Source organism: Eriocheir sinensis, unplaced genomic scaffold, assembly GCF_024679095.1.
Source record: "Eriocheir sinensis breed Jianghai 21 unplaced genomic scaffold, ASM2467909v1 Scaffold12, whole genome shotgun sequence".
NCBI lineage: Eukaryota > Metazoa > Arthropoda > Malacostraca > Decapoda > Varunidae > Eriocheir > Eriocheir sinensis.
In genome coordinates, this window is record NW_026110518.1 from 136,640 (window position 1) to 208,728 (window position 72,089).

Consider the following 72,089-nt stretch of genomic DNA (forward strand, 5'->3'; position numbering starts at 1 on the left):
ATTTTATGTGTATTTTGTATACATTTTCTTATACGTATTTACTTCATTTTATGTGTATTTTGTATATATATTTTTATACAAATCTACGTTATTTTATGTGTATTCGTATATATATTTTGAAACAAATTTACATTGTTTTATATGTATTTTGCATATCTATTTCAATACAGATTTACCTTATTGTATGTGTATTTTGTATATTTATATTAAAACAAATTAATTTTTTCATGTGTATTTTGGTAACTATATTTTTTTAAAAAATGCGTTATTTAATGGGTATTTTGCATCTTTATTTTCATACAAATTTACATTGTTTTATTAATATTCTGTGTATTTATTTTGATACGATTTTATATTATTCTATTTGTGTTTTGTATATATTTTTTTATACATATTTACATTATTTAATGTGTATTTTGTATATTTTAAAACAAATTTACGTTATTTTATGCGCATCTGTTAAAATATTTTGATACAAATTAACATTATTTTATGTATTTTGTATATATATTTCAATACAAATTTAGTTTATTTTATGAATATTTTGTATATCTATTTTCATTTGTATCAAAATAAATAAACAAAATAGCAATAAAATAATGTAAATTTGTATGAGAAAACATATACAAATGCACATAAAATAAAGTAAATTTGCAAATTTGTATTGAAATAGATATGCAAAATACATATAAAGCAATGTAAATTTGTTTCAAAATATATATACGAATACACATAAAATAACGTAGATTTCTATAAAAATATGTACAAAATACACATAAAATGAAGTAAATACGTATAAAAAAATGAATACAAAAAATACATAAAAATCGTATCAAAATAAATAAACAAAATACCAGTAAAAGAATGTGTATTTGTAAAAATATAAATATACAAAATACACATAAAATATCGTAGATTTGTATAAAACTATACAAAAATATACAGAAGTAATAAAATTTGTATGAAAATATATATACAAAATACAGCTAAATTAAGCTAAATTTGAATTGAAATGTACATACAAAATACAAAAAATAATTTAAATCTGTATCAAAATATTTATACAAATACATATAATAACGTAGATTTGTTTAAAAATATATAAACAAAATACACATTAAGTAATGTAAATACGTATAAAAAATATGTACAAAATACACATATAATCATGTAATTCGTATCAAAATAAATAAACAAAATAGCAATAAAATAATGTAAATTTGTATGAGAAAACATATACAAATAACGCAAATTTCTATAAAAATATATGTGCAAAAATGCACATAAAATAAAGTAAATTTGCAAAAAATATATATACAAAACACACACTAAATAAAGTAAATGCGTACATAAAATAACCTAAATTTGTATAAAACAATATACAAAAATACACAAAAATAAATTAAATTTGTTTGAAAAGAAATATACAAAATACACATAAAATTAGGTAAATTTGTATTGAAATACATACACAAAATACACATCAAATAATGTAAATTTGAATGAAAATATTAAAACAAATACACTTAAAATAACGTAAATTTGTATAAAATATATAAGCAAGATACACATTAAATAATCTAAATGTGTATAAAAAAATATATACAAAAAACAAATAGAATAATGTCAAATCGTATCAAAATAAATACACAGAATATCAATAAAATAATGTAAATTTGTGTGAAAATAAAGATACAAAATTCCCTAAAATTATCGCAGTTTTTATAAAAATATATTTACCAAAATACACATAAAATATTTAAATTTGTATTGAAAAAAATATACAAAATGCATATACAGTAAGGTAAATTTGTATTGAAAGAGATATTCAAAAATACATATAAAACAATGTAAATTTGTTTCAAAATATATATACGAATACACATAAAATAAATTAGATTTCTATAGAAATATATATACAAAATACATATGAAATTATGTAAATACGTATAAAAATATATATACAAAATTCATATCAAATAATGTAAATTCGTGTCAAAATAAATAAACAAAATATCATGAAAAGAATGTGTATTTGTATGAAAATAGATAATAGATAATAAATCTGTATAAAATATATATGCAAGATACACATTAAATAATGTAAATATGTATAAAAAAGTATATATAAAAAACAAATAGAATAATGTAACATCGTATCAAAATAAATACACCGAATATTAATAAAATAATGTAAATTTGTATGAAAATAAAGATGCAAAATTCCCATAAAATAGCGCATTTCTTATAAAAATATATATACCAAAATACACATAAAATATTTAAATTTGCATTGAAATAAATATACAAAATGCACATACAATAAGGTAAATTTGTATTGAAAGAGATATGCAAAAATACATATAAAACAATGTAAATTTGTTTCAAAATATATATACGAATACAAATAAAAAAACGTAGATTTCTATAAAAATATATATACAAAATACACATAAAATTAAGTAAATACGTATAAAAAAATGTATACAAAATACTCATAAAATAATGTATTTTCGAATCAAAATAAATGAAAATTTGAATGAAAATATTAAAACAAATACACTTAAAATAACGTAAATTTGTATAAAATATATAAGCAAGATACACATTAAATAATCTAAATGTGTATAAAAAAATATATACAAAAAACAAATAGAATAATGTAAAATCGTATCAAAATAAATACCCAGAATATCAATATAATAATGTTAATTTGTATGAAAATAAAGATGCAAAATTCCCAAAAAATATCGCATTTTTTATAAAAATATATATACCAAAATACACATAAAATATTTAAATTTGTATTGAAATAAATATACAAAATGCATATACAGCAAGGTAAATTTGTATTAAAAGAGATATTCAAAAATAAATATAAAACAATGTAAATATGTTTCAAAATATATATACGAATACACATAAAATAAAGTAGATTTCTATAGAAATATATATACAAAATTCATATGAAATTATGTAAATACGTATAAAAATATATATACAAAATACATATCAAATAATGTAAATTCGTGTCAAAATAAATAAACAAAATATCATGAAAAGAATGTGTATTTGAATAAAAATAGATAATAGATAATAAATTTGTATAAAATATATATGCAAGATACTCATTAAATAATGTAAATATGTATAAAAAAGTATATACAAAAAACAAATAGAATAATGTAAATTCGTATCAAAATAAATACACCGAATATTAATAAAATAATGTAAATTTGTATGAAAATAAAGATGCAAAATTCCCATAAAATAGCGCATTTCTTATAAAAATATATATACCAAAATACACATAAAATATTTAAATTTGTATTTAAATAAATATACAAAATGCACATACAATAAGGTAAATTTGTATTGAAAGAGATATGCAAAAATACATATAAAACAATGTAAATTTGTTTCAAAATATATATACGAATACAAATAAAAAAACGTAGATTTCTATATAAATATATATACAAAATACACATAAAATTAAGTAAATACGTATAAAAAAATGTGTATTTGTAAAAATATAAATATACAAAATACACATAAAATATCGTAAATTTGTATAAAACTGTATACAAAAATACACAGAAGTAATTAAATTTGTATGAAAATGTACATACAAAATACATAAAATAATGTAAATCTGTATCAAAATATTTATACAAATACATATAATAACGTAGATTTGTTTAAAAATATATAAACAAAATACACATTAAGTAATGTAAATACGTATAAAAAATATGTACAAAATACACATATAATCATGTAATTCGTATCAAAATAAATAAACAAAATAGCAATAAAATAATGTAAATTTGTATGAGAAAACATATACAAATAACGCAAATTTCTATGAAAATATATATACAAAAATGCACATAAAATAAAGTAAATTTGCAAAAAAATATATATACAAAACACACACTAAATAATGTTAATGCGTACATAAAATAACCTAAATTTGTATAAAACTATATACAAAAATACACTTAAATAATTTAAATTTGTTTGAAAAGAAATATACAAAATACACATAAAATTAGGTAAATTTGTATTGAAATAAATATACAAAATACACATCAAATAATGTAAATTTGAATGAAAATATATAAACAAATACACTTAAAATAACGTAAATCTGTATAAAATTTATATGCAAGAAAGAAATTAAATAATGTAAATGTGAATGAAAAATATATATACAAAAAACAAATAGAATAATGTAAAATCGTATCAAAATAAATAAACAGAATATCAAAAAAATAATGTAAATTTGTATGAAAATATAGATACAAAATTCCCCAAAATTATCGCATTTTTTATAAAAAATATATTTACCAAAATACACATAAAATATTTAAATTTGTATTGAAATAAATATACAAAATGCATATACAGTAAGGTAATTTTGTATTGAAAGAGATATTCAAAAATACATATAAAACAATGTAAATTTGTTTCAAAATATATATACGAATACACATAAAATAAAGTAGATTTCTGTTGAAATATATATATATATATATATATATATATATATATATATATATATATATATATATATATATATATATATATATATATATATATATATATATATATATATATATATATATATATATATATATATATATATATATATATATATATATATACAAAATACATATGAAATTATGTAAATACGTATAAAAATATATATACAAAATACATATCAAATAATGTAAATTTTTGTATATGTATTTTTATAAAAATGTGCTTTATTTTATGGGTATTTTGCATCTTTATTTTCAAACAAATTTACGTTATTTTATTGATATTCTGCTCATTCATTTTGATACGATTTGACATTATTCTATGTGTATTTTGTAGATTTTTTTCATACAAATTTACGTTATTTTATGTGTATTTATTTATATATTTTGATACAAATTTACAATATTTTATGGGTATTTTCTATATATATTTCAAAAGAAATTTACCTAGTTTTATGTGTATTTTGAATATCTATTTTCATACAAACTCAAATTATTTATACGTATTTTTGTATATATTTCAATACAAATTTTAGTTATGTTATGTTTATTTTGTAAATCTGTTTTCATTCAAATATATATTATTTTATTGGTATTTTGTTGATTTATATTGATACGAATTTACATTATTTTATATGTACTTTTTATATATATTTTTATACGCATTTACATTATTTAATATTTATTTTGAATGTATAATTTTATACAAATTCATGGTATTTTATGTGTATTTGAATATATATTTTCATATAAATTTACATTATTTTATGTGTATTATTACATATATTTCATTACAAATTTACCTTATTTTATGTTTATTTTGTATGTGTATTTTGTACATTTAAATTTGTTTGAAAATAGATATGCAAAATACACATAAAGTTAGGCAAATTTGTATTGAAATACATATACAAAACTCACATAAAATAATATAAATTTTTATTAAAATATATAAACAAATACATATAAAATAACGTAAATTTGGATAAAATATATATACAAAATATACATTAAATATTTTAAATATGTATAAAAATATATTATATTATATATATTTTTATTGATATTTGCGTTATTTATGTGTATTTTGTATATGTTTTCTCATAGAAATTTACATTATTTTATTGGTATTTTGTCTATTTATTTTGATACGAATTACATGATTATTTGTGTATTTTGTACATTTTTTTATACGTATTTACATTATTTAATGTGTATTTTGTTTATATATTTTTATACAAATTTACGTTATTATATGTGTATTTGTATAAGTATTTTGATACAAATTTACATTATTTTATGTATTTTGTATATATATTTCAATTCAAATTTAGCTTATTTTGTGTATTTTGTATATCTATTTATTTTAATACAAAATCAAATATTTTATGTTTTTTCGTATATATATTTTTATAAAAAATGCGTTATTTTATGGGTATTTTGCATCTTAATTTTCATACAAATTTACATTATTTTATTAATATTTTCTGTATTTATTTTGATACGATTTTACATTATTTTATTTGTGTTTTGTATATATATTTTTTATACATATTTACATTATTTAATGTTTTTTTTGTATATATATTTGATACAAATTTACGTTATTTTAAGTCTATTTGTTTACATATTTTCATTCAAATTTACATTATTTTATGTGTATTTTGTATATGTATTTCAATACGAATTTACCTAAGTTTATATGTTTTTTGTATATTTATTTTCATACAAGTTTAAATTTTTTTGTGTATTTTTGTTTATAGTTTTATACAAATTTAGGTTATTTTATGTGTATTTTGTATATCTATTTTCATACAAATACACATTCTTTTCATGATATTTTGTTTATTTATTTTGACACGAATTAACATTATTTAATGTGTATTTTGTATATATATTTTTATACGTATTTACATTATTTCAAGTGTATTTTGTATATATATTTCTATAGAAATCTGCGTTATTTTATGTGTATTCGTATATATATTTTGAAACAAATTTACATTGTTTTATGTGTATTTTGCATATTTTTTCAATACAAATTTACCTTATTGTATGTGCATTTTGTATATTAATTTTAATACAAATTTGATTAATCTATGTGTATTTTTGTATATGTATTTTTATAAAAATATGCTTTATTTTATGGGTATTTTGCATCTTTATTTTCATACAAATTTACATTATTTTATTGATATTCTGTGTATTTATTTTAATATGATTTTACATTATTCTATGTGTATTTTGTATAAATATTTTATATAAAATGTATTTGTTTTCATTTCATAAAAATCTACATTATTTTACGTATTTTTTGTACATGTATACACATAAAATATTTAAATTTGTATCGAAATAAATATACAAAATGCACATACAATAAGGTAAACTTCTATTGAAAGAGATATGCAAAAATACATATAAAACAATGTAAATTTGTTTCAAAATATATATACGAATACACATAAAATAACGTAGATTTCTATAAAAATATATATACAAAATACACATAAAATTAAGTAAATACGTATAAAAAAATGTAAACAAAATACACATAAAACAATGTAAACTCGAAACAAAATAAATAAACAAAATACCAATAAAAGAATGTGTATTTGTATAAATATAAATGTACAAAATACACATACAAAATAAACATAAAATAAGGTAAATCTGTAATGAAATATATGTACAAAATACACATAAAATAATGTAAATTTATATGAAAATATATATACAAATACACATAAAATACCATGAATTTGTATAAAATTATATATTCAAAATAAATATTAAATAATGTAAATGCGTATAAAAATATATATACAAAGTACATATAAAATAATGTAAATTCGTATCAATATAAATCAACAAAATACTAATAAAATAATATATACTTGAATGAAAATAGATTTACAAAATACACATAACCTAACTAAAATTTGTATTGAAGTATATACAAAAATACATAAAAATATTTTGAGATTGTATGAAAATAGATATTCAAAATACATATAAAACTAGGTAGATTTCCTTTGAAATATATATACAAAATACCCATATAATATTGTTAAATTTGTGTCAAAATATATAAACAAATATACATAAAATAACTTAAAATAACGTAAATATGTATCAAAAATATATACAAAAAACACGTTAAATAATGTAAATATGTATAAAAAAAATATATATACAAAACATAAATAAAATAATGTAAAATCGTTTCAAAATAAATACAGAAAATATTAATAAAATAATGTAAATTTGTATGAAAATAAAGATGCAAAATACCCATAAAATAACACATTTTTTATAAAAATATATATTCGAAAAAACACAAAATATTAGATTTTGTATTAAAATAAATAGATATACATTCTTTTATTGGTATTTTGTTTATTTATTTTGTTTCGAATTTACATTATTTTATGTGTATTTTGTTTACATTTTTTTATACGTATTTACTTAATTTTGTGTGTATTTTGTATATATATTTTCATAGAAATCTATGATATTTTATGTGTATTCGTATATATATTTTGAAACAAATTTACATTGTTTTATATGTATTTTTGCATATCTCTTTCAATAGAAGTTTACCTTATTGTATGTGCATTTTGTATATTTATTTCAATACAAATTTAAATATTTTATTTGTATTTTGGTATATATATTTTTATAAGAAATGCGCCATTTGATGGGAATTTTGCATCTTTATTTTCATACAAATTTACATTATTTTATTAATATTCGGTGTATTTATTTTGATACGATTTTACATTATTCTATTTGTTTTTTGTATATATTTTTTTTAAACATATTTACATTATTTAAATGTATCTTGCATATATATTACATACAAATTTATTATCTATTATTTATTTTCATACAAATACACATTCTTTTCATGATATTTTGTTTATTTATTTTGTCACGAATTTACATTACTTAATATGTATTTTATATATATATTTTTATACGTATTTACATAATTTCATGTGTATTTTGTATATATATTTCTATAGAAATCTACGTTATTTTATGTGTATTCGTGTATATATTTTGAAACAAATTTACAATGTTTTATTTGTATTTTGCGTTTTTTTTTCAATACAAATTTACCTTATTGTATGTGTGCATTTTGTATATTAATTTTAATACAAATTTAATTATTCTATGTGTATTTTGTATATGTATTTAAAAAATATGCTTTATCTTATGGGTATTTTGCATCTTTATTTTCATACAAATTTAAATTATTTTATTGATATTCTGTGTACTTATTTTGATACGATTTTACATTATTCTATGTATAACAAAAATATATACAGAATACACAAAAATAGATATGCAAAATACATATAAACAATGTAAATTTGTTTCAAAATATATATACGAATACACATGAAATAAGGTAGATTTCTATAAAAATATATATACAAAATACACATAAAATTAAGTAAATACGTATAAAAATGTATACAAAATACACATAAAATAATGTAAATTAGTATCAAAATAAATAAACAAAATACTAATAAAAGAATGTATATATGTATAAATATATATATACAAAATACACATTAAATAATATAAATTTGTTTAAAGCTATACAAAATACACATGAAATGATGTAAATACGTATAAAAATATATATACAAAATACACATTAAATAATGTAAATTCGCGTCAAAATAAATAAACAAAATATCAGTAAAAGAATATGTATTTGTATGAAAATAGATATACAAAATACACATAAAATAACCTAAATTTGTATCAAACTATATACAAAAAAACACAAAAATAATTTTAATTTTATGAAAATAAATATACAAAATACACATAAAATTAGGTAAATTTGTATTGAAATACATTTACAAAATACACATAAAATAATGTAAATTTGAATGAAAATATATAAACAAATACACTTAAAATAACGTAAATTTGTATAAAATATATATAAAAAATACACATTAAATAATGTAAATATGTATAAAAGAATATATACAAAACACAAATAGAATAATATAAAATCGTATCAAAATAAATACACAGAATATTAATAAAATAATGTAAATTTGTATGAAAATTAAGATGCAAAATACTCATAAAATAACGCATTTTTTCTAAAAATATTAATACCAAGACACACATAAAATATTTGAATTTGTATTAAAATAAATATACAAAATGCACATACAATAAGGTAAATTTGTATTGAAATAGATATGCAAAATACATATAAAACCATGTAAATTTTTTAAAAATATATATACGAATACACATAAAATAACGTAGATTTCTATGAAAATAAATATACAAAATACACATGAAGAGGTATACAAAATACACATAAAATAATGTAAACTTGTATCAAAATAAATAAACAAAATACAAATAAAAGAAAGTGTATTGTTTTACACAAATAAAATAACGTAAATTTATATAAAACTATATGCATAAATACACAAAAGTAATTAAATTTGTGTGAAAATAGATATACAAAATACATGCGTATTTTATATATTTATTTTCATACAAATTGAAATTATTTTTATTTAATTTTTTATATATTTTCATACAAATTTTCGTTATTTAATGTGTATTTTGTATATTTATTTTTTCTACAAATATACGTTCTTATATCTGAATTTTGTTTATTGAATTTGTAACGAATTTACCTTATTTTGTATATCTATTTTCATACAAATTAAAATACTTTTGTGTATTTTTGTATATAGTTTTTTTATAAAATTACGTTATTTTATGTGTATTTTGTATATTTATATTTATTTAGATACACATTCTTTTATTGGTATTTTGTATATTTATTTTGATACGAATTTACATTATTTTACGTGTATTTTGTTTACATTTTTTTATACGTATTTACTTCATTTTATGTGTATTTTGTATATATATTTTTATAGAAATCTACGTTATTTTATGTGTATTCGTATATATATTTTGAAAAAAATTTACATTGTTTTATATGTATTTTGCATATCTATTTCAATACAAATATACCTTATTGAATGTGTTTTTTGTATATTTATTTTAATACAAATTTAATTTTTTGATGTGTATTTTGGTATATATATTTTTATAAATAAAAAAAAATGCGTTATTTTATGGGTATTTTTATAAATATTTTGATACAAATCTACATTATTTTATGTATTTTGTATATACATTTCAATTCAAATTTAGCTTATTTTATCTGTATTTTGTATATCTATTTTCATACGAATTTAATTACTTCTGTGTATTTTTGTATATAGTTTTATACAAATTTACGCTATTTTATGTGTATTTTGTATATTTATATTTATACAAATACACATTCTTTTATTGAAATTTTGTTTATTTATTTTGATACGAATTTACATTATTTTATGTGTATTTTGTATACATTTTCTTATACGTATTTACTTCATTTTATGTGTATTTTGTATATATATTTTTATACAAATCTACGTTATTTTATGTGTATTCGTATATATTTTGAAACAAATTTACATTGTTTTATATGTATTTTGCATATCTATTTCAATACAGATTTACCTTATTGTATGTGTATTTTGTATATTTATTTTAATACAAATTAATTTTTTCATGTGTATTTTGGTATATATATTCTTATAAAAAATGCGTTATTTAATGGGTATTTTGCATCTTTATTTTCATACAAATTTACATTGTTTTATTAATATTCTGTGTATTTATTTTGATACGATTTTATATTATTCTATTTGTGTTTTGTATATATTTTTTTATACATATTTACATTATTTAATGTGTATTTTGTATATTTTAAAACAAATTTACGTTATTTTATGCGCATCTGTTAAAATATTTTGATACAAATTAACATTATTTTATGTATTTTGTATATATATTTCAATACAAATTTAGTTTATTTTATGAATATTTTGTATATCTATTTTCATTTGTATCAAAATAAATAAACAAAATAGCAATAAAATAATGTAAATTTGTATGAGAAAACATATACAAATGCACATAAAATAAAGTAAATTTGCAAATTTGTATTGAAATAGATATGCAAAATACATATAAAGCAATGTAAATTTGTTTCAAAATATATACGAATACACATAAAATAACGTAGATTTCTATAAAAATATGTACAAAATACACATAAAATGAAGTAAATACGTATAAAAAAATGAATACAAAAAATACATAAAAATCGTATCAAAATAAATAAACAAAATACCAGTAAAAGAATGTGTATTTGTAAAAATATAAATATACAAAATACACATAAAATATCGTAGATTTGTATAAAACTATACAAAAATATACAGAAGTAATAAAATTTGTATGAAAATATATATACAAAATACAGCTAAATTAAGCTAAATTTGAATTGAAATGTACATACAAAATACATAAAATAATTTAAATCTGTATCAAAATATTTATACAAATACATATAATAACGTAGATTTGTTTAAAAATATATAAACAAAATACACATTAAGTAATGTAAATACGTATAAAAAATATGTACAAAATACACATATAATCATGTAATTCGTATCAAAATAAATAAACAAAATAGCAATAAAATAATGTAAATTTGTATGAGAAAACATATACAAATAACGCAAATTTCTATAAAAATATATGTGCAAAAATGCACATAAAATAAAGTAAATTTGCAAAAAATATATATACAAAACACACACTAAATAAAGTAAATGCGTACATAAAATAACCTAAATTTGTATAAAACAATATACAAAAATACACAAAAATAAATTAAATTTGTTTGAAAAGAAATATACAAAATACACATAAAATTAGGTAAATTTGTATTGAAATACATACACAAAATACACATCAAATAATGTAAATTTGAATGAAAATATTAAAACAAATACACTTAAAATAACGTAAATTTGTATAAAATATATAAGCAAGATACACATTAAATAATCTAAATGTGTATAAAAAAATATATACAAAAAACAAATAGAATAATGTCAAATCGTATCAAAATAAATACACAGAATATCAATAAAATAATGTAAATTTGTGTGAAAATAAAGATACAAAATTCCCTAAAATTATCGCAGTTTTTATAAAAATATATTTACCAAAATACACATAAAATATTTAAATTTGTATTGAAAAAAATATACAAAATGCATATACAGCAAGGTAAATTTGTATTGAAAGAGATATTCAAAAATACATATAAAACAATGTAAATTTGTTTCAAAATATATATACGAATACACATAAAATAAATTAGATTTCTATAGAAATATATATACAAAATACATATGAAATTATGTAAATACGTATAAAAATATATATACAAAATTCATATCAAATAATGTAAATTCGTGTCAAAATAAATAAACAAAATATCATGAAAAGAATGTGTATTTGTATGAAAATAGATAATAGATAATAAATCTGTATAAAATATATATGCAAGATACACATTAAATAATGTAAATATGTATAAAAAAGTATATATAAAAAACAAATAGAATAATGTAACATCGTATCAAAATAAATACACTGAATATTAATAAAATAATGTAAATTTGTATGAAAATAAAGATGCAAAATTCCCATAAAATAGCGCATTTCTTATAAAAATATATATACCAAAATACACATAAAATATTTAAATTTGCATTGAAATAAATATACAAAATGCACATACAATAAGGTAAATTTGTATTGAAAGAGATATGCAAAAATACATATAAAACAATGTAAATTTGTTTCAAAATATATACACGAATACAAATAAAAAACTTAGATTTCTATAAAAATATATATACAAAATACATATAAAATTAAGTAAATACGTATAAAAAAATGTATACAAATATCATAAAATAATGTATTTTCGAATCAAAATAAATGAAAATTTGAATGAAAATATATATACAAATACACTTAAAATAACGTAAATTTCTATAAAATATATAATCAAAATATCCATTAAATAATGTAAATATGTATAAAAAAAATATATACAAAACACAAATAGAATAATGTAAAATCGTATCAAAATAAATACACAGAATATTAATAAAATAATGTAAGTTTGTATGAAAATAAAGATGCAAAATACCCAAAAATATCGCATTTTTATAAAATATATATACCAAAATACACATAAAATATTTAAATTTGTATTGAAATAAATCTACAAAATGCAGATACAGCAAGGTAAATTTGTATTAAAAGAGATAGTCCAAAAGAAATATACAACAATGTAAATTTGGTTCAAAATATAGAGACGAATACACATAAAATATAGTAAATTTCTATAGAAATATATATACAAAATACATTTGAAATTATGTAAATACGTATAAAATATATATACAAAATACATATCAAATAATGTAAATTCGTGACAAAATAAATAAACAAAATATCATGAAAATAATGTCTATTTGAATAAAAATAGATAATAGATAAAAAAATTGTATAAAATATATATGAAAGATACTCACTAAATAATGTAAATATGTATAAAAAGTATATACAAAAACAAATAGAAGAATGTAAAATCGTATCAAAATAAATACACAGAATATCAATAAAATAATGTAAATTTGTATGAAAATAAAGATGCAAATTTCCCATAAAATATCGCATTTTTATATAAATATATATACCAAAATACACATAAAATATTTAAATTTTTATTGAAATAAATATACAAAATGCATATACAATAAGGTAAATTTGTATTGAAAGAGATATTTAAAAAATACATATAAAATAATTTAAATTTGTTTCAAAATATATATACGAATACACATAAAATAACGTAGATTTCTATAGAAATATATATACAAAATACATATGAAATTATGTAAATACGTATAAAAATATATAAAATATAAATATACAAAATACACATAAAATATCGTAAATTTGTATAAAACTGTATACAAAATAAAAATACAAAATATCATAAAATAATGTTAATTTGTATCAAAATATTTAACCAAATACACATAAAATAACGTAAATATGTATAAAAATATATAAACAAAATACACATTAATTAATGTAAATACGTATAAAAAATATATACAAAATACAAATATAATAATTTAAATTCGTGTCTAAATAAATAAGCAAAATACCAATAAAATAATGTAAATTTGTATGAAACATATACAAATAACGCAAATTTCTATGAAAATATATATACAAAATGCACATAAAATAAAGTAAATTTGCAAAAAATATATATACAAAACACACACTAAATAATGTAAATGCAAAATACATAAAATAATGTAAATTTGTATAAAAATATATAAAATACACAAAAATAATTTAAATTTGTTTGAAAATATATATACAAAATACACATAAAATTATGTAAATTTTTATTGAAATAAATATACAAAATACACATCAAATAATTTAAATTTGAATGAAAATATATAAACAAATACACTTAAAATAACGTAAATTTGTATAAAATATATATGCAAGATGCACGTTAAATAATGTAAATGTGTATAAAAAAATATATACAAAAAACAAATAGAATAATGTAAAATCGTATCAAAATAAATACACAGAATATCAATAAAATAATGTAAATTTGTATGAAAATAAAGATGCAAAATTCCCAAAAATTTTCGCATTTTTTATAAAAATATATATACCAAAATACACATAAAATATTTAAATTTGTATTGAAATAAATATACAAAATGCATATACAGTAAGGTAAATTTGTATTTAAAGAGATATTCAAAAATACATATAAAACAATGTAAATATGTTTCAAAATACATATACGAATACACATAAAATAAAGTAGATTTCTGTTGAAATATATATATATATATATATATATATATATATATATATATATATATATATATATATATATATATTTTTATATATATATATATATATATATATATATATATATATATGAATATGAAATTATGTAAATACGTATAAAAATATATATACAAAATACATATCAAATAATGTAAATTTTTGTATATGTATTTTTATAAAAATATGCTTTATTTTATGGGTATTTTGCATCTTTATTTTCAAACAAATTTACGTTATTTTATTGATATTCTGCTCATTCATTTTGATACGATTTGACATTATTCTATGTGTATTTTGTATATATTTTTCATACAAATTTACGTTATTTTATGTGTATTTATTTATATATTTTGATACAAATTTACAATATTTTATGGGTATTTTGTATATATATTTCAAAAGAAATTTACCTAGTTTTATGTGTATTTTGAATATCTATTTTCATACAAACTCAAATTATTTATACGTATTTTTGTATATATTTCAATACAAATTTTAGTTATGTTATGTTTATTTTGTAAATCTGTTTTCATTCAAATATATATTATTTTATTGGTATTTTGTTGATTTATATTGATACGAATTTACATTATTTTATATGTACTTTTTATATATATTTTTATACGCATTTACATTATTTAATATTTATTTTGAATGTATAATTTTATACAAATTCATGGTATTTTATGTGTATTTGAATATATATTTTCATATAAATTTACATTATTTTATGTGTATTTTGTACATATATTTCATTACAAATTTACCTTATTTTATGTTTATTTTGTATGTGTATTTTGTACATTTAAATTTGTTTGAAAATAGATATGCAAAATACACATAAAGTTAGGCAAATTTGTATTGAAATACATATACAAAACTCACATAAAATAATATAAATTTTTATTAAAATATATAAACAAATACATATAAAATAACGTAAATTTGGATAAATATATATACAAAATATACATTAAATATTTTAAATATGTATAAAATATATTATATTATATATATTTTATTGATATTTGCGTTATTTATGTGTATTTTGTATATGTTTTCTCATAGAAATTTACATTATTTTATTGGTATTTTGTCTATTTATTTTGATACGAATTACATGATTATTTGTGTATTTTGTACATTTTTTTATACGTATTTACATTATTTAATGTGTATTTTGTTTATATATTTTTATACAAATTTACGTTATTATATGTGTATTTGTATAAGTATTTTGATACAAATTTACATTATTTTATGTATTTTGTATATATATTTCAATTCAAATTTAGCTTATTTTGTGTATTTTGTATATCTATTTATTTTAATACAAAATCAAATATTTTATGTTTTTTCGTATATATATTTTTATAAAAAATTCGTTATTTTATGGGTATTTTGCATCTTAATTTTCATACAAATTTACATTATTTTATTAATATTTTCTGTATTTATTTTGATACGATTTTACATTATTTTATTTGTGTTTTGTATATATTTTTTTATACATATTTACATTATTTAATGTTTTTTTTGTATATATATTTGATACAAATTTACGTTATTTTAAGTCTATTTGTTTATATATTTTCATTCAAATTTACATTATTTTATGTGTATTTTGTATATGTATTTCAATACAAATTTACCTAATTTTATATGTTTTTTGTATATTTATTTTCATACAAGTTTAAATTTTTTTGTGTATTTTTGTTTATAGTTTTATACAAATTTAGGTTATTTTATGTGTATTTTGTATATCTATTTTCATACAAATACACATTCTTTTCATGATATTTTGTTTATTTATTTTGACACGAATTAACATTATTTAATGTGTATTTTGTATATATATTTTTATACGTATTTACATTATTTCAAGTGTATTTTGTATATATTTCTATAGAAATCTGCGTTATTTTATGTGTATTCGTATATATATTTTGAAACAAATTTACATTGTTTTATGTGTATTTTGCATATTTTTTCAATACAAATTTACCTTATTGTATGTGCATTTTGTATATTAATTTTAATACAAATTTGATTAATCTATGTGTATTTTTGTATATGTATTTTTATAAAAATATGCTTTATTTTATGGGTATTTTGCATCTTTATTTTCATACAAATTTACATTATTTTATTGATATTCTGTGTATTTATTTTAATATGATTTTACATTATTCTATGTGTATTTTGTATAAATATTTTATATAAAATGTATTTGTTTTCATTTCATACAAATCTACATTATTTTACGTATTTTTTGTACATGTATACACATAAAATATTTAAATTTGTATTGAAATAAATATACAAAATGCACATACAATAAGGTAAACTTCTATTGAAAGAGATATGCAAAAATACATATAAAACAATGTAAATTTGTTTCAAAATATATATACGAATACACATAAAATAACGTAGATTTCTATAAAAATATATATACAAAATACACATAAAATTAAGTAAATACGTATAAAAAAATGTAAACAAAATACACATAAAACAATGTAAACTCGAAACAAAATAAATAAACAAAATACCAATAAAAGAATGTGTATTTGTATAAATATAAATGTACAAAATACACATACAAAATAAACATAAAATAAGGTAAATCTGTAATGAAATATATGTACAAAATACACATAAAATAATGTAAATTTATATGAAAATATATATACAAATACACATAAAATACCATGAATTTGTATAAAATTATATATTCAAAATAAATATTAAATAATGTAAATGCGTATAAAAATATATATACAAAGTACATATAAAATAATGTAAATTCGTATCAATATAAATCAACAAAATACCAATAAAATAATATATATTTGAATGAAAATAGATTTACAAAATACACATAACCTAACTAAAATTTGTATTGAAATATATACAAAAATACATAAAAATAATTTGAGTTTGTATGAAAATAGATATTCAAAATACATATAAAACTAGGTAAATTTCTTTTGAAATATATATACAAAATACCCATATAATATTGTTAAATTTGTGTCAAAATATATAAACAAATACACATAAAATAACTTAAAATAACGTAAATATGTATCAAATATATATACAAAAAACACGTTAAATAATGTAAATATGTATAAAAAAAATATATACAAAACATAAATAAAATAATGTAAAATCGTATCAAAATAAATACAGAAAATATTAATAAAATAATGTAAATTTGTATGAAAATTAAGATGCAAAATACCCATAAAATAACACATTTTTTATAAAAATATATATACGAAAAAACACAAAATATTAGATTTTGTATTAAAATAAATAGATATACATTCTTTTATTGGTATTTTGTTTATTTATTTTGTTTCGAATTTACATTATTTTATGTGTATTTTGTTTACATTTTTTTATACGTATTTACTTAATTTTGTGTGTATTTTGTATATATATTTTCATAGAAATCTACGTTATTTTATGTGTATTCGTATATATATTTTGAAACAAATTTACATTGTTTTATATGTATTTTTGCATATCTCTTTCAATAGAAGTTTACCTTATTGTATGTGCATTTTGTATATTTATTTCAATACAAATTTAAATATTTTATGTGTATTTTGGTATATATATTTTTATAAGAAATGCGCTATTTGATGGGAATTTTGCATCTTTATTTTCATACAAATTTACATTATTTTATTAATATTCGGTGTATTTATTTTGATACGATTTTACATTATTCTATTTGTTTTTTGTATATATTTTTTTTTAAACATATTTACATTATTTAAATGTATCTTGCATATATATTACATACAAATTTATTATCTATTATTTATTTTCATACAAATACACATTCTTTTCATGATATTTTGTTTATTTATTTTGTCACGAATTTACATTACTTAATATGTATTTTATATATATATTTTTATACGTATTTACATAATTTCATGTGTATTTTGTATATATATTTCTATAGAAATCTACGTTATTTTATGTGTATTCGTGTATATATTTTGAAACAAATTTACAATGTTTTATTTGTATTTTGCGTTTTTTTTTCAATACAAATTTACCTTATTGTATGTGTGCATTTTGTATATTAATTTTAATACAAATTTAATTATTCTATGTGTATTTTTGTATATGTATTTAAAAAAAATATGCTTTATCTTATGGGTATTTTGCATCTTTATTTTCATACAAATTTAAATTATTTTATTGATATTCTGTGTACTTATTTTGATACGATTTTACATTATTCTATGTATAACAAAAATATATACAGAATACACAAAAATAGATATGCAAAATACATATAAACAATGTAAATTTGTTTCAAAATATATATACGAATACACATGAAATAAGGTAGATTTCTATAAAAATATATATACAAAATACACATAAAATTAAGTAAATACGTATAAAAAATGTATACAAAATACACATAAAATAATGTAAATTAGTATCAAAATAAATAAACAAAATACCAATAAAAGAATGTATATATGTATAAATATATATATACAAAATACACATTAAATAATATAAATTTGTTTAAAGCTATACAAAATACACATGAAATGATGTAAATACGTATAAAAATATATATACAAAATACACATTAAATAATGTAAATTCGCGTCAAAATAAATAAACAAAATATCAGTAAAAGAATATGTATTTGTATGAAAATAGATATACAAAATACACATAAAATAACCTAAATTTGTATCAAACTATATACAAAAAAACACAAAAATATTTTAAATTATTATGAAAATAAATATACAAAATACACATAAAATTAGGTAAATTTGGATTGAAATACATACACAAAATGCACATAAAATAATGTAAATTTGAATGAAAATACATAAACAAATACACTTAAAATAACGTAAATTTGTATAAAAAAATATGAACAAAACACAAATAGAATAAAGTAAAATCGTATCAAAATAAATACACAGAATATTAATAAAATAATGTAAATTTGTATGAAAATAAAGAAGCAAAATACCCATAAAATAACGCATTTTTTTATTTATAAAAATATATATACCAAAATACACATAAAAAAATTAAATTTGTATTAAAATAAATATACAAAAAACACATACAATAAGGTAAATTTGTATTGAAATAGATATGCAAAATACATATAAAACAATGTAAATTTGTTTCAAAATATATATACGAATACACATAAAATAACGTAGATTTCTATAAAAATATATATACAAAATACACATAAAATGAAGTAAATACGTATAAAAAAATGTATACAAAATAAACATAAAATAATGTAAATTCGTATCAAAATAAATAAACAAAATACCAATAAGAGAATGTGTATTTGTATGAATATAAATATACAAAATACACATAAAATAACGTAAATTTATATAAAACTATATACAAAAATACACAGAAGTAATTAAATTTGTATGAAAATATATACAAAATACACACGAAATAAGCTAAATTTGAATTGAAATATATATACAAAATACATGAAATAAAGTAAATTTGTATCAAAATATTTATACAAATACACATATAATAACGTAAATTTGTATGAAAATATATAAACAAAATACACATTAAATAATGTAAATACGTATAAAAAAATATGTACAAAATACACATATAATCATGTAATTCGTATCAAAATAAATAAACAAAATACCAATAAAATAATATAAATTTGTATGAGTAAACGTGTATGTTGCATATTTTTTCAATACAAATTTCCCTTATTATATACGCATTTTGTATATTAATTTTAATACAAATTTAATTATTCGATGTGTATTTTTGTATCTGTATTTTTATAAATATATGCTTTATTTTTTGGGTATTTTGCATCTTTATTTTCATACAAATTTACATTATTTTATTGATATTCTGCTCATTCATTTTGATACGAATTGACATTATTCTATGTGTATTTTGTATATATTTTTCATACAAATTTAATTTGTTTTATGTTTAAAAATATGTACAAAATACACATATAATCATGTAATTCGTATCAAAATAAATAAACAAAATACCAATAAAATAATATAAATTTGTATGAGTAAACGTGTATATTGCATATTTTTTCAATACAAATTTACCTTATTATATACGCATTTTGTATATAAATTTTAATACAAATTTAATTATGCGATGTGTATTTTTGTATCTGTATTTTTATAAACATATGCTTTATTTTTGGGGTATTTTGCATCTTTATTTTCATACAAATTTACATTATTTTATTGATATTCTGCTCATTCATTTTGATACGAATTGACATTATTCTATGTGTATTTTGTATATATTTTTCATACAAATTTACGTTATTTTATGTGTATTTGTTTATATATTTTGACACAAATTTAAAATATTTTATGGGTATTTTGTATATACATTTCAAAAGAAATTTACCTAGTTTTATGTGTATTTTGTATATCTATTTTCATACTAACTCAAATTATTTCTATGTATTTTTGTATATATTTTAATACAAATTTTAGTTATGTTATGTGTATTTTGTAAATTTATTTTCATTCAAATATATTATTTTATTGGTGTTTTGTTGATTTATATTGATACGAATTTACATTATTTTATATGTACTTTGTATATATATTTTTATACGCTTTTACATTATTTAATATTTATTTTGAATATATATTTTTATACAAATTCATGGTATTTTATGTGTATTTGTATATATATTTTTATATAAATTTACATTATTTTATGTGTATTTTGTACATATATTTTTTTACAAATCTACCTTATTTTATGTTTATTTTGTATGTGTATTTTGTATATTTATATTTATCCAAATACACATTCTTTTATTGGTATTTTGTTTATTTATTTTAATTCGAATTTACATTATTTTATGTGTATTTTGTATACATTTTTTTATACGTATTTACTTAATTTTAAGTGTATTTTGTATATATATTTTTATAGAAATCTACGTTTTTTTATTTGTATTCGTATATATATTTTGAAACAAATTTACATTGTTTTATATGTATTTTTGCATATCTCTTTCAATACAAATTTACCTTATTGTATGTGCATTTTGTATATTTATTTCAATGCAAATTTAAATATTTTATGTGTATTTTGGTATATATATTTTTATAAGATTACGAAAATTTGAATAAAAATATATACAAAAAAAACAAAAACAAAAATTTCAATTTTGTGTGAAAATAGATATACAAAATACACATATAATTAGTTAAATTTGTATTTAAATACATGCACAAAATACACATAAAATAATGTAAATTTGTATGAAATGAAAAATTCACATAAAATTCGCGTCAAAATAAATAAACAAAATATCAATAAAAGAATGTGTATTTGTATGAAAATAGATATACAAAATACACATAAAATAACCTAAATTTGTATCAAACTATATACAAAAATACACAAAAATATTTTAAACTTGTATGAAAATAAATATACAAAATACACATAAAATTAGGTAAATTTGTATTGAAATACATACACAAAATACACATAAAATAATGTAAATTTGAATGAAAATACATAAACAAATACACTTAAAATAACGTAAATTTGTATAAAAAAAAATATGTATAAATCACAAATAGAATAATGTAAAATCGTATCAAAATAAATACACAGAATATTAATAAAATAATGTAAATTTGTATGAAAATAAAGAAGCAAAATACCCATAAAATAACGCATTTTTTTTATTTATAAAAATATATTTACCAAAATACACATAAAAAAATTAAATTTGTATTAAAATAAATATACAAAAAACACATACAATAAGGTAAATTTGTATTGAAATAGATATGCAAAATACATATAAAACAATGTAAATTTGTTTCAAAATATATATACGAATACACATAAAATAACGTAGATTTCTATAAAAATATATATACAAAATACACATAAAATGAAGTAAATACGTATAAAAAAATGTATACGAAAAACACATAAAATAATGTAAATTCGTATCAAAATAAATAAACAAAATACCAATAAAAGAATGTGTATTTGTATAAATATAAATATACAAAATACACATAAAATAACGTAAATTTATATAAAACTATATACAAAAATACAGAAGTAATTAAATTTGTATGAAAATATATACAAAATACACACAAAATAAGCTAAATTTGAATTGAAATATATATACAAAATACATGAAATAAAGTAAATTTGTATCAAAATATTTATACAAATACACATATAATAACGTAAATTTGTATGAAAATATATAAACAAAATACACATTAAATAATGTAAATACGTATAAAAATATGTACAAAATACACATATAATCATGTAATTCGTATCAAAATAAATAAACAAAATACCAATAAAATAATATAAATTTGTATGAGTAAACGTGTATGTTGCATATTTTTTCAATACAAATTTACCTTATATACGCATTTTGTATATTAATTTTAATATATGTGTATTTGAATATATATTTTGATACAAATTTACATTATTTTATGTATTTTCTATATTTATTTCAATTCAAATTTAGCTTATTTTATGTGTCTTTTGTATATCTATTTTCATACAAATTTGATTATTTTTGTTTATTTTTGTATATAGTTTTATACAATTTTACGTTATTTTATATGTATTTTGTATATTTATATTTATACAAGTAAACATTCTTTTATTGGCATTTAGTTTATTTATTTTGATACGAATTTACATTATTTTATGTGTATTTTGTATACATTTTCTTATACGTATTTACTTCATTTTATGTGTATTTTGTATATATATTTTTATAGAAATCTACGTTATTTTATGTGTATTCGTATATATATTTTGAAACAAATTTACATTGTTTTATGTGTATTTTGCATATCTATTTCAATACAAATTTACCTTATTGTATGTGCATTTTGTATATTTATTGTAATACAAATTTAAATATTTTATGTGTATTTTGGTATATATATTTTCATGAAAAATGCGTTGTTTTATGGGTATTTTGCATCTTTATTTTCATACAAATTTACATTATTTTATTAATATTCTGTGTATTTATTTTGATACTATTTTACATTATTCTATTTGTGTTTTGTATATATTTTTTTATACATATTTACATTATTTAATGTGTATTTTCTATATATATTTCATACAAATTTACGTTATTTTAAGTGTATTTGTTTATATATTTTCATTCAAATTTACATTATTTTATGTGTATTTTGTATATGTATTTCAATAGAAATTTAATTAGTTTTATGTGTATTTTGTATATATATTTTTAAACAAATTTAAATTATTTTTGTGTATTTTTTTAATAGAGTTTTATACAAATTTACAATATTTTATGTGTATTTTGTATATCTATTTTCATACAAATACACATTCTTTTATTGATATTTTGTTTATTTATTTTGATGCGAATTTACATTATTTAATGTGTATTGTGTTTATATATTTTTATACGTATTTACGTCATTTCATGTGTATTTTGTATATATATTTCTATAGAAATATACGTTATTTTATGTGTATTCGTATATATATTTTGAAACAAATATACATTGTTGTATGTGCATTTTGTATATTTTTTCTATACAAATTTCCCTTATTGTACGTGCATTTTGTATATTAATTTTAATACAAATTTAATTATTCTATGTGTATTCTTGTATATGTATTTTAAAAAAAATAGGCTTTATTTTATGGGTATTTTGCATCTTTATTTTCATACAAAATTACATTATTTTTTTGATATTCTGTGTATTTATTTTGATACGATTTTACATTATTCTATGTATATTTTGTATATCTATTTTATACAAATGTACGTTATTTTATGTGAATTTGTTTTCATTTCATACAAATTTACATTATTTTATGTGTATTTTGTACATGTATTTAAATACAAATTTAACTAATTATATGTGTATTTTGTATATCTATTTTCATACAAATTGAAATTTATTTTTTTGTTTTTTTGTATATATTTTTATTCAAATTTTCGTAATTTTATGTGTATTTTGTATATTTATTTTCCTACAAATATACGCTCTTTTATCGGAATTTTGTTTATTTATTTTGATACGAATTTTCATTTTTTTAGGTGTATTTGATATATATATTTTTATACTTATTTACATAATTTTATATGTATTTTGAATATATATTTTCATAGAAATTTACTCTATATGTATATACAAAAAAACACAAAAATAATTTAAATTTGTATGAAAATAAATATACAAAATACACATAAAATTAGGTAAATTTGTATTGAAATACATATACAAAATACACTTAAAATAATGTAAATTTGAATGAAATTATATAAACAAATACACTTAAAATGACGTTAATTTGTATAAAATATATATAAAAAATACACATTAAATAATGAAAATATGTATAAAAAAATATATACAAAACACAAATAGTATAATATAAAATCGTATCAAAATATATACACAGAATATTATTAAAATAATGTACATTTGTATGAAAACTAAGATGCAAAATACCTATAAAATAACGCATTTTTTATAAAATTATATATACCAAAATACACAAAATATTTGAATTTGTATTAAAATATATACAAAATGCACATACAATAAGGTAAATTTGTATTGAAATAGATATGCAAAAAACATATAAAACAATGTAAATTTGTTTCAAAATATATATACGAATACACATAAAATAACGTAGATTTCTATAAATATATATATACAAAATACAAATAAAATTAAGTAAATACGAATCAAAAATGTATACAAAATACACATAAAATAATGTAAATTCGTATAAATATAAATAAACAAAATACCAATAAGAGAATGTGTATTTGTATAAATATAAATATAGAAAATGCACATAAAATAACGTAAATTTGTATAAAACTATATACAAAAATACACAGAAGTAATTAAATTTGCATGAAAATAGATATACAAAATACACACAAAATAAGCTAAATTTGAATTGAAATATATATACAAAATACATAAAATAAAGTAAATTCGTTTCAAAATATTTTTAACAAATACACATATAATAACGTAAATTTCTAGAAAAAATTTTATAAACAAAATACACATTAAGTAATGTAAATACGTATAAAAAAAATATTTACAAAATACACCAATAATCAAGTCATTCGTATCAAAATAAATAAACAAAAAACTAATTAAATAATGTAAATTTGTATGAGAAAACATATACAAAATACACATAAAATAACGTTTTAAGTTTCTATAAAAATATATGTACAAAAATTCACATAAAATTAGTTTGCATAAAAAAATATATACAAAACACACATTAGATAATGTAAATGAGTATAAAAATATGTATACAAAATACCTATGAAATAATCTAAATTCGTATCGAGTTCAATTAAGAAAATAACAATAAAATAATGTAATTTTGGATGAAAATATATATAGAAAACACATATAAAATAACCTAAATACAAATACAAATATACACATTAAATAATTTAAAATTGAATGAAATAAATATACAAAATAAACATAAAATAAGGTAAATTTGTAATAAAATATATGTAAGAATACACATACAATAATATAAATTTGTATGAAAATATATATACAAATACACATAAAATAACATGAATTTGTATAAAATGTTTCAAAATATATACGAATACACACAATAAAATAACGTAAATTTTTATGAAAATGTATATATAAAATACACATAAAATAGTTTAAATACGTAGAAAAATATATATACAAAATACATATAAAATAATGTAAATTCGTAAAAAATTAAATACACAAAATTCCAATAAAAGAATGTATATTTGTAGGAAAATATATATACAAAAAACAAATAAAATAACTAAAATTTGTAAAAAAATATATACAAAAATACACAAAAATAATTTAAATTTGTTTGAAAATAGATATGCAAAATACACATAAAGTTAGGCAAATTTGTATTGAAATACATATACAAAACTCACATAAAATAATGTAAATTTGTATGAAAATATATAAACAAATACATATAAAATCACGTAAATTTGGATAAAATATATATATACAAAATATACATTAAATATTTTAAATATGTATAAAAATATATTATATTATATATATTTTTATTGATATTTGCGTTATTTATGTGTATTTTGTATATGTTTTCTCATAGAAATTTACATTATTTTATTGGTATTTTGTCTATTTATTTTGATACGTATTACATGATTATTTGTGTATTTTTTACATTTTTTATACGTATTTACATTATTTAATGTGTATTTTGTTTATATATTTTTATACGTTATTATATGTGTATTTGTATAGGTATTTTGATACAAATTTACATTATTTTATGTATTTTGTATATATATTTCAATTCAAATTTAGCTTATTTTATGTGTATTTTGTATATCTATTTATTTTAATACAAAATCAAATATTTTATGTTTTTTCGTATATATATTTTTATAAATAATGCGTTATTTTATGGGTATTTTGCATCTTAATTTTCATACAAATTTACATTATTTTATTAATATTTTCTGTATTTATTTTGATACGATTTTACATTATTTTATTTGTGTTTTGTATATATTTTTTTATACATATTTACATTATTTAATGTTTTTTTGTATATATATTTGATACAAATTTACGTTATTTTAAGTCTATATGTTTATATATTTTCATTCAAATTTACATTATTTGATGTGTATTTTGTATATGTATTTCAATACAAATCTACCTATTTTTATGTTTTTTGTATATTTATTTTCATACAAGTTTAAATTATTTTTGTGTATTTTTGTATATAGTTTTATACAAATTTAGGTTATTTTATGTGTATTTTGTATATCTATTTTCATACAAATACACATTCTTTTCATGATATTTTGTTTATTTACTTTGACACGAATTAACATTATTTAATGTGTATTTTGTATATATATTTTTATACGTATTTACATTATTTCAAGTGAATTTTGTATATATATTTCTATAGAAATCTGCGTTATTTTATGTGTATTCGTATTCATATTTTGAAACAAATTTACATTGTTTTATGTGTATTTTGTATATTTTTTCAATACAAATTTACCTTATTGTATGTGCATTTTTTTTATTAATTTTAATACAAATTTGATTAATCTATGTGTATTTTTGTATATGTATTTTTATAAAAATATGCTTTATTTTATGGGTATTTTGCATCTTTATTTTCATGCAAATTTACATTATTTTATTGATATTCTGTGTATTTATTTTGATATGTTTTGACATTATTCTATGTGTATTTTGTATATATATTTTATATAAAATGTATTTGTTTTCATTTCATACAAATCTACATTATTTTATGTGTTTTTTGTACATGTATTTAAATACAAATTTAACTAGTTATATGTGTATTTTGTATATCTATTTTGTATGTATATTTTCATAGAAATTTACTCTATTTTATGAGTATTCGTATATATATTTTGATACAAATTTACATTATTAATGTGTATTTTGCATATCTATTTCAATACAAATTTACTTTATTGTACGTGCATTTTGTATATTTATTTTAATACAAATTTAATTATTTTATATGTATTTTTGTATATTTATTTTTATGCAAATATGCGTTATTATATGGATATTTTGCATCTTTATTTTCATACAAATTTACATTATTTTATTGATATTCTCTTTATTTTTTTTGATACGATTTAACATTATTCTATGTGTTTTTTGTATATATATTTTTTATACATATTTACATTATTTAATGTTCATTTTGTATATATATTTTATCCAAATTTACATTATTTTATGTGTATTTGTTTATATATTTTCATACATATTTACATTATTGTATGTGTTTTTTGTATATATATTTTTCTACGTATTTAAATTATTTTATGTGTATTTTGTATATACATTTTCATAAAAAAATTACGTTATTTTATTGTGTGTATAAGTATATATTTTGATACAAATTTTATACAAATTCATGTTATTTAATGTGTATTTGTATATATATTTTCATACAAATTTATATTATTTTATGTGAATTTTTTCATATATTTCATTACAAATTTACCTTATTTTATGTTTATTTTGTATATTTATTTCATTCAATTTTAAATTATTTTATGTGTATATTTGTATTTGTATTTAGGTTATTTTATGTGTATTTTGTATATATATTTTCATCCAAAATTACATTATTATATTGGTATTATCTTAATTTAATTCGATACGAATTTAGATTATTTCATAGGTATTTTGTATACATTTTTTTATACTCATTTACATTATCTAATGTGTGTTTTGTATATATATTTTTATGCAAATTTATTTTATGTTCATTTTTGTACATATATTTTTATAGAAATTAGCGTTATTTCATGTATATAGTTTTATATAAATTTACGTTATTTTATGTGCATTTTGTATATTTATATTTATACAAATACACATTCTTTTATTGCTATATTGTTTATTTATATTTATACGAATTTACATTATTTTATGTGTATTTTGTATACATTTTTTTATACGTATTTACTTAATTTTATGTGTATTTTGTATATGTATTTTTATAGAAATCTACGTTATTTTATGTGTATTCGCATATATATTTTGAAACAAATTTACATTATTTTATATGTATTTTGCATATCTATTTCAATACAAATTTACCTTATTGTATGTGCATTTTGAATATTTATTTTGATACAAATTCAAATATTTTATGTGTATTTTGGTATCAATAATTTTATAAAAAATGCGTTATTTTATAGGTATTTTGCATCTTAATTTTCATACAAATTTACATTATTTTATTAATATTCTGTGTATATATTTTGATACGATTTTACATTATTCTATTTGTGTTTTGTATATATTTTTTATACATATTTACATTATTTAATGTGTATTTTGTATATATATTTCATACAAATTTACGTTATTATATGTGTATTTGTTTATATATTTTCTTTCAAATTTACATTATTTTATGTGTATTTTGTATATGTATTTCAATAGAAATTAACCTAATTTTATGTGTATTTTGTATATTTCTTTTCATACAAATTTAAAAAATTTTTGTGTATTTTTGTATATAGTTTTATACAAATTTAGGTTATTTTATGTACGCATTTACATTATTTAATGTGTGTTTTGTATATATATTTTTATCCAAAGTTAATTTATTTTACTTTCATTTTTGGACATATATTTTTATAGAAATTAGCGTTATTTTATATGTATTTGTATATGTTTACTCATACAAATTTACATTATTATATTGCTATTTTGTTTATTTAGTTTGATACGAATTACATGATTATATGTGTATTTTGTACATATTTTTTATACGTATTTACATTACTTAATGTGTATTTTGTTTATATATTTTTAAACAAATTTACGTTATTATATGTATTTTTATAAATATTTTGATACAAATTTACATTATTTTATGTATTTTGTATATACATTTCAATTCAAATTTAGCTTATTTTATCTGTATTTTGTATATCTATTTTCATACGAATTTAATTACTTCTGTGTATTTTTGTATATAGTTTTATACAAATTTACGTTATTTTATGTGTATTTTGTGTATTTATATTTATACAAATACACATTCTTTTATTGGTATTTTGTTTATTTATTTTGATACGAATTTACATTATTTTATGTGTATTTTGTATACATTTTTTTATACGTATTTACTTCATTTTACGTGTATTTTGTATATATATTTTTATACAAATCTACGTTATTTTATGTGTATTCGTATATATTTATTTTGAAACAAATTTACATATATTATATATACAAAATTATATATATTTTGCATATCTATTTCAATACAGATTTACCTTATTGTATGTGTATTTCGTATATTTATTTTAATACAAATAAATTTTTTTGTGTATTTTTGTATATATATTTAAAAAAAAATGCGTTATTTTATGGGTATTTTGCTTCTTTATTTTCATACAAATTTACATTATTTTATTAATATTCTGTGTATTTATTTTGATACGATTTTACATTATTCTATTTGTGTTTTGTATATATTTTTTTATACAAATTTACGTTATTTTAAGTGTATTTGTTTATGTATTTTCATTCAAATTTACATTATTTTATTTTTATTTTGTGTATGTATTTCAATACAAATTTACCTATTTTTATATGCTTTTTGTATATTTATTTTCATACATGTTTAAATTATTTTTGTGTATTTTTGTATATAGTTTTATACAAATTTAGGTTATTTTATGTGTATTTTGTATATCTATTTTCATACAAATACACATTCTTTTCATGATATTTTGTTTATTTACTTTGACACGAATTAACATTATTTAATGTGTATTTTGTATATATATTTTTATACGTATTTACATTATTTCAAGTGTATTTTGTATATATATTTCTATAGAAATCTGCGTTATTTTATGTGTATTCGTATATATTTTTTGAAACAAATTTACATTGTTTTATGTGTATTTTGCATATTTTTTCAATACAAATTTACCTTATTGTATGTGCATTTTGTATATTAATTTTAATACAAATTTGATTAATCTATGTGTATTTTTGTATATCTATTTTTATAAAAATATGCTTTATTTTATGGGTATTTTGCATCTTTATTTTCATAGAAATTTACATTATTTTACTGATATTCTGTGTATTTATTTTGATATGTTTTTACATTATTCTATGTGTATTTTGTATATATATTTTATATAAAATGTATTTGTTTTCATTTTATACAAATCTACATTATTTTATGTGTTTTTTGTACATGTATTTAAATACAAGTTTAACTAGTTATATGTGTATTTTGTATATCTATTTTGTATGTATATTTTCATAAAAATTTACTCTATTTTATGAGTATTCGTATATATATTTTGATACAAATTTACATTATTAATGAGTATTTTGCATATCTATTTCAATACAAATTTACTTTATTATACGTGCATTTTGTATATTTATTTTAATACAAATTTAATTATTTTATATGTATTTTTGTATATATATTTTTATGCAAATATGCGTTATTATATGGATATTTTGCAGCTTTATTTTCATACAAATTTACATTATTTTATTGATATTCTCTTTATTTATTTTGATACGATTTTACGTTATTCTGTGTATTTTGTATATATATTTTTAGACATATTTACATTATTTAATGTATATTTTGTACATATATTTTATGGAAATTTACGTTATCTTATGTGTATTTGTTTATATATTTTCATACATATTTACACTATATTATGTGTTTTTTGTATATATATTTTTCTACGTATTTAAATTATTTGATGTGTATTTTGTATATACATTTTCATAAAAAAATTACGTTATTTTATTGTGTGTATAAGTATATATTTTGATACAAATTTTATACAAATTCATGTTATTTAATGTGTATTTGTTTATATATTTTCATACAAATTTATATTATTTTATGTGTATTTTTTCATATATTTCATTACAAATTTACCTTATTTTATGTTTATTTTGTATATTTATTTCATTCAATTTTAAATTATTTTATGTGTATATTTGTATTTGTATTTAGGTTATTTTATGTGCATTTTGTATATATATTTTCATCCAAAATTACATTATTTTATTGGTATTTCTTAATTTAATTCGATACGAATTTAGATTATTTCATAGGTATTTTGTATACATATTTTTATACTCATTTACATTATCTAATGTGTGTTTTGTATATATATTTTTATGCAAATTTATCTAATGTTCATTTTTGTACATATATTTTTATAGAAATTTGCGTTATTTTATGTATATATTTTATATAAATTTACGTTATTTTATGTGCATTTTGTATGTTTATATTTATACAAATACACATTCTTTTATTGGTATATTGTTTATTTACATTTATACGAATTTACATTATTTTATGTGTATTTTGTATACATTTTTTTATACGTATTTACTTAAATTTATGTGTATTTTGTATATTTATTTTTATAGAAATCTACGTTATTTTATGTGTATTCGTATATATATTTTGAAACAAATTTACATTATTTTATATGTATTTTCCATATCTATTTCAATACAAATTTACCTTATTGTATGTGCATTTAGTATATTTATTTTAATACAAGTTCAAATATTTTATGTGTATTTTGGTATCAATAATTTTATAAAAAAATACGTTATTTTATAGGTATTTTGCATCTTAATTTTCATTTTATATGTACTTTGTATATATATTTTTATACGCTCTTACATTATTTAATATTTATTTTGAATATAATTTTTTATACAAATTCATGGTATTTTATGTGTATTTGTATATATGTTTTCATATAAATTTACATTATTGTATGTGTATTTTGTACATATATTTTATTACAAATCTACCTTATTTTATGTTTATTTTGTATGTGTATTTTGTATATTTATATTTATCCAAATACACATTCTTTTATTGGTATTTTGTTTATTTATTTTAATTCGAATTTACATTATTTTATGTGTATTTTGAATACATTTTTTTATACGTATTTACTTAATTTTATGTGTATTTTGTATATATATTTTTGTAGAAATCTACGTTTTTTTATTTGTATTCGTATATATATTTTGAAACAAATTTACATTGTTTTATATGTATTTTTGCATATCTCTTTCAATACAAATTTACCTTATTGTATATGCATTTTGTATATTTATTTCAATACAAATTTAAAAATTTTATGTGTATTTTGGTATATATATTTTTATAAGAAACCCGCTATTTTATGGGAATTTTGCATCTTTATTTTCATACAAATTTACATTATTTTATTAATATTCGGTGTATTTATTTTGATACGATTTTACATTATTCTATTTGTTTTTTGTATATACTTTTTTATACATATTTACATTATTTAATGTGTATCTTGCATATATTTTTTATACAAATTTATTATCTATTATCCATTTTCATACAAATACACATTCTTTTCATGATATTTTGTTTATTTATTTTGACACGAATTTACATTATTTGATATGTATTTTGTATATATATTTTTATACGTATTTACATAATTTCATATGTATTTTGTATATATATTTAATAGATATTCAAAATACACATAAAATAACCTAAATTTGTATCAAACTATATACAAAAATACACAAAAATATTTTAAATTTGTATGAAAATAAATATACAAAATACACATAAAATTAGGTAAATTTGTATGGAAATACATATAAAAAATACACATAAAATAATGTAAATTTGAAGGAAAATACATAAACAAATACACTTAAAATAACGTACATTTGGATAAAAAAAATATATACAAAACACAAATAGAATAATGTAAAATCGTATCAAAATAAATACACAGAATATTAATAAAATAATGTAAATTTGTATGAAAATAAAGAGGCAAAATACCCATAAAATAACGCATTTTTTTTATTTATAAAAATATATATACCAAAATTCTCATTAAAAAATTAGATTTGTATTAAAATAAATATAAAAACCACATAAAATAAGGTAAATTTGTATTGAAATAGATACGCAAAATACATATAAAGCAATGTAAATTTGTTTCAAAATATGTATACGAATACACATAAAATAACGTAGATTTCTATAAATATATATATACAAAATACACATAAAATTAAGTAAATACGAATAAAAAAATGTAGACAAAATACACATAAAATAATGTAAATTCGTATCAAAATAAATAAACAAAATACCAATAAAAGAATGTGTATTTGTATAAATATAAATATACAAAATACACATAAAATAACGTAAATTTATATAAACTATATACATAAATACACAGAAGTAATTAAATTTGTATGAAAATATATACAAAATACACACAAAATAAGCTAAATTTGAATTGAAATATATATACAAAATACATGAATTTTTTTTATACGTATTTACATTATTTAATGTGTATTTTGTTTATATATTTTCATACAAATTTACGTTATTATATGTGTATTTGTATAAATATTTTGATACAAATTTACTTTATTTCATGTATTTTGTATATATATATTTCAATTCAAATTTAGCTTATTTTGTGTGTATGTTGTATATATTTTCATACAAATTTAAATACTTTTGTGTATTTTTGTATATAGTTTTATATAAATTTACGTTATTTTATGTGTATTTTGTATATTTATATTTATACAAATACACATTCTTTTATTGGTATTTTGTTTATTTATTTTGATACGAATTTACATTATTTTATGTGTTTTTTGTATACATTTTTTATAGGTATTTACATTATTTAATATGTATATATATTTTTATAGAAATCTACGGTTTTTTATTTGTATTCGTATATATATTTTGAAAAAAAATTACATTGTTTTAGATGTATTTTTGCATATCTCTTTCAATACAAATTTACCTTATTGTATGTGTTTTATGTATATTTATTTTAATACAAATTTAATTTTTTGATGAGTATTTTGGTATATATATTTAAAAAAAATTGCGTTATTTTATGGGTATTTTGCTTCTTTATTTTCATACAAGTTTACATTATTTTATTAATATTCTGTGTATATATTTTGATACGATTTTACATTATTCTATTTGTGTTTTGTACATATTTTTTTTATACAAATTTACGTTATTTTAAGTGTATTTGTTTATGTATTTTCATACAAATTTACATTATTTTATGTGTATTTTGTGTATGTATTTCAATACAAATTTACCTAATTTTATGTGTATTTTGTATATTTATTTTCATACAAATTTAAAATATTTTTGTGTATTTTTGTATATAGTTTGATACAAATTTAGGTTATTTTATGTGTATTTTGTATATCTATTTTCATACAAATACACATTCTTTTATTGATATTTTGTTTATTTATTTTGACGCGAATTTACAATATTTAATGTGTATTTTGTATATATATTTTTATACGTATTTACATCATTTTATGTATTTTGTATAGTTTTTAACAAATTTATATTATTTAATGTGTATTTTGTATATACATATTTATACAAATACACATTCTTTTATTGGTATTTTGTTTATTTATTTTGATACTAATTTACATTATTTTATGTGTATTTTGTATACATTTTTATACGTATTTACTTAATTTTATGTGTATTTTGTATATATATTTTTTTAGAAATCTACCTTATTTCATGTGTATTCGTATATATATTTTGAAACAAATTTACATTGTTTATATGTATTTTGCATATCTATTTTTGTGTATTCTGTATTTATTTTTGTTATACATAGAATAATGTAAAATCGTATCAAAATAGGTTCACAGAATATCAATAAAATAATTTAAATTTGTATGAAAATAAAGATGCAAAATACCCATAAGATAAAGCATTTTTTTAAACATATACAAAATACACATAGAATAATTAAATTTGTATTAAAATTAATATACAAAATTCACACATACAAAAAGGTAAATTTGTATTAAAAAAAACGCAAAATACAAATAAAACAGTGTAAATTTGTTTCAAAATATATATACGAATACACATAAAATAACGTAGATTTCTATAGAAATATATATACAAAATACACATGAAATTATGTAAATACGTATAAAAAATATATATATATATATATATATATATATATATATATATATATATATATATATATATATATATATATATATATATATATATATATATATATATATATATATATATATATATATATATATATATATAAAATACATATTAGTAATGTAAATTCGTGACAAAATAAATAAACAAAATATCATGAAAAGAATGTGTATTTGTGTGAAAATAAATAATAGATAATAAATTTGTATGTAATATATATGCAAGATACACATTAAATAATGTAAATATGTATAAAAAAAATATATACAAAAAAGAAATAGAATAATGTGAAATCGTATCAAAATAAATACACCGAATATTAATAAAATAATGTAAATTTGTATGAAAATAAAGATGCAAAATTCCCATCAAATAGCGCATTTCTTATAAAAATATATATACCAAAATACACATAAAATATTTAAATTTGTATTGAAATAAATATACAAAATGCACATACAATAATGTAAACTTCTGTTGAAAGAGATATGCAAAAATACATATAAAACAAAGTAAATTTGTTTCAAAATATATATACGAATACACATAAAATAACGTAGATTTCTATAAAATATATATATACAAAATTCACATAAAATTAGGTAAATACGTATAAAAAGAATGTAAACAAAATACACATAAAATAATATAAATTATTTTAATACAAAATCAAATATTTTATGTTTTTTCGTATATATATTTTTAAAATAAATGCGTTATTTTATGGGTATTTTGCATCTTAATTTTCATACAAATTTACATTATTTTATTAATATTTTCTGTATTTATTTTCATACGATTTTACATTATTTTATTTGTGTTTTGTATATATTTTTTTATACATATTTACATTATTTAATGTGTTTTATGTATATATATTTGATACAAATTTACGTTATTTTAAGTCTATATGTTTATATATTTTCATTCAAATTTACATTATTTTATGTGTATTTTGTATATGTATTTCAATACAAATTTACCTAATTTTTTGTTTTTTGTATATTTATTTTCATACAAGTATAAATTATTTTTGTTTATTTTTGTATATAATTATATACAAATTTAGGTTATTTTAAGTGTATTTTGTATATCTATTTTTTATACAAATACACATTCTTTTCATGATATTTTTTTTATTTATTTTGACACGAATTAACATTATTTAATGTGCATTTTGTATATATTTTTAAACGTATTTATATTATTTCAAGTGTATTTTGTATATATATTTCTATAGAAATCTACGTTATTTTATGAGTATTCGTATATATATTTTGAAACAAATTTACATTGTTTTATGTGTATTTTGCATATTTTTTCAATACAAATTTACATTATTGTATGTGCATTTTGTATATTAATTTTAATACAAATTTGATTAATCTATGTGTATTTTTGTGTATGTATTTTTATAAAAATATGCTTTATTTTAAGGGTATTTTGCATCTTTATTTTCATACAAATTTACATTATTTTATTGATATTCTGTGTATTTTTTTGGTATGATTTTACATTATTCTATGTGTATTTTGTTTATATATTTTATATAAAATGTATTTGTTTTCATTTCATACAAATCTACATTATTTTATGTGTTTTTTTACATGTATTTAAATACAAATTTAACCAGTTATATGTGTATTTTGTATATCTATTTTGTATGTATATTTTCATAGAAATTTACTCTATTTTATGAGTATTCGTATATATATTTTGATACAAATTTACATTATTGATGTGTATTTTGCATATCTATTTCAATACAAATTTTCTTTATTGTACGTGCATTTTGTATATTTATTTTAATACAAATTTAATTATTTTATATGTATTTTTGTATATATATTTTTATGGAAATATGCGTTATTATATGGATATTTTGCAGCTTTATTTTCATACAAATTTACATTATTTTATTGATATTCTCTTTATTTATTTTGATACGATTTAACATTATTCTATGTGTATTTTGTATATATTTTTTATACATATTTACATTATTTAAGGTTTATTTTGTATATATATTTTATCCAAATTTACATTATTTATGTGTATTTGTTTATATATTTTTATACAAATTTACATTATTTTATGTGTATTTTGTATATACATTTTCATAAAAAAATTACGTTATTTTATTGTGTGTATTCGTATATATTTTGATACAAATTTTATACAAATTCATGTTATTTAATGTGTATTTGTATATATATTTTCATACAAATTTATATTATTTTATGAGTATTTTTTCATATATTTCATTACAAATTTACCTTATTTTATGTTTATTTTGTATATTTATTTCATTCAATTTTAAATTATTTTATGTGTATATTTGTATTTGTATTTATGTTATTTTATGTGTATTTTGTATATATATTTTCATCCAAAATTACATTATTATATTGGTATTTTCTTAATTTAATTCGATACGAATTTAGATTATTTCATAGGTATTTTGTATACATATTTTTATACTCATTTACATTATCTAATGTGTGTTTTGTATATATATTTTTATGCAAATTTATTTTATGTTCATTTTTGTACATGTATTTTTATAGAAATTTGCGTTATTTTATGTGCATTTTGTATATTTATATTTATACAAATACACATTCTTTAATTGCTATATTGTTTATTTATATTTATACTAATTTACATTAATTTATGTGTATTTTGTACATTTTTTATACGTATTAACTTAGTTTTATGGTTATTTTGTATATGTATTTTTATAGAAATCTACGTTATTTTATGTGTATTCACATATATATTTTGAAACAAATTTACATTATTTTATATGTATTTTGTATATCTATTTCAATACAAATTTACCTTATTGTATGTGCATTTTGTATATTTATTTTGATACAAATTCAAATATTTTATGTGTATTTTGGTATCAATAATTTTATAAAAATGCATTATTTTATAGGTATTTTGCATGTTAATTTTCATAAAAATTTACATTATTTCATTAATATTCTGTGTATATATTTTGATACGATTTTACATTATTCTATTTGTGTTTTGTATATATTTTTTTATACATATTTACATTATTTAATGTGTATTTTGTATATATATTTTAAACAAATTTACGTTATTATATGTGTATTTGTTTATATATTTTCTTTCAAATTTACATTATTTTATGTGTATTTTGTATATGTATTTAAATAGAAATTAACCTAATTTTATGTGTATTTTGTATATTTCTTTTCATATAAATTTAAATTATTTTTGTGTATTTTTGTATATAGTTTTATACAAATTTAGGTTATTTTATGTACGCATTTACATTATTTAATGTGTGTTTTGTATATATATTTTTATCCAAAGTTAATTTATTTTACGTTCATTTTTGGACATATATTTTTATAGAAATTAGCGTTATTTTATATGTATTTGTATATGTTTTCTCATACAATTTACATTATTTTATTGCTATTTTGTTTATTTAGTTTGATACGAATTACATGATTATATGTGTATTTTGTACATATTTTTTATACGTATTTACATTACTGAATGTGTATTTTGTTTGTATATTTTTAAACAAATTTACGTTAATATATGTATTTGTTTAAATATTTTGATACAAATTTACATTATTTTATGTATTTTGTATATACATTTCATTTCAAATTTAGCTAATTTTATCTATATTTTGTATATCTATTTTCATACAAATTTAATTACTTCTATGTATTTTTGTTTATAGTTTTATACAAATTTAAGTTATTTTATGTGTATTTTGTATATTTATATTTATACAAATACACAATCTTTTATTGGTATTTTGTGTCTTTCTTTTGATACGAATGTACGTTATTTTATGTGTATTTTGTATACATTTTTTTATACGTATTTACTTCATTTTCTGTGTATTTTGTATATATATTTTTTTAGAAATCTACGTTATTTTATGTGTATTCGTATATATATTTTGACAAATTTACATTGTTTTATATGTGTTTTGCACATCTACTTCAATACAAATTTACCTTATTGAATGTGTTTTTTGTATATTTATTTTAATACAAATTTAAATTTTTTATGTGTATTTTGGTGTATATATTTTTAGAAATAAAAAAAATGCGTTATTTTATGGGTATTTTTATAAATATTTTGATACAAATCTACATTATTTTATGTATTTTGTATATACATTTCAATTCAAATTTAGCTTATTTTATCTGTATTTTGTATATCTATTTTCATACGAATTTAATTACTTCTGTGTATTTTTGTATATAGTTTTATACAAATTTACGTTATTTTATGTGTATTTTGTATATTTATATTTATACAAATACACATTCTTTTATATTATTTTGTTTATTTATTTTGATACGAATTTACATTATTTTATGTGTATTTTGTATACATTTTTTTATACGTATTTACTTCATTTTATGTGTATTTTGTATATATATTTTTATAGAAATCTACGTTATTTTATGTGTATTCGTATATATATTTTGAAACAAATTTACATTGTTTTATATGTATTTTGCATATCTATTTCAATACAAATTTACCTTATTGTATGTGTTTTATGTATATTTATTTTAATACAAATTTAATTTTTTGATGAGTATTTTGGTATATATATTTAAAAAAAAATTGCGTTATTTTATGGGTATTTTGCTTCTTTATTTTCATACAAGTTTACATTATTTTATTAATATTCTGTGTATTTATTTTGATACGATTTTACATTATTCTATTTGTGTTTTGTACATATTTTTTTTATACAAATTTACGTTATTTTAAGTGTATTTGTTTATGTATTTTCATTCAAATTTACATTATTTTATGTGTATTTTGTGTATGTATTTCAATACAAATTTACCTAATTTTATGTGTATTTTGTATATTTATTTTCATACAAATTTAAAATATTTTTGTGTATTTTTGTATATAGTTTGATACAAATTTAGGTTATTTTATGTGTATTTTGTATATCTATTTTCATACAAATACACATTCTTTTACTGATATTTTGTTTATTTATTTTGACGCGAATTTACATTATTTAATGTGTATTTTGTATATATATTTTTATACGTATTTTTCATCATTTCATGTGTATTTTGTATAGTTTTAAACAAATTTATATTATTTAATGTGTATTTTGTATATACATATTTATACAAATACACATTCTTTTATTGGTATTTTGTTTATTTATTTTGATACTAATTTACATTATTTTATGTGTATTTTGTATACATTTTTTATACGTATTTACTTAATTTTATGTGTATTTTGTATATATATTTTTATAGAAATCTACCTTATTTCATGTTTATTCGTATATATTTTGAAACAAATTTACATTGTTTATATGTATTTTGCATATCTATTTTTGTGTATTCTGTATTTATTTTTGTTATACATAGAATAATGTAAAATCGTATCAAAATAGGTTCACAGAATATCAATAAAATAATTTAAATTTGTATGAAAATAAAGATGCAAAATACCCATAAGATAAAGCATTTTTTTTTTAAACATATACAAAAATACACATAGAATGATTAAATTTGTATTAAAATTAATATACAAAATTCACACATACAAAAAGGTATATTTGTATTGAAAAAAAAACGCAAAATACAAATAAAACAGTGTAAATTTGTTTCAAAATATATACGAATACACATAAAATAACGTAGATTTCTATAGAAATATATATACAAAATACACATGAAATTATGTAAATACGTATAAAAATATATATATATATATATATAAAATACATATTAGTAATGTAAATTCGTGACAAAATAAATAAACAAAATATCATGAAAAGAATGTGTATTTGTGTGAAAATAAATAATAGATAAGAAATTTGTATGTAATATATATGCAAGATACACATTAAATAATGTAAATATGTATAAAAAAAAATATACAAAAAAGAAATAGAATAATGTAAAATCGTATCAAAATAAATACACCGAATATTAATAAAATAATGTAAATTTGTATGAAAATAAAGATGCAAAATTCCCATCAAATAGCGCATTTCTTATAAAAATATATATACCAAAATACACATAAAATATTTAAATTTGTATTGAAATAAATATACAAAATGCACATAATAATAAACTTCTGTTGAAAGAGATATGCAAAAATACATATAAAACAATGTAAATTTGTTTCAAAATATATATACGAATACACATAAAATAACGTAGATTTCTATAAAAATATATATACAAAATTCACATAAAATTAGGTAAATACGTATAAAAAGAATGTAAACAAAATACACATAAAATAATATAAATTATTTTAATACAAAATCAAATATTTTATGTTTTTTCGTATATATATTTTTAAAATAAATGCGTTATTTTATGGGTATTTTGCATCTTAATTTTCATACAAATTTACATTATTTTATTAATATTTTCTGTATTTATTTTCATACGATTTTACATTATTTTATTTGTGTTTTGTATATATTTTTTTATACATATTTACATTATTTAGTATGTTTTATGATATATATTTGATACAAATTTACGTTATTTTAAGTCTATATGTTTATATATTTTCATTCAAATTTACATTATTTTATGTGTATTTTGTATATGTATTTCAATACAAATTTACCTAATTTTTTGTTTTTTGTATATTTATTTTCATACAAGTATAAATTATTTTTGTTTATTTTTGTATATAATTATATACAAATTTAGGTTATTTTAAGTGTATTTTGTATATCTATTTTTTATACAAATACACATTCTTTTCATGATATTTTTTTTATTTATTTTGACACGAATTAACATTATTTAATGTGCATTTTGTATATATTTTTAAACGTATTTATATTATTTCAAGTGTATTTTGTATATATATTTCTATAGAAATCTACGTTATTTTATGAGTATTCGTATATATATTTTGAAACAAATTTACATTGTTTTATGTGTATTTTGCATATTTTTTCAATACAAATTTACATTATTGTATGTGCATTTTGTATATTAATTTTAATACAAATTTGATTAATCTATGTGTATTTTTGTGTATGTATTTTTATAAAAATATGCTTTATTTTAAGTATTTTGCATCTTTATTTTCATACAAATTTACATTATTTTATTGATATTCTGTGTATTTTTTTGGTATGATTTTACATTATTCTATGTGTATTTTGTTTATATATTTTATATAAAATGTATTTGTTTTCATTTCATACAAATCTACATTATTTTATGTGTTTTTTGTACATGTATTTAAATACAAATTTAACCAGTTATATGTGTATTTTGTATATCTATTTTGTATGTATATTTTCATAGAAATTTACTCTATTTTATGAGTATTCGTATATATATTTTGATACAAATTTACATTATTGATGTGTATTTTGCATATCTATTTCAATACAAATTTTCTTTATTGTACGTGCATTTTGTATATTTATTTTAATACAAATTTAATTATTTTATATGTATTTTGTATATATATTTTATGGAAATATGCGTTATTATATGGATATTTTGCAGCTTTATTTTCATACAAATTTACATTATGTTATTGATATTCTCTTTATTTATTTTGATGAGATTTAACATTATTCTATGTGTATTTTGTATATATTTTTTATACATATTTACATTATTTAATTTTTATTTTTTATATATATTTTATCCAAATTTAAATTATTTTATGTGTATTTGTTTATATATTTTTATACAAATTTACATTATTTTATGTGTATTTTGTATATACATTTTCATAAAAAAATTACGTTATTTTATTGTGTGTATTCGTATATATTTTGATACAAATTTTATACAAATTCATGTTATTTAGTGTGTATTGTATATATATTTTCATACAAATTTATATTATTTTATGAGTATTTTTTCATATATTTCATTACAAATTTACCTTATTTTATGTTTATTTTGTATATTTATTTCATTCAATTTTAAATTATTTTATGTGTATATTTGTATTTGTATTTATGTTATTTTATGTGTATTTTGTATATATATTTTCATCCAAAATTACATTATTATATTGGTATTTTCTTAATTTAATTCGATACGAATTTAGATTATTTCATAGGTATTTTGTATACATATTTTTATACTCATTTACATTATCTAATGTGTGTTTTGTATATATATTTTTATGCAAATTTATTTTATGTTCATTTTTGTACATGTATTTTTATAGAAATTTGCGTTATTTTATGTGCATTTTGTATATTTATATTTATACAAATACACATTCTTTAATTGCTATATTGTTTATTTATATTTATACTAATTTACATTAATTTATGTGTATTTTGTGTACATTTTTTTATACGTATTTACTTAGTTTTATGGTTATTTTGTATATGTATTTTTATAGAAATCTACGTTATTTTATGTGTATTCACATATATATTTTGAAACAAATTTACATTATTTTATATGTATTTTGCATATCTATTTCAATACAAATTTACCTTATTGTATGTGCATTTTGTATATTTATTTTGATACAAATTCAAATATTTTATGTGTATTTTGGTATCAATAATTTTATAAAAAATGCATTATTTTATAGGTATTTTGCATGTTAATTTTCATAAAAATTTACATTATTTCATTAATATTCTGTGTATATATTTTGATACGATTTTACATTATTCTATTTGTGTTTTGTATATATTTTTTTTATACATATTTACATTATTTAATGTGTATTTTGTATATATATTTTAAACAAATTTACGTTATTATATGTGTATTTGTTTATATATTTTCTTTCAAATTTACATTATTTTATGTGTATTTTGTATATGTATTTAAATAGAAATTAACCTAATTTTATGTGTATTTTGTATATTTCTTTTCATATAAATTTAAATTATTTTTGTGTATTTTTGTATATAGTTTTATACAAATTTAGGTTATTTTATGTACGCATTTACATTATTTAATGTGTGTTTTGTATATATATTTTTATCCAAAGTTAATTTATTTTACGTTCATTTTTGGACATATATTTTTATAGAAATTAGCGTTATTTTATATGTATTTGTATATGTTTTCTCATACAATTTACATAATTTTATTGCTATTTTGTTTATTTAGTTTGATACGAATTACATGATTATATGTGTATTTTGTACATATTTTTTATACGTATTTACATTACTTAATGTGTATTTTGTTTATATATTTTTAAACAAATTTACGTTATTATATGTATTTTTATAAATATTTTGATACAAATTTACATTATTTTATGTATTTTGTATATACATTTCAATTCAAATTTAGCTTATTTTATCTGTATTTTGTATATCTATTTTCATACGAATTTAATTACTTCTGTGTATTTTTGTATATAGTTTTATACAAATTTACGTTATTTTATGTGTATTTTGTATATTTATATTTAAACAAATACACATTCTTTTATTGGTATTTTGTTTATTTATTTTGATACGAATTTACGTTATTTTATGTGTATTTTGTATACATTTTTTTATACGTATTTACTTCATTTTATGTGTATTTTGTATATATATTTTTTTAGAAATCTACGTTATTTTATGTGTATTCGTATATATATTTTGAGACAAATTTACATTGTTTTATATGTGTTTTGCACATCTACTTCAATACAAATTTACCTTATTGAATGTGTTTTTTGTATATTTATTTTAATACAAATTTAAATTTTTTATGTGTATTTTGGTGTATATATTTTTATAAATAAAAAAAATGCGTTATTTTATGGGTATTTTTATAAATATTTTGATACAAATCTACATTATTTTATGTATTTTGTATATACATTTCAATTCAAATTTAGCTTATTTTATCTGTATTTTGTATATCTATTTTCATACGAATTTAATTACTTCTGTGTATTTTTGTATATAGTTTTATACAAATTTACGTTATTTTATGTGTATTTTGTATATTTATATTTATACAAATACACATTCTTTTATTGTTATTTTGTTTATTTATTTTGATACGAATTTACATTATTTTATGTGTATTTTGTATACATTTTCTTATACGTATTTACTTCATTTTATGTGTATTTTGTATATATATTTTTATACAAGTCTACGTTATTTTATGTGTATTCGTATATATATTTTGAAACAAATTTACATTGTTTTATATGTATTTTGCATATCTATTTCAATACAGGTTTACCTTATTGTATGTGTATTTTGTATATTTATTTTAATACAAATTAATTTTTTCATGTGTATTTTGGTATATATATTTTTATAAAAAATGCGTTATTTAATGGGTATTTTGCATCTTTATTTTCATACAAATTTATATTGTTTTATTAATATTCTGTGTATTTATTTTGATACGATTTTACATTATTCTATTTGTGTTTTGTATATATTTTTTTATACATATTTACATTATTTAATGTGTATTTTGAATATTTTAAAACAAATTTACGTTATTTTATGCGCATCTGTTAAAATATTTTGATACAAATTTACATTTTTTTATGTATTTTGTATATATATTTCAATACAAATTTAGTTTTTTTAAGTATATTTTGTATATCTATTTTCATTTGTATCAAAATAAATAAACAAAATAGCAATAAAATAATGTAAATTTGTATGAGAAAACATATACAAATGCACATAAAATAAAGTAAATTTGCAAATTTGTATTGAAATAGATATGCAAAATACATATAAAACAATGTAAATTTGTTTCAAAATACATATACGAATACACATAAAATAACGTAGATTTCTAAAAAAATATGTACAAAATACACATAAAATGAAGTAAAAACGTATTAAAAAAATGAATACAAAAATACATAAAAATCGTATCAAAATAAATAAACAAAATACCAGTAAAAGAATGTGTATTTGTAAAAATAAATATACAAAATACACATAAAATATCGTAAATTTGTATAAAACTATATACAAAATACACAAGTAATTAAATTTGTATGAAACTATATATACAAAATACAGCTAAATTAAGCTAAATTTGAATTGAAATGTACATACAAAATACATAAAATAATGTAAATATCAAAATATTTATACAAATACATATAATAACGTAGATTTGTTTAAAATATATAAACAAAATACACATTAATAATGTAAATACGTATAAAAAATATGTACAAAATACACATATAATCATGTAATTCGTATCAAAATAAATAAACAAATAGCAATAAAATAATGTTAATTTGTATGAGAAAACATATACAAATAACGCAAATTTCTATAAAAATATATATACAAAATGCACATAAAATAAAGTAAATTTGCAAAAAATATATATACAAAACACACTAAATAATGTAAATGCACATTAAATAACCTAAATTTGTATAAAAATATATACAAAAATACACAAAATAATTTAAATTTGTTTAAAAATATATATACAAAATACATATCAAATAATGTAAATTCGTGTCAAAATAAATAAAAAAATATCATGAAAAGAATGTATTTGTATGAAAATGAATAATAGATAATAAATTTGTATAAAATATATATGCAAGATACACATTAAATAATGTAAATATGTATAAAAAAGTATATACAAAAAACAAATAGAATAATGTAACATCGTATCAAAATAAATACACCGAATATTAATAAAATAATGTAAATTTGTATGAAAATAAAGATGCGAAATTCCCATAAAATAGCGCATTTCTTATAAAAATATATATACCAAAACACACATAAAATATTTAAATTTGCATTGTAATAAATATACAAAATGCACATACAATAATGTAATTTCGAATTAAAATAAATGTAAATTTGAATGAAAATAAAAAAACAAATACACTTAAAATAACGTAAATTTGTATAAAATATATATGCAAGATACACATTAAATAATGTAAAAGTGTATAAAAAAATATATACATAAAACAAATAGAATAATGTAAAATCGTATCAAAATAAATACAGAGAATATCAATAAAATAATGTAAATTTGTATGAAAAAAAAGATGCAAAATTCCCAAAAATTATCGCATTTTTTATAAAAATATATATACCAAAATAGACATAAAATATTTAAATTTGTATTGAAATAAATATACAAAATGCATATACAGTAAGGTAAATTTGTATTAAAAGAGATATTCAAAAAAACATATAAAACAATGTAAATTTGTTTCAAAATATATATACGAATACACATAAAATAAAGTAGATTTCTATAGAAATATATATACAAAATACACATGAAATTATGTAAATACGTATAAAAATATATATATAAAATACATATCAAATAATGTAAATTCGTGTCAAAATAAATAAACAAAATATCATGAAAAGAATGTGTATTTGTATAAAAATAGATAATAGAAAATAAATTTGTATAAAATATATATGCAATATACTCATTAAAAAATGTAAATATGTATAAAAAAGTATATACAAAAAACAAATAGAATAATGTAAATTCGTATCAAAATAAATACACCGAATATTAATAAAATAATGTAAATTTGTATGAAAATAAAGATGCAAAATTCCCATAAAATAGCGCATTTCTTATAAAAATATATATACCAAAATACACATAAAATATTTAAATTTGTATTGAAATAAATATACAAAATGCACATACAATAAGGTAAATTTGTATTGAAAGAGATATGCAAAAATTACATGTAAAACAATGTAAATTTGTTTCAAATTATACATACGAATACAAATAAAAAATGTAAATTTCTATAAAATATATATACAAAATACACTTAAAATTAGGTAAATACGTATAAAAATGTATACAAAATACATAAAATAAAGTAAATTCGATTTAAAATAAATAAACAAAATACCAATAAAAGAATGTGTATTTGGATAAATATAAATAAACAAAATACACATACAAAATAAACATAAAATAAGGTAGATTTGTAGTAAAATATATGTACAAAATACACAAAAAATAATGTAAATTTATATGAAAATATATACAAAGACACATAAAAGACAATTAATTTGTATAAAATATATATTCAAAATAAATATTAAAGAATGGAAAATAGTATAAAAATATATATACAAAGTACATATAAAATAATGTAAATTCGTATCAATATAAATCAACAAAACACCAATAAAATAATATATATTTGAATGAAAATAAATTTACAAAATACACATAACATAACTAAAATTTGTATTAAAATATATACAAAAATACATACAAATAATTTGAGTTTGTATGAAAATAGATATACAAAATACACATAAAACTAGGTAAATTTCTTTTGAAATGTATATACAAAATACCCATAAAATATTGTAAATTTGTGTCAAAATATATAAACAAATACACATAAAATAACGTAAATTTTTATGAAAAATATATACAAAATACACATAGAATAATGTCAATTCCTATCAAAATGAATGAGCAGAATATCAATAAAATAATGTAAATTTGTATGAAAATAAAGATGCAAAATACCCATAAAATAAAGAATATGTTTATAAAAATACTGATACAAATATACACATCGAATAATTAAATTTGTATTAAAATTAATATACAAAATGCGTATATAATAAGGTAAATTTGTATTGAAAAATATGCAACATACACGTTTACTCATACAAATTTATATTATTTTATTGGTATTTTGTTTATTTATTTTGATACGAATTACATGATTATATGTTTAATTTGTACATATTTTTTTATACGTATTTACATTATTTAATGTGTATTTTGTTTATATATTTTCATACAAATTTACGTTATTATATGTGTATTTGTATAAATATTTTGATTCAAATTTACTTTATTTCGTGTGTATTTGTATATATATTTTCATAAAAATTTAATTACTTCTGTGTATTTTTGTATATAGTTTTATATAAATTTACGTTATTTTATGTGTATTTTGTATATTTATATTCATACAAATACACATTCTTTTATTGGTATTTTGTTTATTTATTTTGATACGAATTTACATTATTTTATGATATATATTTTATCCAAATTTACATTATTTTATGTGTATTTGTTTATATATTTTCATACATATTTACATTATTTTATATGTTTTTTGTATATATATTTTTCTACGTATTTAAATTATTTTATGTGTATTTTGTATATACATTTTCATAAAAAAATTACGTTATTTTATTGTGTGTATAAGTATATATTTTGATACAAATTTTATATAAATTCATGTTATTTAATGTGTATTTGTATATATATTTTCATACAAATTCATATTATTTTATGTGTATTTTTTCATATATTTCATGACAAATTTACCTTATTTTATGTTTATTTTGTATATTTATTTCATTCAATTTTAAATTATTTTATGTGTATATTTGTATTTGTATTTAGGTTATTTTATGTGTATTTTGTATATATATTTTCATCAAAAATTACATTATTTTATTAGTATTTCTTAATTTAATTCGATACGAATTTAGATTATTTCATAGGTATTTTGTATACATATTTTTATACTCATTTACATTATCTAATGTGTGTTTTGTATATATATTTTTATGCAAATTTATTTAATGTTCATTTTTGTACATATATTTTTATAGAAATTTGCGTTATCTTATGTATATAGTTTTATATAAATTTACGTTATTTTATGTGAATTTTGTATATTTATATTTATACAAATACACATTCTTTTATTGGAATATTGTTTATTTACATTTATACGAATTTACATTATTTTATGTGTATTTTGTATACATTTTTTTATACGTATTTACTTAATTTTATGTGTATTTTGTATATGTATTTTTATAGAAATCTACGTTATTTTATGTGTATTCGAATATATATTTTGAAACAAATTTACATTATTTTATATGTATTTTGCATATCTATTTCAATACAAATTTACCTTATTGTATGTGCATTTTGTATATTTATTTTAATACAAGTTCAAATATTTTGTGTATTTTGGTATGAATAATTTTATAAAAAATGCGTTATTTTATAGGTATTTTGCATCTTAATTTTCATTTTATATGTACTTTGTATATATATTTTTATACGCTTTTACATTATTTAATATTTATTTTGAATATATATTTTTATACAGATTCATGGTATTTTATGTGTATTTGTATATATATTTTCATATAAATTTACATTATTTTATGTGTATTTTGTACATATATTTTATTACAAATCTACCTTATTTTATGTTTATTTTGTATGTGTATTTAGTATATTTATATTTATCCAAATACACATTCTTTTATTGGTATTTTGTTTATTTATTTTAATTCGAATTTACATTATTTTATGTGTATTTTGTATACAATTTTTTATACGTATTTACTTAATTTTATGTGTATTTTGTATATATATTTTTATATAAATCTACGTTTTTTATTTGTATTCGCATATATATTTTGAAACAAATTTACATTGTTTTATATGTATTTTTGCATATCTCTTTCAATACAAATTTACCTTATTGTATATGCATTTTGTATATTTATTTCAATACAAATTTAAATATATTATGTGTATTTTGGTATATATATTTTTATAAGAAATGCGCTATTTTATGGGAATTTTGCATCTTTATTTTCATACAAATTTACATTATTTTATTAATATTCGGAGTATTTATTTTGATACGATTTTACATTATTCTATTTGTTTTTTGTATATACTTTTTTATTCATATTTACATTATTTAATGTGTATCTTGCATATATATTTTATACAAATTTATTATCTATTATCTATTTTCATACAAATACACAATCTTTTAATGATATTTTGTTTATTTATTTTGACACGAGTTTACATTATTTGATATGTATTTTGTATATATATTTTTATACGTATTTACATAATTTCATATGTATTTTGTATATATATTTCTATAGAAATCTACTTTATTTTATGTGTATTCGTATATATATTTTGAAACAAATTTACATTGTTTTATATGTATTTTTGAATATCTCTTTTAATGCAAATTTACCTTACTGTATATGCATTTTGTATATTTATTTCAATACAAATTTAAATATTTTATGTGTATTTTGGTATATATATTTTTATAAAAAATGCGATAATTTTTAGGAATTTTGCATCTTTATTTTCATACAAATTTACATTATTTTATTGATATTCTGTGTATTTATTTTGATACGATTTTACATTATTCTATTTGTTTTTTGTATATATTTTTTTATACACATTTACATTATTTAATGTGTATCTTGCATATATATTTTATACAAATTTACGTTATTTTAAGTGTATTTGTTTATATATTTTCATTCAAATTTACATTATTTGATGTGTATTTTGTATATGTATTTCATACAAATTTCATTAATTTTATGTGTATTTAGTATATTTCTTTTCAAACAAATTTAAATTATTTTTGTGTATTTTTGTATATAGTTTTATACAAATTTAGGTTATTTTATGTACGCATTTACATTATTTAGTGTGTGTTTTGTATATATATTTTTATGCTAATTTACTTTATTTTATGTGCATTTTTGTACATATATTTTTATAGAAATTTGCGTTATTTGTATATGTTTTCTCATACAAATTTACATTATTTTATTGCTATTTTGTTTATTTATTTTGATACGAATTACATGATTATATGTGTATTTTGTACATATTTTTTATACGTATTTACATTACTTAATGTGTATTTTGTTTATATATTTTTAAACAAATCTACGTTATTATATGTATTTGTATAAATATTTTGATACAGATTAACATTTTTTTATGTATTTTGTATGTACATTTCAATTCAAATTTAGCTTATTTTAGCTGTATTTTGTATATATATTTTCATACAAATTAAATAACTTCTGTGTATTTTTGTATATAGTTTTATACAAATTTACGATATTTTATGTGAATTTTGTATATTTATATTTATACAAATACACTTTCTTTTACTAGTATTTTGTTTATTTATTTTGATACGATTTTTATGTGTATTTTGTATTCATTTTTTTATACGTATTTACTTCATTTTATGTGTATTTTGTATATATTTTTATAGAAATCAACGTTATTTTATGTGTATTCGTATATATATTTTGAAACAAATTTACATTGTTTTATATGTATTTTGCATATCTATTTCAATACAAATTTACCTTACAGTTTGTGCATTTTTTATATTTATTTTAATACAAATTTTAATATTTTATGTGTATTTTGGTATATATATTTTTATAAAAAATGCGTTATTTAATGGCTATTTTGCATCTTTATTTTCATACAAATTTACATTATTTTATTAATATTCTGTGTATTTATTTTGATACGATTTTACATTATTCTATTTGTGTTTTGAATATATTTTTTTATACATATTTAGATTATTTAATTAGTATTTTGTATATATATTTGATACAAATTTACGTTATTTTAAGTGTATATGTTTATATATTTTCATTCAAACTTCCATTATTTTATGTGTATTTTGTATATGTATTTCAATACAAATTTACCTAATTTTATGTGTATTTTGTATATTTATTTTCATACAAATTTAAATTATTTTTGTGCATTTTTGTATATAGTTTTATACAAACTTAGGTTATTTTATGAGTATTTTGTATATGTATTTTCATACAAATACACATTCTTTTGTTGATATTTTGTTTATTTATTTTGACGAGAATTTAAATTATTTAATGTGTATTTTGTATATATATTTTTTATACGTATTTACATCATTTCATGTGTATTTTGTATATATATTTCTATAGAAATCTACGTTATATTATGTGTATTCGTATATAGATTTTTAAACACATTTACACTTTTATGTGTATTTTGCATATTTTTTCAATACAAATTTACCTTATTGTATATGCATTTTGTATATTAATTTTAATACAAATTTAATTATTCTATGTGTATTTTTGTATATGTATTTTATAAATTATGCTTTATTTTATGGGTATTTTGCATCTTTATTTTCATACAAATTTACGTTATTTTATTGATATTCTGCTCATTCATTTTGATACGATTTGACATTATTTTATGTGTATTTGTTTATATATTTTGAAACAAATTTACAATATTTTATGGGTATTTTGTATATATATTTCAAAAGAAATTTACCTAGTTTTATGTGTATTTTGAATATCTATTTTCATACAAACTCAAATTATTTTTATGTATTTTTGTATATATTTCAATACAAATTTTAGCTATGTTATGTGCATTTTGTAAATCTATTTTCATTCAAATATATATTATTTTATTGGTATTTTGTTGATTTATATTGATACGAATTTACATTATTTTATATGTACTTTTTATATATATTTTTATACGCATTTACATTATTTAATATTTATTTTTAATATATAATTTTATACAAATTCATGGTATTTTATGTGTATTTGTATATATATTTTCATATAAATTTACATTATTTTATGTGTATTTTGTACATATATTTCATTACAAATTTACCTTATTTTATGTTTATTTTGTATGTGTATTTTGTACATTTATATTTATACACGTTTACTCATACAAATTTATATTATTGTATTGGTATTTTGTTTATTTATTTTGATACGAATTACATGATTATATGTGTATTTTGTACACATTTTTTTTATACGTATTTACATTATTTAATGTGTATTTTGTTTATATATTTTTATACAAATTTACGTTATTATATGTGTATTTGTATAAATATTTTGATACCAATTTACTTTATTTCATGTATTTTGTATATATATTTCAATTCAAATTTAGCTTATTTTGTGTGTGTTTTGTATATATTTTCATACAAATTTAATTACTTCTGTGTATTTTTTATATAGTTTTATATAAATTTACGTTATTTTATGTGTATTTTGTATATTTATATTTATACAAATACACATTCTTTTATTGGTATTTTGTTTATTTATTTTGATACGAATTTACATTATTTTATGTGTATTTTGTATACATTTTTTATACGTATTTACTTCATTTTATGTGTATTTTGTATATATATTTTTATAGAAATCTACGTTATTTTATGTGTATTCGTATACATATTTTGAAACAAATTTACATTGCTTTATATGTATTTTGCATATTTATTTCAATACAAATTTACCTTATTGTACATATAAAACAATGTAAATTTGTTTCAAAATATATGTACGAATACACATAAAATAACGTAGATTTCTATAAAAATATTTACTTCATTTTGTGTATTTTGTATATATATTTTTATAGAAATCTACGTTATTTTATGTGTATTCGTATACATATTTTGAAACAAATTTACATTGCTTTATATGTATTTTGCATATCTATTTCAATACAAATTTACCTTATTGTACATATAAAACAATGTAAATTTGTTTCAAAATATATGTACGAATACACATAAAATAACGTAGATTTCTATAAAAAATATATATACAAAATACACATAAAATTAAGTAAATACGAATAAAAAAATGTAAACAAAATACACATAAAATAATGTAAATTCGAAACAAAAAAAATAAACAAAATACCAATAAAAGAATGTGTATTTGTATAAATATAAATGTACAAAATACACATACAAAATAAACATAAAATAAGGTAAATTTGTAATGAAATATATGTACAAAATACACATAAAATAATGTAAATTTATATGAAAATATATATACAAATACACATAAAATACCATGAATTTGTATAAAATTATATTTTCAAAATAAATATTAAATAATGTAAATGCGTATAAAAATATATATAAAAAGTACATATAAAATAATGTAAATTCGTATCCATATAAATCAACAAAATACCAATAAAATAATATATATTTGAATAAAAAGAGATTTACAAAATACACATAACATAACTAAAATTTGTATTGAAATATATACAAAAATACATAAAAATAATTTGAGTTTGTATGAAAATAGATATTCAAAATACACATAAAACTAGGTAAATTTCTTTTGAAATATATATACAAAATACCCATAAAATATTGTAAATTTGTGTCAAAATATATAAACAAATATACATAAAATAACGTAAATTTGTATGAAAAATATTTACAAAATAGACATAGAATAATGTCAAATCGTATCAAAATGAATGAGCAGAATATCAATAAAATAACGAAAATTTGTATGAAAATAAAGATGCAAAATACCCATAAAATAAAGCATATTTTTATAAAAATACATATACAAAAATACACATAGAATAATTAAATTTGTATTAAAATTAATATACAAAATGCATATACAATAAGGTAAATTTGTATTGAAAAAATATGCAAAATACACATAAAAGTGTAAATTTGTTTAAAAATCGATATACGAATACACATAATATAACGTAGATTTCTATAGAAAGATATATACAAAATACGTATAAATACGTATAAAAATATATATACAAAATACACATTAAATAATTTAAATTCTCGTCAAAATAAATAAACAAAACATCAATAAAAGAATGTGTATTTGTATGAAAATAGATATACAAAATACTCATAAAATAACCTAAGTTTGTATAAAACTATATACAAAAATACACAAAAATAATTTAAATTTGTATGAAAATAAATATACAAAATACACATAAAATTATTTTGTATATCTATTTTATACAAATGTACGTTATTTTATGTGAATTTGTTTTCATTTCATACAAATTTACATTATTTTATGTGTATTTTGTACATGTATTTAAATACAAATTTAACTAATTACATATTTTTATAAAAATACATATACAAAAATACACATAGATTAATCAAATTTGTATTAAAATTAATATACAAAATACACATACAATAAGGTAAATTTGTATTGAAAAAATATGCAAAATACACATAAAACAATGTAAATTTGTTTCAAAATATATACGAATACACATAAAATAAAGCAGATTTCTATAGAAATATATATACAAAATACACTTGAAATAATGTAAATACGTATAAAAATATATATACAAAATACACATTAAATAATGTTAATTCGTGTCAAAATAAATAAACAAAATATCATGAAAAGAATGTGTATTTGTATGAAAATAGATATACAAAATACACATAAAATAACCTAAATTTGTATAAAACTATAAACAAAAATACACAAAAATAATTTAAACTTGTATGAAAATAAATATACAAAAAACATATAAAATTAGGCAAATTTGTATTGAAATACATATACAAAATACACATAAAATAATGTAAATTTGAATGAAAATATATAAACATATAGACTTAAAATAACGTAAATTTTTATCAAATATATATACAAAAAACACATTAAATAATGTAAATATGTATAAAAAAATATATACAAAACACAAATAAAATAATGTAAAATCGTATCAAAATAAATACAGAAAATATTAATAAAATAATGTAAATTTGTATGAAAATTAAGATGCAAAATACCCATAAAATAACGCATTTTTTATAAAAATATATATACGAAAAAACATAAAATATTTGATTTTATATTAAAATAAATAGATATACAAAATACACATAAAATAAGCTAAATTTGAATTGAAATATATATACAAAATACATAAAAAAATGTAAATTTGTATCAAAATACCTATGCAAATACACATATAATAACGTAAATTTGTATAAAAATATATAAACAAAATACACATTAAATAATGTAAATACGTATAAAAAAATGTAAAAAATACACAAATAATCATGTAATTCGTATCAAAATAAATAGACAAAATACTAATAAAATAATGTAAATTTCTATGAGAAAACATATACAAAATACACATAAATAACGCAAATATCAATAAAAATATATATAATATAATATATTTTTATACATATTTAAAATATTTAATGTATATTTTGTATATATATTTTATCCAAATTTACGTGATTTTATATGTATTTGTTTATATATTTTCATACAAATTTACATTATTTTATGTGAGTTTTGTATATGTATTTCAATACAAATTTGCCTAACTTTATGTGTATTTTGCATATCTATTTTCAAACAAATTTTAATTATTTTTGTGTATTTTTTATATATTTTTATACAAATTCTAGTTATTTTATTTGTTTTTAGTATATATATTTTCCTACAAATATACATTCTTTTATTGGAATTTTGTGTATTTAATTTTTTACGAATAAACATTATTTTATGTGTATTTTGTATATATATTTTTCTACGTATTTAAACTATTTTATGTGTACTTTATATATACATTTTCATAAAAATTCACGCTATTTTATTGTGTGTATTCGTTTATATTTTGAAACATTTTATACAAATTCATGTTCTTTTATGTGTATTTGTATATATATTTTCATACAAATTTATATTATTTTATATGTATTCTTACATATATTTTATTTCAAATTTACCTTATTTTATGTTTATTTTGTATATTTATTTCATTCAATTTTAAATTATTTAATGTGTATATTTGTATTTGTATTTAGGTTATTTTATGTGTGTTTTCTATATTTATTTTCATCCAAAATTACATTATTTTATTGTTATTTTCTTAATTTAACTCGATACGAATTTAGATTATTTCATAGGTATTTTGTATACATATTTTTATACTCATTTACATTATCTAATGTGTGTTTTGTATATATTTTTTTATGCAAACTAATTTTATGTGCATTTTTGTACATATATTTTTATAGAAACTTAAAACGTTATTTTATGTGTATTTTGTATATGTTTTCTCATACAAATTTACATTATTTAATTAGTTTTTTGTTTATTTATTTTGATACGAATGACTTGATTATTGGTCTATTTTGTAAATATTTTTTATACGTATTTACATTACTTAATGTGTATTTTGTTTATATATTTTTTTTACAAATTTACGTTATTATATGTGTATTTGTTAAAAATATTTTGAAACGAATTTACTTTTTTTTTATGTATTTTGTATATATATTTCAATTCAAATTTACCTTATTTTGTGTGTATTTTGTATATCTATTTTCATGCAAATTTAATTACTTCTGTGTATTTTTGTATATAGTTTTATACAAATTTACGTTATTTTATGTGCATTTTGTATATTTATATATATACAAATACACATTCTCTTATTGGTATTTTGTTTATTTATATTTATACGAATTTACATTATTTTATGTATTTTGTATACATTTTTGATTCGTATTTACTTAATTTTATTTGTATTTTGTATATATATATTTATAGAAATCTACGTTATTTTATATGTATTCGTATATATATTTTGAAGCAAATTTACATTGTTTTATATGTTTTTTGCATATCTATTTCAATACAAATTTACCTTATTGTATGTGCATTTTGTATATTTATTTTAATACAAATTCAAATATTTTATGTGTATTTTGGTATATATAATTTTATAAAAAATGCGTTATTTTATAGGTATTTTGCATCTTAGTTTTCATACAAATGTACATTATTTTATTAATATTCTGTGTATATATTTTGATACGATTTTATATTATACTATTTGTGTTTTGTATATATTTTTTATACATATTTTCATTATTTAATGTGTATTTTTTATATATATTTTATACAAATTAACGTCATTTTAAGTGTATTTGTTTATATAATTTCATTCAAATTTACATTATTTTAAGTGTATTTTGTATATGTATTTCAATACAAATTTACCTAATTTTATGTGTATTTTGTATATTTATTTTCATACAAATTTAAATTATTTTTGTGTTTTTTTGTATATACATATAGAGTAAATTTCTATGAAAATATATATTCAAAATACATATAAAATTATGTAAATATGTATAAAAATATATATATCAAATACACCTAAAAAATGAAAATTCGTATCAAAATAAATAAACAAAATTCCGATAAAAGAACGTATATTTGTAGGAAAATAAATATACAAAATACACATAAAATTACGAAAATTTGAATAAAAATATATACAAAAAACAAAAAATAAATTTCAATTTGTATGAAAATAGATATACAAAATACACATATAATTAGTTAAATTTGTATTTAAATACATGTACAAAATACACATAAAATAATGTAAATTTGTATGAAATGAAAACAAATTCACATAAAATAACGTACATTTGTATAAAATAGATATACAAAATATACATAGAATAATGTAAAATCGTATCAAAATAAATACACAGAATATCAATAAAATAATGTAATTTTGTATGAAAATAAAGATGCAAAATACCCATAAAATAAAGCATTTTTTTTTAAATACATATACAAGAATACACATAGAATAATTAAATTTGTATTAAAATTAATATACAAAATGCACGTACAATAAGGGAAATTTGTATTGAAAAAATATACAAAATGCACATAAAACAATGTATATTTGTTTCAAAATATATATACGAATACACATAAAATAACGTATATTTCTATAGAAATATATATAAAAAATACACATGAAATGACGTAAATACGTACAAAAATATATATACACAATACACATTAAATAATATAAATTCGCATCAAAATAAATAAACAAAATATCAATAAAAGAATGTGTATTTGTATGAAAATAGATATACAAAATACACATAAAATATTGTAAATTTGTATAAAACTCTATTAAAAAAATACACAAAAATAATTTAAATTTGTATAAAAATATATATACAAAATACACATAAAACTAGTTGAGTTTCTATTGAAATACATATACAAAATACACATAAAATAATGTAAATTTGAATGAAAATATATAAACAAATACACTTAAAATGACGTAAATTTGTATGAAATATATATAGAAAATACACATTAAATAATGTAAATATGTATAAAAAAAATATATACAAAACAAATAGAATAATGTAAAATAGTATCAAAATAAATACACAGAATATTAATAAAATAATGTAAATTTGTATGAAAATAAAGACGCAAAATACCCATAAAACAACGCATTTTTTATGAAAATATATATACCAAAATACACATAAAATATTTAAATTTGTATTACAATAAATATACAAAATGCACATACAATAAGGTAAATTTGTATTGAAATAGATATGCAAAATACACATAAAACAATGTAAATTTGTTTCAAAATATATATACAAATACACATAAAATAACGTAGATTTCTATAAAAATATATATACAAAATACACATAAAATGAATTAAATACGTATAAGAAAATGTACACAAAATACACATAAAATAATGTAAACTCGTATCAAAATAAATAAACTAAATGCCAATAAAAGAATGTTTACTTGTATAAATATAAATATACAAAATACAGATAAAATAACGTAAAATTGTATAAAACTATATACAAAAATAAACAAAAATAATTAAATTTGTATGAAAATAGATATACAAAAGACACATGAAATAAGCTAAATTTGAATTAAATAAATATAGAAAATACATAAAATAATGTAAATTTGTATCAAAATATATATTCAAATACAAATATATTAAAATTAATATACAAAATGCGTATATAATAAGGTAAATTTGTATTGAAAAAATATGCAACATACACGTTTACTCATACAAATTTATATTATTTTATTGGTATTTTGTTTATTTATTTTGATACGAATTACATGATTTACATTATTTAATGTGTATTTTGTTTATATATTTTCATACAAATTTACGTTATTATATGTGTATTTGTATAAATATTTTCATACAAATTTACTTTATTTCATGTATTTTGTATATATATTTCAATTCAAATTTAGCTTATTTTGTGTGTATTTTGTATATATTTTCATACAAATTTAATTACTTGTGTATTTTTGTATATAGTTTTATATAAATTTACGTTATTTTATGTGTATTTTGTATATTTATATTTATACAAATACACATTCTTTATTGCTATTTTGTTTATTTATTTTGATACAATTTACATTATTTTATGTGTATTTTGTATACATTTTTTTATAAGTATTTACTTCATTTTGTGTATTTTGTATATATATTTTATAGAAATCAACGTTATTATATGTGTATTCGTATATATATTTTGAAACAAATTTACATTGTTTTATATGTATTTTGCATATCTATTTCAATACAAATTTACCTTATTGTATGTTTTTTTCTATATTTATTTTAATACAAATTTAATTTTTTGATGTGTATTTTGGTATATATATTTTTATAAATAAAAAAAAATGCCTTATTTTATGGGTATTTTGATTCTATATTTTTCATACAAATTTACATTATTTTATTAATATTCTGTGTATTTATTTTGATACGATTTTACATTATTCTATTTGTGTTTTGTACATATTTTTTTTATACAAATTTACGTTATTTTAAGTGTATTTGTTTATGTATTTTCATTCAAATTTACATTATTTTATGTGTATTTTGTGTATGTATTTCAATACAAATTTACCTAATTTTATGTGTATTTTGTATATTTATTTTCATACAAATTTAAAATATTTTTGTGTATTTTTGTATATAGTTTGATACAAATTTAGGTTATTTTATGTGTATTTTGTATATCTATTTTCATACAAATACACATTCTTTTATTGATATTTTGTTTATTTATTTTGACGCGAATTTTATGTGAATTTGTTTTCATTTCATACAAATTTACATTATTTTATGTGTATTTTGTACATGTATTTAAATACACATTTAACTAATTATATGTGTATTTTGTATATCTATTTTCATACAAATTGAAATTTATTTTTTTGTTTTTTTGTATATATTTTTATTCAAATTTTCGTAATCTTATAAAAATAAATATACCAAAATACGCATAAAATATTTAAATTTGCATTGAAATAAATATACAAAATGCACATACAATAAGGTAAATTTGTATTGAAAGAGATATGGAAAAATACATATAAAAGAATGTAAATTTGTTTCAAAATATATATACGAATACAAATAAAAAAACGTAGATATCTATAAAAATATATATAGAAAATACACATAAAATTAAGTAAATACGTATAAAAAAATGTATACAAAATACATATAAAATAATGTAAATTCGAATTAAAATAAATAAACAAAATACCAATAAAAGAATGTGTATTTGGATAAATATAAATATACAAAATACACATACAAAATAAACATAAAATAAGGTAGATTTGTAAAAAAAATATATGTACAAAATACACATAAAATAATGTAAATTTATATAAAAATATATATACAAATACACAAAATACCATGAATTTGTATAAAAATATATATTCAAAATAAATATTAAATAATGTAAAAGCGTATAAAAATATATATACAAATACAGATACAAAAATACACATCGAATAATTAAATTTGTATTAAAATTAATATACAAAATGCGTATATAATAAGGTAAATTTGTATTGAAAAAATATGCAACATACACGTTTACTCATACAAATTTATATTATTTTATTGGTATTTTGTTTATTTATTTTGAAACGAATTACATGATTATATGTGTATTTTGTACATATTTTTTTATACGTATTTACATTATTTAATGTGTATTTTGTTTATATATTTTCATACAAATTTACGTTATTATATGTGTATTTGTATAAATATTTTGATACAAATTTACTTTATTTCATGTATTTTGTATATATATTTCAATTCAAATTTAGCTTATTTTGTGTGTATTTTGTATATATTTTCATACAAATTTAATTAATTTTGTATATAGTTTCATATAAATTTACGTTATTTTATGTGTATTTTGTATATTTATATTTATACAAATACACATTCTTTTATTGCTATTTTGTTTATTTATTTTGATACGAATTTACATTATTTTATGTGTATTTTGTATACATTTTTTTATACGTATTTACTTCATTTTGTGTATTTTGTATATATATTTTTATAGAAATCTACGTTATTATATGTGTATTCGTATATATATATTTTGAAACAAATTTACATTGTTTTATATGTATTTTGCATATCTATTTCAATACAAATTTACCTTATTGTATGTCTTTTTTGTATATTTATTTTAATACAAATTTAATTTTTTGATGTGTATTTTGGTATATATATTTTTATAAATAAAAAAAATGCGTTATTTTATGGGTATTTTGCTTCTTTATTTTCATAATTTACATTATTTTATTAATATTCTGTGTATTTATTTTGATACGATTTTACATTATTCTATTTGTGTTTTGTACATATTTTTTTATACAAATTTACGTTATTTTAAGTGTATTTGTTTATGTATTTTCATTCAAATTTACATTATTTTATGTGTATTTTGTGTATGTATTTCAATACAAATTTACCTAATTTTATGTGTATTTTGTATATTTATTTTCATACAAATTTAAAATATTTTTGTGTATTTTTGTATATAGTTTGATACAAATTTAGGTTATTTTATGTGTATTTTGTATATCTATTTTCATACAAATACACATTCTTTTATTGATATTTTGTTTATTTATTTTGACGCGAATTTATGTGAATTTGTTTTCATTTCATACAAATTTACATTATTTTATGTGTATTTTGTACATGTATTTAAATATAAATTTAACTAATTATCTGTATTTTGTATATCTATTTTCATACAAATTGAAATTTTTTTTGTTTTTTTGTATATTTTACAGCAAAGGAGACAGCTCAAGGGCACAAAAGTAAACATTAATAAAAAAAGCCCGCTACTGCTGCTCCTAAAAAGAATCCAAAGAGGTGGCTGAAAGATAAGTCAGTTTCTGGGAGGAGAGGTGTCCTGATACCCTCCTCTTGAAAGAATTCAAGTCGTAGGCAGGAGGATTTACAGATGAAGGAAGATTGTTCCAGAGTTTACCAGCGTGAGGGATGAAAGAGTGAAGATGCTGGTTAACCCTTGCATAAGGGGTTTGGACAGTATAGGGATGAGCATGAGTAGAAAGTCGAGAGCAGGGGGGGGGGGAGGCATGCAGTTAGCAAGTTCAGAAGAGCAGTCAGCGTGGAAATATCGATAGAAGATAGAAAGAGAGGCAACATTGCGGCGGAATTTAAGAGGTAGAAGACTATCAGTATGAGGAGGAGAGCTGATGAGACGAAGAGCCTTTGCCTCCACTCTGTCCAGAAGAGCTGTGAGTGGAGCCCCCACACATGAGATGCATACTCCATACGAGGGCGGACAAGGCCCCTGTATATGGACAGCAACTGTGCAGGGGAGAAGAACTGGCGGAGACGGTACAGAACGCCCAGCCTCGAGGAAGCTGATTTAGTAAGAGATGAGATATGAAGTTTCCAGTTGAGATTTTGAGTTAAGGATAGACCGAGGATGTTTAGTGTTGAGGAAGGTGATAGCTGGGTGTTGTCAAAGAATAGGGATAGTTGTTTGGAAGATTGTGTCGAGTGGATAGGTGGAGAAACTGTGTTTTGAGGCGTTGAAGGACACCAGGTTCTTCTTGCCCCAATCGGAAATAATAGTAAGGTCTGAGGCTAAGCGTTCTGCAGCCTCCAGCCTTGAGTCGTTAAGTTCCTGAAGGGTGGGTCTTCTATTAAAAGAAGTTGAATAATGCAGAGTGGAATCATCGGCGTAGGAATGGATAGGACAGTTCGTTTTGGAAAGAAGATCATCAATGAACAACAGAAAAGAGTGGGAGATAGGACAGAACCCTGTGGGACACCACTGTTAATAGATTTAGGGAAGAACAGTGACCGTCTACCACGGCAGAAATAGAACGGTCAGAAAGGAAACTGGAGATAAAGGTACAGAGAGAAGGATAGAAACCGTAGGAGGGTAGTTTAGAAAGCAAAGATTTGTGCCAGACCCTATCAAAAGCTTTTGATATGTCCAGCGCAATAGCAAAAGTTTCACCGAAACGGCTAAGAGAGGATGACCAAGAGTCAGTTAAGAAGTTAGAGATCACCAGTAGAACGCCCTTGCGGAACCCATACTGGCGATCAGATAGAAGGTCAGAAGTGGAAAGGTGCTTTTGAATCTTACGGTTAAGGATTGATTCAAAAGCTTTAGATAGACAAGAAAGTAAAGCAATAGGACGGTAGTTTGAGGGATTGGAGCGGTCACCCTTCTTAGGTACAGGCTGTGTGAAGGCATACTTCCAGCAAGAAGGAAAGGTAGATGTTGACAGGCAGAGGCGAAAGAGTTTGACCAGGCAGGGTGACAGCACGGAGGCACAGTTTTTAAGGACAATAGGAGGCACTCCATCAGGTCCATAAGCCTTCTGAGGATTGAGGCCAGAGAGGGCAAAACATCATTTTGAAGAATCTTTATAACAGGCATAAAGGAGTCAGAGGGGATGAGTAGGAGGAATATGCCCAGAATCGTCCAGAGTGGAGTTTTTAGAAAAGTTTGAGAGAAGAGTTCAGCCTTAGAGATAGATGAGACGGCAGTGTTGCTGTCAGGACTGAGGAGTGGAGGGAAAGATGAAGAAGTGAAGTTGGAAGAGATGTTTTGGCCAGATGCCATAAGTCACGGGAAGAGTTAGAGAAAGCAAGGTTTTGACATTTTCTATTAATGAAAGAATTTTTGGTTAGTCGGAGAATAGATTTGGCACGATTTCGGGCAGAAATGTAAAGTTCATAATTAGCATTAGTTTGAAGGCTCTGGTATCTTTTGTGAGCTACCTCTATCATTGACAGCACGAGAACAAGCGTGATTAAACCAAGGCTTTTTAGCGTGAGGAGTAGAGAAAGAACGAGGAATGTATGCTCCATTCCAGAGATAATCACCTCTGTGATGCGCTGAGCACACACAGAGGGTCTCTATCCTGGAAGCAATAATCATTCCACGGGAATGGAAAAGTACATCTCAGGTCGTCCCACCGAGCTGAAGCAAATGCCAGAAGCATCGCCTCTTCGGTGGGTCCAGAGGATGTACAGGAGGACAGGATGCAGAAATAAGATTGTGATCGGAGGAGCCCAACGGAGAGAACAGTTTGACAGAATAAGCAGAAGGGTTTGAGGTAAGGAAGAGGTCTAGAATGTTGGGCCGATCTCCAAGACGGTCAGGAATACGTGTATGAGGATAGCAAAGTTGTAGGCTTGTTCACCAGGATGGTCAGTGAAAGAGGATGAAAGCCAAAGCTGGTAGGAACATTGAAATCTCCTAGGATGGAGATTTCAGCGAAGGGAGAGTGGTCAAGATGTGCTCCACTTTAGAATTCAAATAGTCAAAGAATTTTACATAGTTGGTAGAGTTAGGTGAGAGATAAACAGCACAGATGTATTTAGTAATAGAATGACAGTGAAGTCTTAACCAGATGGTGGAAAATTCAGAAGAGTCAAGGTCGTGGGCACGAGAGCAAGTGATGTCATTGTGCGCGCTCACTTTCGTTGTGCACGTGGGCGCAACATCCAGCTTTGGATTGAAATTCAGGATAGTAGGAGGGACACAGTAGAGATTGCTGTCAGTAGCCTCAGAAACCTGTGTTTCGGTAAGGAAGAGAAGGTGAGGTTTAGAGGAGGAGAGATGATGTTCCACAGAATGAAAATTAGAGCGAAGACCGCGAATGTTGCAGAAATTGAGAAGAAAGAGGTTCGAGGAGTTATCAAGACACCTCTCGGGTCGGCAGCCAGAAGGGGAGTCCTCCCTGGGGACTTTGTGGTCCCCTCTCAGGCGGGGACCTGAGGCATTGCTTAATTGAGCCATTTTGAATTTTGAATTTTGGAAAAGGTGTATATGTTATGTGAATGTAGTGGTGTGGATAAAGAGAGGATCTGTCTTTAGAGAGCATGCTGAACTACTCTCCGGTGTTGGTGAGACAATAGGGAAACGGTTAGTGAGGACATGGGAAGGGTCTTTGGAGGGCTTCAGCTCCCTTCTCACCTCCCATATACCCTCACCGGGAGTGGCTTGCGCCCGTTCGGTAGGTGTCTTCCTACCTACTCCAGCCAAATGTGTATTTTGTTTATATATTTTCATACAAATTTACGTTATTATATGTGTATTTGTATAAATATTTTAATACAAATTTACTTTATTTCATGTATTTTGTATATATATTTCAATTCAAATTTAGCTTATTTTGTGTGTATTTTGTATATTTTCATACAAATTTAATTACTTCTGTGTATTTTTGTATATAGTTTTATATAAATTTACGTTATTTATGTGTATTTTGGGTATTTAAATTTATACAAATACACATTCTTTTATTGGTATTTTGTTTATTTATTTTGATACGAATTTACATTATTTTATGTATATTTTATACATTTTTTTATGTATTTACTTCATTTTATATGTATTTTGTATATATATTTTTATAGAAATCTACGTTATTTTATGTGTACTCGTATTTATATTTTGAAACAAATTTACATTGTTTTATATGTATTTTGCATATCTATTTCAATACAAATTTACCTTATTGTATGTGTTTTTTGTATATTTATTTTAATACAAATTTAATTTTTTGATGTGTATTTTGGTATATATATTTTTATAAATAAAAAAATGCGTTATTTTATGGGTATTTTGCTTCTTTATTTTCATACAAATTTACATTATTTTATTAATATTCTGTGTATTTATTTTGATACGATTTTACATTATTCTATTTGTGTTTTGTACATATTTTTTTTATACAAATTTACGTTATTTTAAGTGTATTTGTTTATGTATTTTCATTCAAATTTACATTATTTTATGTGTATTTTGTGTATGTATTTCAATACAAATTTACCTAATTTTATGTGTATTTTGTATATTTATTTCATTCAATTTTAAATTATTTTATGTGTATATTTGTAATTGTATTTAGGTTATTTTATGTGTATTTTGTATATATATTTTCATCAAAAATTACATTATTTTATTGGTATTTCTTAATTTAATTCGATACGAATTTAGATTATTTCATAGGTATTTTGTATACATATTTGTATACTCATTTACATTATCTAATGTGTGTATTGTATATATTTTTATGCAAATTTATCTAATGTTCATTTTTTTACATAGATTTTTATAGAAATTTGCGTTATTTTATGTATATAGTTTTATATAAATTTACGTTATTTTATGTGCATTTTGTATATTTATATTTATACAAATTCACATTGTTTTATTGGTATATTGTTTATTTACATTTATACGAATTTACATTATTTTATGTGTTTTTTGTATACATTTTTTTATACGTATTTACTTAATTTTATGTGTATTTTGTATATGTATTTTTATAGAAATCTACGTTATTTTATGTGTATTCGTATATATATTTTGAAACAAATTTACATTATTTTATATGTATTTTGCATATCTATTTCAGTACAAATTTACCTTTTATTGTATGTGCATTTTTATATTTATTTTAATACAAGTTCAAATATTTTATGTGTATTTTGTATCAATAATTTTATAAGAAATGCGTTATTTTATAGGTATTTTGCATCTTAATTTTCATTTTATGTACTTTGTATATATATTTATACGCACTTACATTATTTAATATTTATTTTAATATATATTTTATACAAATTCATGGTATTTTATGTGTATTTGTATATATATTTTCATATAAATTTACATTATTGTATGTGTATTTTGTATATATATTTTATTACAAATCTACCTTATTTTATGTTTATTTTGTATGTATTTTGTATATTTATATTTATCCAAATACATTCTTTTATTGGTATTTTGTTTATTTATTTTAATTGAATTTACATTATTTTATGTGTATTTTGTATACATTTTTATACGTATTTAATTAATTTTATGTATTTTGTATATATATTTTATAGAAATCTACGTTTTTTATTTGTATTCGTATATATATTTTGAAACAAATTTACATTGTTTTTTTATATGTATTTTGCATATCTCATATATATAATTTTATTTATTGCATTTTGTATATTTATTTCAATACAAATTTAAAATTTTATGTGTATTTTGGTTATATATATATTTTTAGAAATGCGTATTTTATGGAATTTTGCATCTTTATTTTCATACAAATTTACATTATTTTATTAATATTCGGTTTATTTATTTTGATACGATTTTACATTATTCTATTTGTTTTTGTATATACTTTTTATACATATTTACATTATTTAATGTGTATCTTGCATATATATTTTATACAAATTTATTATCTATTATCTATTTTCATACAAAACACATTCTTTTCATGATATTTTGTTTATTAATTTACATTATTTGATATGTATTTTGTATATATATTTTATACGTATTTTGTATATATATATATATATATATATATATATATATATATATATATATATATATATATATATATATATATATATATATATATATATATATATATATATATATATATATATATATATATATATATTTAATAGATATTCAAAATACACATAAAATAACCTAAATTTTTATCAAACTATATACAAAAATACACAAAAATATTTTAAATTTGCATGAAAATAAATATAAAAAATACACATAAAATTAGGTAAATTTGTATGGAAATACGTATACAAAATTCACATAAAATAATGTAAATTTGAATGAAAATACATAAACACATACACTTAAAATAACGAAAATTTGTATAAAAAAATATATTCAAAACACAAATAGAATAATGTAAAATCGTATCAAAATAAATACACAGAATATTAATAAAATAATGTAATTTTTTATGAAAATTAAGAGGCAAAATACCCATAAAATAACGCATTTTTTTTATTTATAAAAATATATATACCAAAATACACATGAAAAAATTAGATTTGTATTAAAATAAATATATAAAAAACACATACAATAAGGTAAATTTGTATTGAAATAGATATGCAAAATACATATAAAGCAATGTAAATTTGTTTCAAAATATGTATACGAATACACATAAAATAAAGTAGATTTTTATAAAAATATATACAAAATACACATAAAATGAAGTAAATACGTATA